Source organism: Heteronotia binoei, chromosome 9, assembly GCF_032191835.1.
Source record: "Heteronotia binoei isolate CCM8104 ecotype False Entrance Well chromosome 9, APGP_CSIRO_Hbin_v1, whole genome shotgun sequence".
Classification (NCBI taxonomy): Eukaryota; Metazoa; Chordata; class Lepidosauria; order Squamata; family Gekkonidae; genus Heteronotia; species Heteronotia binoei.
Window position 1 is genome coordinate 86,255,570 of NC_083231.1, and position 72,089 is coordinate 86,327,658.

Below are 72,089 nucleotides of genomic sequence, written 5' to 3' on the forward strand. Positions count from 1 at the left end.
AGCTGGATAACAATCCCTGGATGTGCTCCACCACCTTTTTTTCTACAAAACAACCCCTGAATACAAATATCAGAAGATGAAATCTGTGGCACACTGCACAGGCTCTGAATCTGAAATTCATTTTAGAAATTTTCCTAGTTCATTTAGAATGAAGCGAAATACTCACAGAGTGAAATTTCAGAAGAAAAGCCTGCTCACTCCTAGCTGTTTCACACAAACATTCATCACTATACTGCCAAAGTGAGAGTGGAATATATACGTGTAAGACAGAAATGTGGAGATTTCATATATGATTCAACCATAGAAGACTCTCACATCCTTTAATCTGGCAAGCCTCAAATAAGCAGCATCTTCCCCCCAACACAAAAGCAACAATTCTCCAGGACCATAACATTTTAAACTGCAGTTATTCCTGCATCACTTTGTAGCATTGGCCCATAAAAATCTTCCCAGGCTCTCTGGTTGCAGTTCCCCTACTTATAAAGTTATAAAGTTGAATTGATTCATGCATCATTTTTTAACACACTGGAGTTCTTAATGTTGCATCAGAAAATGCCTTCCAAGTCAATGAAACAAGCAAAAAAATAACACTTTGTTTTCAAGGACATAACTTCTAAGCTTAAACACAATATTTTGATATATTGATACTTGTCCTTATAATACACACAATAGCATCTTTTAGATCAAGGATCTTACCATCTAATTTGATTATATTATACAGGTATCGCTCTTTCTTCCCTATCATACAGGTAACTCTCTGTCTTCTCTTAAGAGACATAAATGTGAGAAAATTTAAAAAGTGAATGCATTTATGAAAACAGTTGGAAGTCTTCTGTATGGCATGTCAGGATAAGATGTATTAGACAATTTGGAAAACATAAAAAAATTGTGTAAAGTGCCATCAAATTGCAGTCAACTTATGGCAACCCCAGCAAGTGACATCCCAGGCAATTGAGAAGGAGAGGTAGTTTGTCATTGCCTTCCTCTGCAAAGTCTTTCTTGGTGGTCTCCCTTTCTAGTACAGACCCTGCTTAGCTTCTGAGATTTGATGAGATCAGGCTATACCATGCCACCTTCCCTCCCTGTAAAAATATGGTCTGAAATTATGAGCAGGAGGGATACCCCACAAAAAAACCACTGTTGAAACATGGAAGCTAGTCAATGAATTAAGAGCCCAAGGTTGATTCACAAGCAGGCAAGGAACTGCAAGAGATCCTGATTGTAATGTGCAGAGTGAGAATTAATTGTGATGTCTGATAATATTTTAATCCTTATAGAGTGTTTGAACTGTAAATGCAAAAAAGAAGGCTCTTCTTCTGTGAACAGGATAGCAAATACTAAGATTTGTAAAGAAACTGTCATCCTGCAACATTTTTGCTTCCATGCAAATGAGTCCAATTATATCATAAGACTCCTGCTCACCTGTCTTGAAGGGGGAGATGAAAATGAGTCACTGCAGATGTATTTCTTCAATGTGTAATATTACAGAGTCTTCCAGCCATCTTAGAGCCAAGGGAATTGTTGTACCAGTGGAAGCAAGAGCAAAATATGCAAGAGATCAGATGTTGCGAGGTCAAGCTCCAGTGTGGGAGTTGGACTTCCTCTTCCCTGGCTTGAGAGACACTCAGCATTGCGAAGGTATCTGGTGAATCTCTAGGGATAAGGTTCAGGCCTTGTCACTACAAATCACCCTCTGCCAAGGAATTTGTGCAAGCAGATAGAACAGCTGTTAAACAAAGGAGTTCCAGGACCATCCCCTTCAAAGGCTGAAGGCAGGGCAATTGCTACTGGGGAGAATTGATGAGAGATGAAAGCAAAACAAACATGAGAGGGCAAACAGAAGTTCCTACTAAAGTAATGCATTGAATAGGGCCTTGGAATATATATTGATGAAGGCATGGATTAATCCAATTATATGTTCATACTTTGATTGCTAGGTGAACTTTAAAAGTTCCTGATAACAGTCTGGGTTGAAGAGCACAAATAGTATTTTAGAAAACTGGCAGGCCATTCATTTGGGCACAGTGAGCATTTATTCTAGGCCAAACTGCTGTCAGGTTTAGAACTAGCTTGTCTCCTGGATGATCTTGGTCTGCTGGGACATTTAAAATTAGTTGGCAGATCTACTCAGTGGTGAAGGGGTACAGGTACAGTCAACACAGCCAATGCAATATAAGCTTAGAGGGTGGAATGTGCATGCTCTATAAGCTTTCTCCACCCATACAATCACCACTAGGGCTCAGGCTTGGGTAACAAAGTTGGGTAGCTAGTCTCCAGGTGGTGGCTGGAGATCTCCCAGAACTAGAATTGGTCTCCAGGTTACAGAGATCAATTCTCCTGGAGAAAATGGCTGCTTTGGAAGGTGGCCTCTGTGACATTACACCTCACCAAGGTCCCTCCCCTCCCCAAACCCAGCCCTCCCCAAACCCAGGGTGTTGGAATTTTATATTAGAAAGCTTGAGGAGTTCTTTGCAGCTGAGAGCCACAGAAATCTTTTCAGATTGTTGGAAAGCAGGTTGGTGCAAAAAGCAAATAGTAGATGTGATCATTTAAATGGTCCATCGGGAGATTTTTTTTTTATAAGATTTGTGTGAAAAATCACAAAGGATGCTCACAGGGTCTTTGGCTATTTTATACTAGCTGCTTTTACTTGTAAATCGGGATTAGGGTTTTTACTCAAATTCTTGGGCTCAGGTTCAAACATCAGAGGTGGATTATTAACAAGGAAATGCAGGGGATAGTAGAGCAACTCATTTCAGAACAAGGGAGCTCATGGAGTCTGCTTGTATTCCCAGCTAACAAACAGAAAGAACTAAGCAGGGAGAAGCAGGTCATTACATTGTACTACATACAATAAAAATACCATATGATCTACTGCAATTAGCTTGTGCTGTTTGCCTGTTTTGCATGTCTTGGCTCACTAGCCTTCTATGGTTCCATTTGAAACAGCTAGTATAGCACACTTTAGCCCATGTGCATCATGTGTTAACTCCCTACTCCATCCCCATCAGTGTGTGTGCTATTTGTGGCTCCTGGAGTGGCCGCTACTCATATATGACTTTGTAGTGCCAAGGAAAGAAAAGCAATAATGAATCTTCTATCCCTATATGGTGCCAAGCTATAAGCATCAGTGTGAGAAAAATTACAAAGAAAAATAAGGCTTCATCTACTTACAGGAAATTCTTACCATAAAGTTTCTTGAGATTCCTAGAGCTACCTAGAATTGACAGACAATAGCTTTAGAAATCACCTGAAACTCTATGGTTAAGAACTTCCAGTTTTACCACAGAGTTTACAGGGATTGCTGGAGCTACCCTCTGTCATTTCCAGGTAATTCTAGGAATTTCTAGGAACTCTTTGGTAAGAATTTTCTGTGACTAGATAAGGTCTTAATTTTTTTTTATTTGACTTTTTCTCCCAAGACAATGTCTTCCTCTTTAACATATGCTGTGAGAACATAGAGCAAAAAGCTAGAGTAAGATTTATACTATCTCTGAGTTTTTCCTCTATTTTCAATAAGAAATTTGCTCCGAGTAAGGGGGACAGAAAATGAATGTGCTATTTAATTTGGCCTCTTTTAAAATAATAAATTGCAAGGCACCTTGCTGTGGTTTGCCTATGTACAAGAATGCATGCCTCTGAGCATGTGCAGAATGATTTTTACTCATGAATTAATCCCAACGTTCAAACTCCTGTCCATATCTCCCCAAACTCTCTGAGATTGCAGCTAATGGACTGAAGAACTCACAGACAGGTTTAAACTCTGGAACCACTCATTACAGAAAAAGTACTTCCTTACAAAAGACCACAGCACTGAGGGGGCAAAACATCCAGGCAGTCTTAAGCTCCACCACATATCTCTACTGAATGATAAAGAGAATCTTTAAGAGGGTCTGAATAAATTTAAGCCAAAAATAGTTCCTGTTCTGTATGCCAAGACAGCAAACACTCACATGCAGAGTGGTTTCCCCTCACTACTTAACTATTATTACAAAATGAATTTTTAGGCTGAAGAGAGTGACTTACAGGCAAGGGTATCTTAGAAGGCTCCCATATTAGTAACTAAATTACTGCTCAAATGCCACCCCCACCGGTGTGTCCCCAACACAATTTTGAATTTAACCCCATAGCCTCAAAGCCTAAAAAATCTCTTGAAAGAGGAATGTAGGTGAACAAATCAACAAAGGACTCATAGTATGATTATAAGCAAACAACTTTTCCCCGGATAGCTGGCTGGTATGCTATACTGTGGATATATGAGCTTTTGTATTCTCTGTAGCTTCATAGCTCTACAGTCCCGTACAAATGCTAAGCACTGCAGGGCTTTTTTTGTAGCAGGAATTCGTTTTCATATTAGGCCACACACCCTGATGTAGGCCTTGTACTAAGAGCAGTTCTGGTCGCCGCACCTCAAAAAGGATATTATAGCATTGGGGAAATTCCAGAGAAGGGCAACTAGAATGATTAAAGGGCTGGAGCACTTTCCCTATGAAGAAAGGTTGAAACGCTTGCAACTCTTTAACTTGGAGAAACGTCGACTGCGGGGTGACATGATAGAGGTTTACAAGATAATGCATGGGATGGAGAAAGTAGAGAAAGAAGTACTTTTCTCCCTTTCTCACAATACAAGAACTCGTGGGCATTCGATGAAATTGCTGAGCAGACAGGTTAAAACGGATAAAAGGAAGTACTTCTTCACCCAAAGGGTGATTAACATGTGGAATTCACTGCCACAGGAGGTGGTGGCGGCCACAAGTATAGCCACCTTCAAGAAGGGTTTAGATAAAAATATGGAGCACAGGTCCATCAGTGGCTATTAGCCACAGTGTATGTGTGTATATAAAAATTTTTGCCACTGTGTGACACAGAGTGTTGGACTTGATGGGCCGTTGGCCTGATCCAACATGGCTTCTCTTATGTTCTTAAGAGCCCTGTAAGCTCTTGGAGGATTGGCTACATCAGTAGAGTTGCCAAATCCAATTCAAGAAATATCTGGGAACTTTGGGGGTGCAGCCAGGAGACTTTGGGGGTGGAGCCAGGAGCAAGGATGTGACAAGCATAATTGAACTCCACAGGGAGCTCTGGCCATCACATTTAAAGGGACAGAACACTTTTTAAATGCTTTCCTTCCATAGGAAATAATGAAAGATAGGGGCACCTTCTTTTGGTGCTCATAGAATTGGACCCCTTGGTCCACACTTTTTGACACTTGGGGGTATTTTGGGGAGAGGCACTGGATGCTATGCTGAAAATATGGTGCCTCTACCTAAAAAAATACCCCTCCAGAGCCCCAGATACCCTTGGATCAATTTTCCATTATTTTCTATGGACATTTATTTATTTATTTGTTTGTTTGTTTGTTTGTTTGTTTGCTTGTTTGTTTGTTTATTTATTTATTTTAATTTATATCCCGCTCATTCCATACAGACTCAAGGCGGCTAACAGCATAAAATAGACAATAAACAAAAACAATATTAAAACAATAAGTCTCCACAGGGAATAATAGAGTTCCCAGCAGACATTTCCCTCCCCCCTCCCTGCTTTCTGATGACCCTGAAGCAGGGGGAGGGCCTTCGAACTGGGGGATCCCCTGCCCCCCACCTGGGGATTAGCAACCCTATATGTCGGGGGGGGGGTCCTAATATTCAAAGGAGTTCCTGCTACAAAAAAAAGCCCTGAAGCACTGTAAAAAGTGAAGAAATCACCAGCAAAATGTAAAATAAAAGTGTACAAATTGAATAAGGCAGAGGTCTCCAATGTGGAGCCTGTGGCACCAGCCAACACCTTTTCTGATGACCATCAAGTGTTTTTAAGAAGTTTTTTTCCCCCACATCTCTTTATTTTTTTCTTATATGTCATTGCTAGCTAGCTAAAGGAAGTTGTAGAAGCCATTATTTTGAAACAGAATACAAGGATGACTCCTCCCTGCCCTGCTTGAAATGAAACCTACTTGAAAATAAGTTGCATGGATCAACAATTAATCAGGTATGCACTCTCACATGCACATTCTTTTCTCTCTAAGCAATGGCACATTCCTAGAAATGCTATTGCTTTCAGTGGGACAAGAACAGACATACTGTTACTACAGAAATCTAATTAGAATTGTAGTGTTAGGCATGAGGATGATTTTGCAAGAAAGGGTGCCAAAAGCTGATTCAGAAGACAATAGTGGTATAAGGAGAAGGGAATCTTGTTCTCCCCCCCTCCCCTTTATTGCTTCTAATCTAATTAGCATTGTAGTACCCTGGGGCACCAGAACAGCTGAGGGGAGAGAAGGCAAAAGGAAATGAAAGGGCAGCAGTGCAGTTTTACAGAATAATTCTCTAAAAGACAAAAAGTTAAGAGTGCCTGATACAGAAAACAACTAATTCATACCTGTTTTATGTACATGCATAGAAAACTAATTGACATATTTGCACTCTGTGAAGAAGTTATCAATGATGTGTAAAAGGCTATTCCTATGTATTCTGTTCAGGATCTCTGTAATGAAATCCATAATAAACTCAAGTATCATTTTTGTTGGCGAGTATATAACATTTTCTGAGTGTTCAGTCTACAATATTTTGCATTTACACCTTCTAATGCATTTGCCTCTCTTGTCATAGCTACATGAAAATTGGTTGTGCAAATGTTGATGTTCTGAAGTTAAAAACTAATGATTTACCAGAGCAATCTTATATTTGGTAAGATTTCAGTAGTTTAAGTGGTTGCTAGTGGGCTAGCATCTTTTATCTGATCTTCATCTGGAATTCCATGTCTGCTGCCATATTAACTCAACCCACCCACTGAATCATGCTGAAAGCAAAGTCAGAATGTAATGTAATGTATATTTGCATTAACTGGGACTACATTCCCACAGTGTTCAGAAATACATAATAGTAGTATTTCAGTTCTAAATATATTTGCGCAGATATAGTTCCAGTTCCTGCTGGCTACTTCCAAGTAGATGCAGTTGAGATCAAATCTTAAAAACAACATATTGTTCCAATGGAATGACATCATATTGTTCCTGTTGTAACCAAGCAATAGATTTATATCTATTTTGTTCAGTACTCCTTGTCAGTCCTAATGCTACTCTTCTCAAAACTGAACTCTTGAAAAGCTTTAAGTTGTTCATTTTAATGAACTTGCAGAAGAGCTGAGCTCTTATAAGGAGCTTTGATTTAATCTAAGTGATCTCTTTTTCTTTGTCTCAATAATCAATAATATTGCTTAGAGGATCTTGAAAAGAATAATAACTTGGCAACATATAAAATTAAAATACCAGGTCATTGACAAAAAGAGGAATTATCAACTGTGTATGTGGCAACCTTTGCTAGCTGGCAACATCAGGGGAAAGTCTTTGCCTATGCCTCATTTGTTGGCTTTATAGTGGAACTGGTTAGCCATTCTGTGAAACAGGATTTTGACCCAGTATGTGATAGCCATTTAAAAAGCAAATGCTATGCTGGGGATTATTAGGAAGGGAACTGAAAACAAATTAGCCAGTATCATAATGCCCCTGTATAAATCAATGATGGGGTCAGTTTAGTATGTTCAGCTAATACGAACATGCTTGACTTAGACAGGCAACTTAATGTTCTTAGACAGGCAACATGAGCAAGGATGCACTTTTATAGAAACAAGCCTGCAGGTCTCAGATGACCAAAGAAAGTTTCTCTTTTATGTTAATTTTTTCCCAGCGAGGTGAACTGGATAATGACAGATGAGGAGACGGACAAGAAACAGACACCAAATGATTTCAATATTATTTTCAGCATTTGATAACAAGCTCACATTTTCTTAGACAACTGAGGGTGCAATTCACAATTACAATTCAAAGACACCAATAATCTGTAAATCAAGCAGAAATGTGGGGTTTGTGTTTATGGTATTTACGACACTTATAGTGCAAGCCTCAGCACACTTTCCTAGGATTAAGAACTGTTGAGTAGACTTAAAAAGGTAAAAGTAGTCTCCTATGAAAGCACTGAGTTGTTACTGGTCCATGGGTTGACATCACATCATGATGTTTTCTTGGCAGACTTTTTACAGGGTGGTTTGCCATTGCCTTCCCCTGTGAGGAAAAACCTCTTACAGAACATCGTAATCACCAGCCTGGTTGCCAGAGCACCTGGAGAAGTAACTTGCACACGTCTGGCCAGAGAGTGTGAGCACACCTATCCAGGGGCAAAAGGGACTTATGCAGTACTAGCAGCCATAACGTTACAAAGGCACTCAAGACCGGTACAAGAGTGCCCACCAGGAGAATGGATGGCTTCCCGTCGTTCCGAATAACGTCTATCCAAGCCATGGAACGGAGGAAACTGCACCGCCAGGAGCTATCCAGGCGAATGGTTTTGACCATGGAATCCACCATGGAGGGCTAACACCACACGCAGCCATCTTCCTACCAAGCTTGACTCCATTCCAGCGAAGTGGACGGGTCACGTACACACCAGATGTCCCCTGTGCCTGCAAGCAATCTACCCACCCCAGGAGTGGCTAATGGTCCAACCACCACTTTCTTTGTCTAACGGAACTCAAGAGAAAGACTGGTGCCAAGAAGAAGACTGAACAAGAGGAAGACCATCTTCAGCCAGAGCCAAGTTTCTTTGTGTAAACTGGGTGTTACCTAGGCCATGATTTGACTCTCTATTGTCACCCTTTAAGACAAGTCTAATAGTCTAAGTATCTCCCCACCCAGTGTTCTCTTCTATTCTTCTCCCCAACTGTCATTTTGGAGCCTCCCCCTGGTCCATTTCAACCTGAAAGTTCACTCAGGTATCCAGGATCCAAGCAAGTCCATTGGTCAGGAATGGACACCAAATTAGGTGCCACCAATGAACTTTCTATTGGTTGTCGCAGTAGTCCAGCCCTTATGGTCACTGCGAAACCTCCCCTTTTTGGGAGATCATGCATCAGCTGACCACCTTCCTCCTCCCTTGTACCTCCCATCCCCTAAGGGCTCAAGAGAGTTTTTATAACCTGTGGACTAGCTACCCACAGGTGTGCTTCTATCAGTATCCCAATTCAGCTACATAGATCCATTCCCGATTTCTGATCAGTTTTGGGTCCCCTCTCCCACTTCCTCGCTCATCGCCATTGGAGCCTTCCTTGAAGACTACGATCGGTAAATATCACCCTGTTTGTCTACCCATGTGTTCCCCTAGCTCTCTATTTTTCTTAGGGCTGTATGTGTGATTTTATGAGTATTTTATCTTGTATGGAAGCCTATATTTTTCTTAATAAATTTTAATTGTTTTACTTAATTAGAGTCCCTAATATTTTTAAGCATTACTTTCTGGACGTGGAATCCTGTATACACAGGTAAAAAGATCCTGACTAAGGCAGGTGCCCACCTGACAATTCCCCAACCTCGTTTTGAGGGCATTTTGGCTTACCGCCCCCCCCCCCCAGTCATCTACACTTTACCCCCAGCAAGCTGGGTACTCATTTTACTGACCTCAGAAGGATGAAAGAAGAAGAAGAAATTGGATTTATATCCCACACTATATTTTGAATCTCAGAGTCTCAGAGCGGTCACTACCTCCCCCCCCCCACAAGACACCCTGTGAGGTAGGTGGGGCTAAGAGAGCTCTTACAGCAGCTGCCCTTTCAAAGACAACTCCTACGAAAGCTATGGCTGACCCAAGGCCATTCTAGCAGGTGCAAGTGGGGAAATGGGAAATCAAACCCGGTTTTCCCAGAGAAGAGTCCGCGTACTTAATCACTACAAAACTGGCTGAGTCAACCCTGAGCCAGTTTCTACCAGGATCGAACTCAGGTCATGAGCAGATCTTGGACTGCAATACTGCAGCTTACCACTCTGCACCATGGGGCTCTTCTACAGACCTGCTAATATAAGAGATTGGTCTCTTATATTAGCAGCACCCTCAGCCATTTGATGTTACCACCCTTGCTCATTGATGGATGGTGGCCATCTTAGGGTATGATCACATGAACAGTTTGGCCCAGATGAAATGGGCATGATCACATGCACACATCTGGCTCTTGTGCCCCACTCGCCCTTACCTCATGCTAAAATGACTCCCATGTGGATTAAATAGCCATTGGAAAATTCCAGTGGCTTCCACCCCGGTGCACGATGGAAATGCATGAGCAGTGTGATCATTCTACTCCATTTCCAGTGTGTCCTTTCCCCACACACACACAATTCTGATGTGCACTTCAGTGCCCCTATAAACTTGACCAGGATTGTGTGTGATTCTGCACATGCACATTGGGAATTTGAAAACAAAACCACTCAATCCAGCTACAGGTCTGTGGTTGTGACATGTTAACAGTGTGGATGACTAACCACAGACCCATGGTGCTATGATGCTGGCTTATGGGGCGCTGTCTGATGGACATAAACCATCCCAGGTTATTTAAAGCCAAGGTGCTGCCACAGCAACCTGCCTGTCTGACCACACCCTTAGACTCTGCTTGTGTGTGTCTACAGCTAAGAATTCATGTTTAAAAGGTCTATTATAAAAAGATACTGAGGTACTGGTAGTGAGATAGTGAAAAGGCTGAGCACTACTCAAAAAGCCTGGACCTGCCAGACATAGCCTATATCTGATGAATTAAAAAACAGAGACTTATTGGATTTTAAACATAACTCTCCTGCCCCATGACCCCCCATATCTTCTCCACAAGGCTAAAACTGCAAAACCACACCACACCAACAACCAGCTGCAGACTACTAAACTAGAGTGTATATACTAGTAATACTATATACTATATACAAATAATACTAGTGTATAGACTACTATTGACTGGCTACCAATAATGTGCCGGATTTGCTTCAAGGTCATGGTTTTAACATTTAAAGCCCTATATGGCCAGGGTCCTGCATATCTTAGGGACCACCTTTCCTCGTATATGCCTCAGTGAGCACTTCGGTCCGGGTCTCAAAACCTGTTGACAGTTCCCAGCGTCAGGGAAGTTAAGCTCCAGTCAACTAGAGCCAGGGCCTTTTCTGTTGCTGCCCCTAGCTGGTGGAATGAGTTGCCGGAGGAGGTCAGGGTCCTGCAAGAGCTTCCACAGTTCTGCAGGGCCTGTAAAATGGCACTCTTCCACCATGCTTTCCCATAATGGTAACTTCTACAGCAACAGATTAGGCCCATAAACCAGAAACTTAAACATCACTCTGGATTTCTTACACACTATGGCAATCTGGGGTCCCTTTGGAACACCTTGTACCAACCATTCAGTTATATTGCTACCATTGAAATCTTAACTGTTTGTATAAACTATTGTACTAGCACCTATTGATATTCATGTTTTAATAATTGTTTTTATGTTTTATCACTGTTTTATCTTGTTCAGTTATTGTTTGACCCCAACCTGTGAGCCACACATGATTTCAGTTGTCCTAACTTCTTGAGCAGATACTGTCCAATAATTCATCAAAAGTGCAATGGCTACTGATGCATTACAGTAGCTCAACTTTTCTTTCCATGGCTATTCTCTCTCTTAAAAAAACTGACCTGAATATAAATGCATCATAATTTGGCACAGAAAAGTTATATTTCATTTTTTGAAGAATTAGACTTTTTATAAACCTGCTGAAATCCTTCTACTGAAGAGGGAATTCTTGGTTTCTCAGAGAGGGGGGAAGAATAGATTTAATGAATATATTCCTATTATATTATTCGTATTATATTTTCCTCCCTCTCTCTTCCATAAATACTTGTCAGGTTTATGATTTTCCACTCATTGGCTCGGAATTGTGTTGCACGAGCTCAGATTGTGGGTGCTCATACCAAGTTTAATTTCACTCACAAGTAGAGTTGACAAAAGATCACAGCCACTAAGCCCTGGAATTACCCTAGATATTGCCCTCTGTGCTCTGCAAATGAAATCCTACAGAAGACCCTTTGGAAAAAAAGAACATGATGGTTAACACTCAGAAATCCATTTTGCACAGGGCAGCATTTGTACACAGACAAGCACTGAATGACAGGCAGAGCTGCCAGTTCCTGGATGAGAAAAGTCAGATGCTTAGCATTTCTCTCTCTCTCTCTGGCTTGGCCCATCCTTCCCTCTCCATCTCCTCTCTCCCCCCCCCCCCATGCCCTTGATTGACTACCAGGTCAGATAAGAAATTAAGACCAGTGAAATCAGAACCAGACCGCACCTGTCCACAGCGCAGCCAGAAGAGAACTGAAATAAAGCACTTATGAAACTGCTGTGATCATAACCTTCAAAACACTGAACTCTCCCCAGCTGTCTGCTTTCCCAAACCCAGATTGGAAATTTTCTACAATGGGAGCACAGGCACTGAGGTCTTGCAATCAATTTCAAACGAATGCTGTCCGTTTGGGGTAGGGGAAGAAGGTGAGACATCTCAGGCAGGCAAGGGATCCCTGTTGAGTAACAAAGCTACTTTAAATGAGTTATGCTCATTCAGCCTATTTCACTTTGATGTATTTGCTTTTATTGGGGATATGTATTTATTACAATTGGTAGTAAACTAGTAGTAAATGTGTAAAAAGGCTGAAATATTGCAAATCAAGTTAGACATTGTTGGCATTGATTATGAAATCCTTAGCGTTAATAACAGGGCTTAAATGCAGTTTGGGCTCAAGTTCCAGACTTGCCCTGCTGAGCCATAGAACTGGATTTAAATGCCAGACCTTAGTCCTGAAGCGCATCAGGAAAGAGCACCCCTGAGCTAGCACAAAGTATTTCCCTTCACACTGAATAACTATAATTTATCCCCACTGGATAAGGAGCATGCTTTCTGGGTTAGTATATGCAGTATAGCTGTAAGGCAGATTAATATCTACTACTTTTCTTAGAAATTAAGTAAAGTCTTATAAATCAGTTCTTCTAAATTTCAGGCAGACACTCCACTGAAAGAGTTATATCAGAGGAAATAAAACCAGCAAAGCTTGCATTTTATGTGCACACGCGCACACACACACACTTAGCTACCATTATTTTCAGGTTTTCCTTCCCCATTTAGAATTTGATTGAAGTGTGTGAAGAAGGCAATTCATTGCCCCATCTACCATTCCACTCCATATGTGCCTTTGCTAGGTGCTGAAATGCTGCTCTCTGTTATGAAGCAAAGTTCATGTCCCGAGTTTTGATCAGTAGACATAAAAATATTCCATTTTCTGATTTTCCTTCTAAGATGTCACAGACTATATGGATATCCAATGTCAGCATCCTGGGTGGCCTGGAAGCACCTTAAACCCTTGAGATACACTTCTTGCCCTCTGCTTCTAGGCACAGACTTACAGATGTCTCCCATGCAGTGTTTTGGATAATGTGTACTTTGCAAATTCCAGCTTCCTTGCTTGTGTGGGTGCAGTCGATGCATTTGGGGGGTTGCAGAGCCCCTTGCTTGAAAGATAAGTCAATTTTTCAGATTCCCTTTCCCCTAATGACTGGGGTGAAAGAATGATCTCATAATGAAATACACTGCTGTAATTTTAATAATCCAGTGTGAACGTTGACATGTAAAGCTTTAGACTGCCTGGGAGGAGGCGGAGTTGGAGTTGGTTTTATACCCTGCCTTTCACTACTCAAAGGGGTCTTTGAGTGGCTTACAATTGTCTTCGTTTCCTCTCCTCCCAACAGAAACCCTTTGAGGATAATGGGGCTGAAAGAGTTCTGAGAGAACTTGTGGCTGACCCAAGGTCACCCAGCTGGCTGCATGTGGAGGAGTGGGAATCAAATCCAATTCTCCAGATTAGAGTCTGCCCCTCTTAACCACTACACCAAACTGGATCTTAAATTAAATATAGCATTTAGTATTAGCAGAATGACTCCATATATAATATCTGATTATATATGTATAATGGACATACCTGAATTCTAATAGCCTTCTAGCAAGTCTTTGGGGGTGGGACTTGAAAGAGTTACAATTCATCAGTGGGAAGTAATGATTTCCTTTTAAAAATTATTGTTCATTACCACAGATTTGACAGAGTTCACATCAGAGTTTCCCACCCCACCCCCCACCCCCAGTAAATATAGATCTGTCATTTTAAATTTTGGCAAATTGTTGTATTAAACAGTTCATAGAAATAATAATTTACAGAAATAATGACTTTAGAAAGGTGGCATTTCTATGCCAGTTTAGGGTTCCCAAGGCAGCAAACATTAAAACCTGTCAAACATTGAAATGTTTCCAATGTATACACTATTTAAAAATACAAATGTGTGTATGGTTTGTTTAATATAATATATGATTGAATTAACTATATAAACCAACACATATAATTTCAATGCATATAAACATGCAAACAGGGCAGAGAACTAATAAGAATTAGTAAGGGGGTCTAAATTCAATCAGACAACTATTCCTGGAATGTAGTTCTTACAAGTTTGTTTTCTATTAATTTAATAATGATATTAGCATATATTACTCAGCTGAGTTAGTACTTTCAGCACAAAGTCCTTCACATATATTGCATTGTTGAAATACCAGCCCTATGAGCTAGGCCAGTATCCTCCCATAAGGTGGGGGTGGGGGGAGTGAGAGCAAGGCTTCTATTACCCAGTGTCATGGAAAAGGTGAAGCTTGAATCAGGAACATTCCAGATTTTAGCTTTATGTTCTGGGGTGGGGGGTGGAATAATTACATTCAGTTTCAGGTCTATTAGATCTGGAAAATATGGCATTTCCTGATATTCCTGAATCCCAACATTAGTATGGTGTTGGGATTTGGGAAAATATTTGGGAAACTCGAATCTATTTGGCTGCATTGCATCTTATGGGAACCAGCCTCATAGGGTATAATGGAGAATTAATCCGGGGGTATTCAGGGCTTGAGGGGCTGTGTTTTGAGGTAGAGGCACCAAATGTGCAGCATAGCTGCTACTTCCTCTCCTCAACTCCCCCGAGTTTAAAAAAATTGGAACAGATCTCTTTAAATGCCTTCTCCATGTTGGCCCACACTGCCACAACTCAGCAAGTGAACTGAAACATTTTAAATGCCTGAGTTCACTCACTGAGTTGTACTTCCACCACTGCAATGCGGGCTAGCTTGGACAAGGTCTCTTTAATGCATTCTCCAAGCTGGCCAATGCTGCTGCCACAATGGAGGTGCTGCAACTTGGTGAGTGAACTCAGAAGGCATTTAAAGAGACCATGGTCTTTAAATGCCTTTTCCAACCTGTGTCCAAGTAAAAGCCAAATATATCAGTTTTTATTCAAGCTCATTTATATTGGTAGCCAAATCAGGTTAGAGGATCTGTATTTGGCTGACTAAATACCTGAAACATACAATAAGTTATTTGGGGTATTTATTCAGTTCTATTTATACCAAACACACACCAAACTCTCAGTTATGATGCTACAACAGTTTCTGTACCTATGCCTAGACCTGGCACAATGCACGCCCCCCCACCATTGACTATTCGTGCACATGCTTTGCACGTGCACGGCTTGATGACATCACCCAGAGGTGATGTCATCATGCCAGCACTCAGTGCATTCCTTCTGCGTTGCTCGCCAAGTTCGATGGGCACTGCGGGGGGGGGGGGGGTAGGCCAAGAAGAAACATTCCCCACTTTCCCCCCTCAGCGCTCACCAAGTTCAGCGGGCACTGCAGATGGGAAGCAAGTCCCAGGCTTGGGGACGGCGCAAGTGGGGAGGCGGTGCCTGCTCCCCGCCCCTGCTGGGAGCTAGCACCCTAGACATTTACCTAGTTTGCCTACCCCCATGCGCCGGCCCTGGCTATGCAGCCAACGTTGTGGCCAACAGCAAAAGCATGTTATTTCCAAAGTGAATGATTTCATCATTGGTTTAATGTTCCACAGCAACTACAAATATGAGCCTTCAGCACACTTCATCTGAGCCATGAACTCACTGGCTTGGTTCAGACAAAATGAATGATATGACTGGGGAAGAGGGTGATGAGAGTACAATTTTGCTCATAGATGGTCATTTAGATCCAGATTTGCCTCAACAAATGCTGGGTAACTAACAAATATCCTTCCAAAGGAGGAAAACAATATTTTTACAAATGTATTTTGATTTTATTTACACAACTGAAATATGCTATCTAAATGTCTTTCCCTACATCTTTATTAGCAACTTGTCTGCTGTCCTGACCTGCATTATGAACCTGTACATTACACTAGTAGATTTTGACTAAATGTAATTGGTAGCAAGGTCTTTATTTTCACAATCACACTAACCATAGTTAGTTTAATTACGCCATTATTTTGCACTTTGACATATTACGGGAGTCTCTAGATTTACGTTGACAAGTCACTGAATGCAGGAAGTTGCCTTATACTAAGTCCTTTGGATGCTCCAGGTTAGTGCTGTCTACTTTGATTGGTGCAACTCTCCGGGATCTCCAACAGAGGTCTTTTACATTGTGTACTACCTGGCCCTTTCAAGTGAAGCTCTCTCATCCTTTTCCTTCATCCATCTGGCAGAAAAACAACTCTGACCAACCTTCCAGAGATATTGAAGGATTACTGCCCTAATGTACGTGAGGAGTTCCACAGTTCTATATAAATGCTATTATTATTACTTCATCAGCTGCATTTTTTTAAAAAAATAAAAAGTCAAGAGCACAAAGAGTTTGCAACAAATGGATTGCATTTGCAGGAATTTTGCTTCCGCTCCAGTGGGAGCCTGAGCTGAGAGTAAATAGTCTTAAGCAACTGCGTTTCTTTTTATCCTCTGTACAGAACTATCTGTCACGTAATTTAAACGTCTCCGTAACTTTACTGTCATGTTACCATGGAATCTGTTTTGAATTTGAAACAGAGAGAAAAGATGATAAATTCTGTGTGTTTTTTTCCTCCTTTATATTTTGCAAAGTTTATTGCATCAGTCAAAAAATATGACTGGGGCAATAAAGTGTTACTGTTGCTCAGAGTAATGGTATGTGTTTGAAATACAACCCATTTCTCTTCATTCGCTTTATGATAGGACTTGGCAACCCAGAAAGGGGGTTTGTGTGGGTGTCCGATATTCTTTGTTGCACTCTTGCAGTCATTCCATTTCTACATTTAATCTTTCTTGATAAAATACTCTCTCTCTTTTTTTTAACTGATGTCTGTTTCTTGTCACTTTATCACATTTTCCCTCAGCTTTGGACCATTTTATGAAGTGTCATGCTGTCTAAAGAGCATTTAAACTAGTGTGTAACACTGTGAATTACCACCAACTCCTACTGCCTGCTTACATTGGGAACATTTGGACTAGACAGAGGGTAAATTCACGCAACCACTTTGGAGGCTTATTCTCTCCATTTGATGGCCTTATTTTCCATCCATTTTTGCCAGGCTGGATTGAGAACAGAGGTAGCAAAATAGTCATCTGAGTATCTTGATAACAATTTAGTGCATCACTGCAAATGCTAGTTCAGACACAGAGAGGCAGTTATTCAGAGACACAAAGACTCTGTATGTCAAGGCTCTTGCAGATATAGTCACTTGGTTGCTAGGTATTATTTCTTATCCCTGTATATGCTCCTCCAGCACATACAACACTGTAAATGGGAAGTGGTTTTACAATCCAACAGGTTTTTTCCATTTTACATATAGGAAAGGTGACAATGGCCTCAATGCACAACTGATCACACAAATAAGGCCCACATGCATTCATAGCTTTGAGGGGTTTTTTATCAAACAGCACCTTCTTCTCATCGCATTCAAATTATTCTTTTCATTACCTGTGCTGAGAAAACATTCATTCTGTTTAGGCATGTTGAGCAGAAGGTTGCTGGCTCAGAAAGGGAATAAAGTTTTGAAGTTATTCTTATTAAAATGGAATGAGACAAATTCATGGAAGGCAGGTCCATCAATGGCTGTCAGCCATGTTGATTAATTAGAAGCTTAAAATGCTGTCTACCTCAGGGATACCAGTTTCCAGAGGACAACAACCATGTTGATAGGTATCAGGGAAAAGGGATTCTTGGGAACATACCTGCCCTCTGAATTAATCTAGTCTGAGCTTCTGTTTCTCATTGTTGTTAACAGGTATTTAAACACATCCAGAAGAGCAAGGCTTTCGGTGTGAGCCTCCCAACCTTATGCACATTCAGCAAGGGCTTTGTTGGTTTACAGTCAATCCTAATATATCAGGATAACTAAATAAAACCATATTCAAAATATGCAGCAGATATGGGTTAATATCTTCTCACCTGACTGTATCTCTTCAGCATGCATGTTGAAAGCATTCCCAGGTCAAATTTTCTCCTGATATTACCCATCAGACAAAAGGTTTCTATACTAGCCTATTCCCTAAATCCTTATACAGTGCTTGCAAACTGATATGAAGATTCCTTTCAAACAAACAATCCCCTCATGTGCATGTGAAGTGATATAATCAAGTAAGAAGACTGTACCATGTTGGAGAGGAGCAGCACGTTTGAATTGTTTTGTTTGTTTTTTGTTTCTAGCTATGTAGAAATTTAAACCAAAAATAAACCCAACCTAATATTCTACCTGCCAGAATTGTGATTCAAAACAAGGAGCCCACTGACTTAGGTAGGCAAAAATTAATTTAGTGCTCATGATAAATTTGCATTCTGTTTAGAGGTGTCCTTTCCAAAGGTAAAATATGAGTAGGGGGATTTTTAGGGCATGCCTGGTTAACATATGAGTATGCCTTAATCAGAACTAGAACATTGGTCCACCTCATCTAGTACTGTTCTCCACAAAGAGTAGCAACTATCTAAAGTCCCAGGCAGGGTGTTTCCCAGGCCTGTTAGGTGAGAGTCAATATCATATGCCAGGGCATGACACTGGAATTTTCTGTGTACAAAGCATATGCTCTGTCACTAAGCTGTGTCCCTCTCCTTGTCATGTGATATTAGTTAGGTACTGTAGTTTACAATTAAGAGCATATCAAATAGCTTACAGCTCACCCATGTGGTAATAGGGACCAGCACATATTGAAGTCTATAGAACCAGTAAGATCATAATGTCAGCATTCTTAGAGCTAGCAAGGTAACAGGAATAAGTTTCTCTTGCTTCCACTGACATTCCACCGTTCACTTTAAAAACAGTAATTCTGAGATACATATTACAAGATACTTTTGCAGTTATGACAATTCCTTTAATCTTCTCCATGTGTTTTATATATTTTCAGTCAAGTTGACTATCTGGGTCTTTCCATCACTTGATTGGCAAGGTGGTACCTAAATTTCCCTTTCATTCTTCATTTCTTAAATTTGCAGGTATTTAGTTTGCTATTTATTGATATCCAGAGAATTTAAAAGCTGGTTTCTTTGACTGCCAACTGTAGACTACAAAACAAAGTTGGAGTCCAGTAGCACCTTTAAGACCAACAAAGTTTTATTTAGGATGTAAGTTTTCATGTGCTAAAAGCACACTTCATCATACAATGAAATGGGGTACAGTGAGCAGAGTTACATACAGCTGGTGAGCAGTGGCCAAGCATGCAAAGAGTACCAAATTAGAATCTATGGCAAAATAGACGGACTATAAAGTGCTGCATGATACAAATAACATGTTAACTTCCTTTAAAATGCAGACAGGCACTTTATCAGCTTCATCACTACCTCTAACTCTGGGAAAATGTTATCTGGCTTTTTTTACAATGTTCTGTTGTCAACTACTTAAAACTGGTATACTTGCACCTTTGGGGACTACACATTGTCATACTCTCCAACAATACTTGTCTAAAAATAAACCAAAAAAGCCTGGCTTATGTTTTACTATGCACCTTATGCAGCCTTCCTTCCTGCCACTAGGCAAACTCGATGATTGCCTAGGGTGCCGGCCTTCTGTGGGTGCCAAATTTGGCATCCCCCATGTGACTTGGTGATGTTATCCTTGCCTAGGGTACCAGACAGTCTAGGGCTGGCCCTGCCTGCTGAAGAATGTCAGAATACTGAGGTGATTGCATACAATGAACCATTTCAGCTCTGGGTGTTCCTTCACATACAAAATCTCATGGAAAATCTAACTCCTCCTGATGTTGCATCATATAGGTAAGTCTGTGTCCATACATTATTTGTTCTTGTGCCGTCCCTCTTCACCCTCCCTTCACAATAGCCCCACTTTGAGAAACCTGCACTTATTTATTTACTTCATTTATACCCAACTTTTCTCCCCCATGGAGAAAACATTCTGTCCCTCTCCAGTTTATCCTCACACTAACATTGTAAGGTAGGTAAGGCTGAGAGTTTGTGACTGGTCCAAGCTTATACAGCAGATCTGCATGGTGGAGTGGGTACTCAAATCTGGATATCTCAGACTCTAGTCTTATACTCTAACCAATACACCCACTGCCTCTTATGGAAGTATGAACAAAGGTAAATCCTTCAGGTAAACACAGTCATTGAATGCAGACAGATATTTGAGAGAGAGCTTGCCAATGCAGGCTCATTCCTTATTGATGTATATTTTATTTGTAAAATATATATACCTAGGTTCTATTGTACTGTGGCTTCCTGTAATAGTAAAGATGTAGGGATAACATACAATAATCAAACAGACACAATAAAATAATACATATATAAAACTAACCTCACAAGGCTTTTTTTAAAGCAGGAATGGTCAGGAATACAGTTCTGGCTGGCTTGGCATGAGGGGGTGGGTCCTAATATGCAAATGAGTTTCTGCGGGGCTTTTTCTACAAAAAAAGTCCTGTAGCCTCAGAAGTAATTTCTTCTCAGGTATTCAGTTTCAAGCAGAAAAACTAAAGCAACCAGAAGCCTGACAGTAATCAGTTCCGCAGAAGTGAGAATTCAGCAACAACACAGCTCAGTAACAATAAGAATTTTCTAAGGCTTACAGGACCAAGATGACCTGGCACAGCTTCTGGAAGTTTGCCAGGGAAGACACCCAATGACAGGCCACTCTAAAGGGTGCATAACTACCATGGAGAAAGACTGAGACAGGGACAAAGTCACCCAGTAAGCTTCAATAGAACAGTGAGGATTGGAACCTGGGTCTTCCAGATACTAGTCTGAAACGCTAATCACTACACCACACTGACTATCATGGGGTGGCTGCTGTTGAGTAGTAGCAAGCATCCAGGCCTAGTTAAGTCATGCAAGTCTCACAGTAGCAAGTTGCTAGATGGTTGCTTTCAGGCCAAGCCCCAATGAGTTCTCCCTCAAAAGTCAAAACAGGACTGAAAAGGTCCCTGCATCCTCCCCACTGCCTTTTACTGACAGAAACTGGTTTATGGCTAGCAATTCTGTTGTAGCAATGTCCACTGGGAACATTTGTTTCTTTCTACAGGTGCTGCTTTCATTTATTTATACTTGTTTGGTGGTTACTCCCATGTGGGTGGGTAGGTTTTTAAGATTTCAAATTTTTCTGTGAAGTGGGGAGTTTCTTGGGTTTGTAGAAAGATATATCTTGTCTGTTTATGGCTCCAGTCTCTGGATTTAAATATCCTCAGTTTTGAACATGTTGATAATTAGATATGTTGATATTGAAATGGGAAAGGTATCCATAACCCATTGCACTAGAACAGATTAATCCTATCAAGCTAAAAGTTTCTATATCTAGCTGAAAGTCTGGCGATGTTAGTATTCTTAGGTCTCCAGATATGTAAGAATAATGTATAAATTGCACAATATAAACATGCATATATACAAACACACACATACACACTTTGCTGCTGCTTTGTAACAAATTTCTCTTGCATTGCAGAACGGACAAAACAGATGGACATACTGTGCCTCTACTGTGGAAGAGCAAGTGAATAAGCCAAGGCTCACTGAGTAATGATTGGCCACCAAACCCAACCACAATTTGTAGACCTCCATTAATGTCTCTGCAGAGGCTACAGGATACCATTCATATTGGACCAATCACATAGATAGCTTCTATGCTAGCCCTAACATTCACCAGGATTGTACACTGGTGTCACAGATACTGTCCATACCATTGATACTGTCCATACCACATTATTAGCATATCCCCATGCATGGAATTGATGCCACTTGCAAGCATTTTCAGCAACATCCACAAGACAGCCATAGTAGTTGAATAAGGTCTATTAAATGGATTAATTCAAACGCAATTATTTCATTAGCATGTCAAGCTGTCAAAGGGAGAACTTATTTAAGATTTGCTTATTCAGAGAGTAACTGAAGATAACTAGATACAAATTATCTGAGATTGTCAATTTATCCTTGTCATCAGGGGTATTCCCAGCCAAGCTTAAGGAGGCAGTAGTTCGGCCACTTTTAAAGAAGCCATCTTTGGACCCAACAGTCCTGGCCAATAATCGACCAGTTTCGAACTTACCGTTTCTGGGCAAGATAATTGAGAAAGCGGTGGCAGAGCAGTTCCAAGCTTTCCTGGAAGATACATCCATCCTTGACCCCTTATAGTCCGGCTTCCGTCCTGGTCATGGGGTGGAGACTGCTTTGGTCGCCCTCACAGATGACCTTAGAAGGCATCTGAATCAAGATGGGTCAGCGCTGCTATTGCTTCTAGATCTGTCAGCAGCGTTTGACACAGTGGATTACAATCTAATGACCCACTGCCTTGCTGACATTGGAATTCAGGGGTCAGCCTTACAGTGGTTTTCCTCCTTCCTCCATGGTCGGGGACAAGGGGTGACAGTTGAAGAGCAGACCTCCCTCCGTTATCCACTAGAATGTGGTGTACCACAGGAGCTATTCTCTCACCAGTAATGTATAACATCTATATGCACCCCCTTGCCCAGATTGCCAGAGGTTTGGGGCTGGGTTGTCACCAGTATGCAGATGACACCCAGCTCTATCTGATGATGGACGGCCAGTCATACTCTGCCCCGGACCATCTGACCAGAGCATTGGAAGCAGTGGCTGGTTGGCTACAACTGAGCTGACTGAAGCTTAATCCAACTAAGACAGAGGTCCTGTTCATAAGTTGCGGGGGGCCAAGACTGGGCATCTGGCTCCCCACCCTGGATGGTGCACCTCTTGTGCCAGCTCAGGTGAGGAGTCTGGGTGTAATACTGGATGCCACCCTTTCTATGGATGATCTGCTTTCTACCATCTTTGGCAGGCCAAATAACTAGCACCCTGGCTCCTCAGGACTTAGCTACAGTGATCCATGCAACAGTCACTTCCAGGTTGGACTACTGTAACTCGCTTTACACAGGCTTGCCCTTGGAACTGATCTGGAAACTCCAGCTGGTGCAGAATGCAGCAGCACGATTGCTTACTGAATTGCCTTTACAGGCAAGCAGTCAGCCAATGCTGCGCAGTCTGCCCTGGCTACCTATCAGTACCAGATCCGCTTCAAGGTTTAAGTATTAACGTTTAAAGCCTTGTGCGGCCTGGGACTGACATACCTGCAGGACCGTCTCTCCCTATATGAGCCCCAAAGGCTATTGCAATCGGCTGCCCAACATCTTTTGACCATGCCTGGCCCAAAGGACATCCGACTTGCCTCGGCCAGGGCCTTTTCGGCACTGGCCCCAACCTGGTGGAATCAGCTCCCTACAGAGATTTGGGCCCTTCCAGATTTGTTACCATTTTGGAGGGCCTGTAAAGTGGAGCTGTTCCGCCAGGTCTATGGTTGAGGCAAGCGGATGTCCTCACCCTACTGCACCATCCAACTGGCCTCCCAGCAATGACTGCCACTTCATTTGGGGCCAATACTGTTGACATCTTGGGGCAACTTAGGCTGCCCACAATAATTACGCCTCAAGTGCTTATACCATCCATGCCGTCTTAAATGATTGACTTAATGTATTGGTTTAATTTTTAACTATTTTGATTTTATTGTTGGTTTTAATGTTTTCGCTTGTTGGAATCCGCCCTGAGCCCTTCACGGGAAAGGGCAGGCTATAAATGTACAAAATAAAATAAAATAAATAAAATTATCATGTGGATTCACAATATCAAGATATCTGCTGAAATATATTCACTTTTCTCCTATTATATAGTGATTTCTGCAGTTGCCCCCAGGGGACAGTGTGAAACTCACTTTCAAGAGTTCAGTCATTTATTGGGAACACAAACTGTTCAGATCTAGACTAACATTTAGGCCCAAGAGTAATACTCATATTGGATCTTTTCACAAGACCAAATTCTTTGTGGGTATCTGATGGATAAATCACTATGAACAATAATGTCCAAGAGGATTAAGCCTTCTAAGAAACAAGATATATGCAATTTTAGGCATAACAGACTCTGAACTGGAATTTCTGGGTTCTTCTGAAAGTAGACATGGCATTGTTGCAAAAATGATCACTGTCATGTAAAATGTGGTACCAAGCATTTATTTCTACATTTCTATCCTTTAGATTTAGAAAAGAATTATCTAAATGCAGAATTGATGCAATGAATAAGACAGTCTAAGTGTACCTTAATGTCCACCATCTCAATAGTTTTGCGATTACAAGACTGTACGGTTCAAAAGCTTTGCTCACTGTCTCCAATATAATTCTGAGAGTCACCCCATCCTTTCTTTTTTCCTTTGTTGTTGAAAGGTCAGAATGTGTATCCTGTTTTCATCTCTGTATAAAATGCAGCATAGATAACCTGTGCAATAGGCAAAAATGTGACCATGAGTCTGTTCACATTGGACTTGGCAACCTTTCAAAGGGAAGCCTTCAAGGATTAACTGCTCAATCAATCACATTTTATGATACCTGCCAACTGGCAATACAAACAAACAGGCACAGGAATAAAATCAGAAATAAATTAGTCCTATTATTAGACCTTTGCCAAAATATAGGCAGAAAATCAAACCTATTAAAGATCCCCCAATGGTTTGGTGCCAAAGTCTATTTAATACCAGCTTGTAAGCAACCGATTCTGCAAACCCATGTCTATTAACTTGGATCAAGACTCACTGATCTCAGATTTACTTAATGTAGGCACAGTACTGGGCTACTCAAAAGCAATGCAGTTAGATTAGTCATTATTCCATGCAAACTACAGAATATGTCTCCAGCCAAGTTGGGGCCACTACCATTATATACCATTAAATGACTGCAAGCACTAGTCATTTCCAACTCTAGGGTAACATCGCTCTCACAGCATTTTCATGGCAGATAGGGAGGGTTGCCAGCTCTGGGTTAGGAAATACCTGAAGATTTCAGGGGTAGAGTCTGGAGAGGAGATGGTTTGAGGAGGGGTGGATTTCAGTGGACTATAATACCATAGGTCCACCTGCCAAAAGTGGCCATTTTTTCCAGGTGAACTGATCTGGGTTCTCCGAGATCAATCATAACAGCAGGAGATTTCAAGGTGCCACCTGCAGGCTGGTAGTCCTACCAGATAGAGGCATGTTAAAATTCTGTGCCAGGCCCACAGAAATCATGCTTGGAGACTACCTGCTGTAACGTAATTGTGTAGAAGATTTTCAGCAGGTAAATTATACTTACTCCTATCATTCAGTCCTAAGACTAACATCTTTCCCACATATTTTATTTTATTATTTATTTATTTATTATTTTATTTTATTGATACCTCATTATTTTCTCCAGTGGGGACCCAAAGTAGCTTACAACATTCTTGCCTTCTCTGTTTTACCCTCACAATATCCCTGTTAGGTAGGTGAAGTTAAGAATGTCACTGCGATCACACACACTAAATAATGCACTTTCAATGCACTTTCCAACTGGATTTTACTGTGTGAACTGGCAAAATCCAGCTAGAAAGTGCATTGAAAGTGGATTGACGGTGTATTATTTCGTGTGTGTGATCGCAGCCTGTGTGATTAGCCCAATGTCACCCAGCAAACTTTGATAGTAAAATCAGAAATTGAACTTAGGTCTCCTGGATCCTAGTCTGGCATTTTAAGCATTGCAAGAGCTAATGATGCATCTACATGCATGTTTTTCAAGATGTAGTGTCAGATTTAAAGGTTGTGAAAACTTTTGCGGTGGAAAGTTCCGTTCTCCCCCCCCCCCCCCCCGAGATTCATACAGGGATTGTTTTTTCCCCCAAATTAATGTGAAACATAGAATTCAGTATCATTGAATCTGATGAAGCAAACTATGAAACCAACACAAAATTTGGCAGCATAAAGTTCTACAGTACTCTAGGTTTTTTTCTAGCACACATTATCAACACTCAGAATTCTTAGCATAGGTCAAGCTAATTTTTCTAGCTTTTTCAATTCTTCCTTGCAAAAAAAAACCCCCACTGTGTTTATCAATTCAACAATATGATAATTTTGTCACAATCAACTGGTTCTTAAGATTAGTGGTACTCAACCTTTAATAGCTGAAGAGCCACTTCATTGTCAATTGCCATCAGAAAAAAAAGCCACAGAAATCATGGCTTGGTGTCCTGACATTTGTTCTGTAATGTTTGCCTCAAGGCACATTAATGCACAATGTTGTATTGACACAATTCAGGGTCAACATGTACCAGAGCAATAGATATTAATAGCATTCACCTCTCCTTCCACCTAGCCTGGGTTATGTGTGTGTGGAATTTTTATTCCTTTTAGAATTTTCTGATTTTAGCCTTAGTAGTAAGCAGAGAGGTACAGGAGAGTTCACAAATGACCAACAAAGCCTACCTTTTCAATAAAGGAAGCCTTCCCCCCTGGCCCTGGTATAGAGAAACAACCTAATAATTCACATTTGTGTTGCATTGTTAGAATATGTTCATACACTTTATCTTTACAACAACCCTATAAGATATGTTGATTTTATTAGCCATACATTACAGGTGGAAGGATAACAATGAGAATAATGGATGACCTGTGTAGATTTGAACAAGGAACTTGGCTAACATGCACTACATCAGCTTGTGATTGCAGGCATTTGCACCGTTTAAATAATTCTCACAGATAAAATCCTAATGCTAAGAAAAACTAACTTGTGCTAAATACACAAACATATGAAGCCTCCAGATAGTTACATAATAGATGATATATTGAAGATAGATAGATAGATAGATAGATAGATAGATAGATAGATAGATAGATAGATAGATAGATAGATAGATAGATAGATAGATAGATAGATAGATAGATGATAGATGATAGATAGATGATAGATAGATAGATAGATAGATAGATAGATAGATAGATAGATAGATAGATAGATAGATAGATAGATAGATAGATAGATAGATAGATAGATAGATAGATAGATGATAGATAGATAGATAGATAGATAGATAGATAGATAGATAGATAGATAGATAGATAGATAGATAGATAATGAGAATCTGATGTAGTTCTGTTGAAATGTGCCAAATATTGGTTTGACATCAGCTTTGCATCATTCTGGAATAGTTCAGGCATTTTCACATAAGGAAAAGCTGAAGTGATAGCAAGTAATACATCAAGTAGTAGTGGTAATAGAAGAAGAAGAAGAATGCAGACTTATACCCTGCCCTTCTCTCTAAATCACTCAGAGCGGCTTACACTCTTCTATATCTTCTCCCCCCACAACAGACACCCTGTGAGGTGGGTGGGGCTGAGAGGGTTCTCACAGCAGCTGCCCTTTCAAGGACAACTCCTGTGATAGTTATTCGGCCCCCTCCCAGCCGAACGGTTGAACGACCGCTAAGACTGGGGGCCGTCCTTTGCCTCCCCAGAAGGATCGGAGGCACTGGACTCACCTCCATCTGGGGGAGGGCAAGGCAGGGCCTTAAAAGGCCGGCCCCGCCCTCTACTACGCAGTTGAATACCGCTCTCGGACGTGAAGCAGAGTAGTGGTCTGCTGCGGTCTGGAGCGGCAAGGAAGAGGCCTGGGCTTGTTGGGAGCCTGCGGGTGGTTGCCAGCGGCAGGGGCTTTGTGCTGCGCAAGCTTGGCGTGTCAGAAGCCAGTGGTCTGGTTGGAGACGGGGGGTTTTCGCGCGGGGAGGAGCAGAGCGTGGTGCTCTGTTGAGCCATTTTGGGATCGTGTGCAGGCTTAGGCAGGGGGACGGTTGGCCTTGGCGGGCAGCAGCAGGGGCATTGTTGGGTCGCCCTGAGGGGTCTGGCCACTTCATATCGTGGCAAATAACCCGGGCATCGGTTTTGAGGAGGGAAGGAACCCTCCTGGGGAGAGCAAAAGGTTTGGTTGAGGCAGGTGTGGTAGGTGGGGCCTACAGTGGCCTTCAGCATGGGGCATAATAAGGGCCAAGACACATCCAAGGGGAAGCAGCCTGCTAAGAGGCCCCTCAAGAGGCCTACCCCTGACCAGCCCCCACTTGACGACGGGGATGATCTCCATCATGGAGTGGCTGGCTGCCTTGGAAGAGGCGAGAGGGGTGGGTGGCCCTTCACGGAGGTTTGCAGGGCTCAAAGGTTCCGGGAGAGCGGCCACCATTTCTTTTTAAAAGGAGGTGCTCGCTCGGCTTTCTGTTTTACAGGGTGCCGAGGAAAGCAGTAGCGGAGCAAGGGAGGTGCCGCTGGAGGACAAGCAGAGGGAGGAGCCTGATGCAGTGGTGGTAGTGTCGCCTGAGGTTGATGGTAAGTTACCTCCCTGGCAGCAGGGGATGGTATGGTCATGGGGTCCATGGGGTCCCAATGTGGCATCCAGTTCGGTGCCTGCGATGGTGCCCTAGGTGTTTGGGCCGTCGTATTTGGGGGTGGGGCCACCCATAATTCGGCAGGCAATGTCGGGTACACCACCCCCTCAAGCAGGTAGTTCGGCTGCGGCTCCTACACCGGAGGGTGTTCGGGTGCCGTGGTATGTTGCTCCTGGTGGAGGAGGTCAAGTTGTAGGCATGGGGACTGCTGGGCAGGTGCCGGTGGGGGGAGTTTTACCATGGGGCTGGCAGCATGCCGCCTCCCCATTGTCAACCTGGCCTCCACAGTGGAGTGGACTTTGAGGGTTCCCATCTCACCCACCAGTCCCGTATAGCATGGGAGATTTTCACGCGTTGCCGTTTGGAGATCCTGCCATGCCTCTTGGGGATTATCTTACTGTTGCTACCAGGGATAAGATTTTAAAAGGCGAATATGTGGATGTGTTTAGCCTTTTATATAGGGAATTGGAAAACAAGTCCAAGGATGAGTTAGAGGAGAAGGATAAGAAAAGGCTGAGGCGAAGACAAGTGGATAGGATGTAGTCAAATTGGCTGCCGAGATTTCTTATATATGCTGGGGTCATAGCCAGGGCCCAGCCATGGTGTGCTACCCCCCTCTTCCAGTACTGTGACATTATATATAGGGCATAGAACGACTTTACTGGAGGGGCGTGGCTTCAGTATGATGAACAATTCTGCATGCGGGCAGCGGTTAATCCTGGCCTCCCGTGGGACCAGATTAACCAGCAGCTTTGGCTTCAGTTTATGGTGCCCACGAAACCTAACACGGGGGAGAGATCCGACAGTGGCCACCTCGTTCAGAAGACAGCTACTCCTTCAGGTGCCCACGCGACCGCGGGGCAGTCCGTTCAGCCACGGCTGCTTTGCTAGGAGTTCACCTCTCAAAGTGTGTGCGCCAGGAAGGTTTGTAGGTACAAGCATGAATGCCCATTGTGTGGGGGACCCCACGCATTCATGGCCTGTAATAGGGCCAAACCAAGGGGAGCGAACAAGCGGCCGAGCAGTGAGTCGCTGCAGCATGCTGGAAAAGGGGCCACGTTTGGAAGAGAGACGTTACCTTTTGGAAGGGTTTACCCAGGGGTTTAGAATTCCTTACCAGGGCCCATGGGCCCTGTTTTCCTGTTCTTATTTGCGTTCTGTTAAGGGTTTGGAGCACATTGTGAGGGCAAAAAATTAAGAAGGAGTGTGCTGAGGGCCAAGTGTTAGGCCCTTTTGCGACCCCCTCCAGTGCCAAATTTACGGGTGTCCCCCCTGGGGGTGGTGCCTAAGAAGGCAGTTGGTGAATTTAGGTTAATCCATCACCTTTCTTACCCAAGGGGGCACTCAGTGACGGAGACGGAGGGCCCAACTATGGTCTTGACCTTTTTAGGCATCAGCTGGTGGGTCACCTGAACTTTGTGTGCAAAGTGGTGGCCCCTGGCAGGGCTTTCTAAGGCAATTTTGTGACAGTATGGCTGTCCTGCATTTGCCACATCATTACACTCAGGTTACCAGCGGGATGCACAGTGATCTTAGAGTTTGGGAGACATTTTTGGAGGAGTTTAATGGCATTTCCTTTTGGCGGGGGGTGATGCAGCTGGAAGCAGAGCTTCAGATTTTTTCTGACACCGCTGGCTCCACTGGTTTTGGGGTTTATTTTCGGGGGCATTGGTGTGCTGAGCAGTGGCCACCAGAATGGTTGGGTTCCAAGTTATGTCGGAACTTGACTTTTTTGGAGTTTTTTCCTATAGTGGTGGCTATTTTCCTCTGGGGCGATACTCTTGCCAATCACATGGTACATTTCTGGTGTGACAACATGGCAGTGGTACATGTTGTTAACAGCTTGACATCTAAATCCCCACCGGTGATGAGGTTGGTTAGGGCATTTACCTTGCGCTGCCTGAGGTTAAATATTTTGTTCCTGCCAAAGCATGTTCCTGGCATTTGCAATGGTGTGGCAGACGCCCTGTCTCACCAACAGATGGAGCACTTTCGTCAGTTAGCTCCGGAGGCCGACCTGTTACCCATGCGCATCCCAGCGGAGTTGTTGCAGATTGGAGGGATGAAGTTAGCCGGACAATCCACCTCGCCATAGTGCCCAGCGCTAAAAGGTCGTATGACTGTGTGGCCAGCCAGTTTTTAACCTTCAGGGAAGGGGCTGGGTTGCTGGAGGCCTGGCCGGTCCTGATTGATCAGCTGCTGCAATTTTGTGTTTGGCAAAGGGAGCGGGGCCTTGCGGTGAAATCCATTAAGGGGCAGATGGCTACGTTATCTTTCCTTAGCAAGGCGTGTGGGTATCAGGATGTGACCAAGGATTTTCGTATTCTGAAAATGTTGGAGGGCTGGTCTCGGGAGACGGGTCACCGGGCTGATGGTAGGCAACCTATTTCCCCATCAATCCTTTTGGGGCTACATGCCACGTGGGCACTTGTCTGTGCCTCCGTTTATGAGGAGGCGCTGTTCCACGCAGCCGCATTGAAGGCTTTTAGAGTGTCTGAGTTGGTGGCACTCTCACTTAATGATGTTTCAGCAAGGGCCCTGCATGTTGGGGACTTAAAATTTTCCGGTGACCAAGTGGCGTTACGCATCCATTGATCAAAGATGGATCAGAAGCAGCAGGGTTGCACGGTTACACTAGGGCCTTGCTCAGAGAAGGAGTTATGCCCAGTTACTGCACTGCGAGGTTGGTCAGAGGGCCCCCTTTTTCGCCATGCAGACACGTCACCCTTGACCAGGTATCAATTTTGGACCATCACGAGCCGAGCACTGGCAAAGTTAGGTCTTGGGGGGGGGGGTTAAATTCGGCACCCATTCCTTCAGGATTGGAGCCGCATCCACAGCCGCGAGCGATGGGTTACGAAGGTGAGGATGTTTATTGCGTGGAATGTTGGAGGTCCGGGGCCTTTTGAGCCTACGTTCGGCCACTGCGACCTTGAGACCCAGGCCCCTCCTTGCTCAGTGGCCCTTACTTCCCAGTTGTTGGGTTAACATTCAGTTTTGTTGTTCAATAGTTTTAATGGCTTTTCTCTTTTAGGTGCTGTGGCTGGCGTTGAAAGGAAAAGGATCCTTATATGTGGCCACAGTATCATGTTTTGGGTGGCACATCAGGCCTGACAGACGGTGGTTGGTTCACAGCTGGGCCTGAGTGACAGAGCTGTCATTGAGTGGCAGGGCCGCCAGGGCATGAGGTGGTCAGGGCTCCTGCCACTGCTGTTTGGGGGCGTGAGGGGCCCTCCTTCGCAGATTTTGGTGATACATCTGGGAGAGAATGATTTGGGCCTGATGAAGGGGAAGGCTCTTTCAATTCAGGCCCAGGATGATATCACCTTGATTGCCAAAAGGTGGCCGGGCGTCCTCATCCTGTGGTCAGCCATGCTGCCACGTCGGGAATGGTGGGCAGCTTGGGATCCAGCAGGTTTGGAGCGGGCTTGGATAAAGGCCAACAGGGCCTTGCAAAAAGCCCTTTGTGGGGGGCTAGGAGCCTATGTGCCTCATCCTTCCATCCGGGCTAGTCTTGTGGACTTGTATAGGGAGGATGGGGTCCATCTTTCGAAAAAGGGCAACGAGGCCTTTTTGGCCAACTTGCGGCAAGGACTGATGCAGGCTTTAGGTGGTTTGGGTACAGTGGCCTAAGCGGAGGCTTGGCACTGTCAGTGGCTGTTTACGGTTAGGTACATATATGTTTGTGGGGTATTGGTGAGCTCCCGTGGCATTGCACCATTTGTGGTAAATGGCCTCCCTGGGGTAACCGTTAAGCTGTACGGCCCAAGGTCGGCTCCAGGGAGCCTTGGGAATCCCGTCACATGGATAGTGTCCACATTCTAAGCTGTACGGCTTTGGGGATGGTGGAGCTCAGGTGAGTGGCAATCATGTTGCTGGGCTGGCCGGGTCGGAGCCGTTGGGTTGGCTCACACCCAGGGCTTTGGGGGCTCGCCCATTTCAGGTTAAGGAGGTGGTCTGGTTTTGACCCCTGGCTTGACCTGTCCCCATGGTTGCCCTTGCCATTGAGTTAAGTTAATAAAGTGGCCCTTTAATCCATATCTGTGTCTGTCTCATTATTTTGACTGGGGAGTCAATTCGGCCCCCTCCCAGCCGGTCGAACGACCACTAAGGCTGGGGGCCGTCCATTGCCTCCCCGGAAGGATCAGAGGCAGTGGACTCGCCTACATCTTGGGGAGGGCGAGGCACGGCCTTAAAAGGCCGGCTCCGCCCTCTACTACACAGTTGAATACTGCTCTCGGCCTGCCCACCCGCCAAGCAGTACAGGCAATAAACTGGTCGCCTATTTAGGGGCCGGGTAGGAATTTTTCACCCCCGACAAATTGGCCGGTTGGGGATTGTTTTTGCCTACCCTGTGCTGCGGATAATGGGTGCTAGCAATTGGAGCTGGCAGTGCCATTAAATAGGTTGGTCACTGGCTGTTTACTGTTGGGTATATGTTTGTGGGGTATTGGTGAGCTCCCGTGGCATCGCACCATTTGCGGTAAATGGCCTCCCTGGGGTAACCGTTAAGCTGTACAGCCTAAGGTCGGCTCCAGGGAGCCTTGGGGATCCCGTCATATGGATAGTGTCCACATTCCAGGCTGTACAGCTTTGGGGTTGGTGGAGCTCAGGTGAGCGGCAATATGTTGCTGGGCCGACCGGGTCTGGTTTTGACCCCTGGCTTGACCTGTCCCCACGGTTGCCCTTGCCATTGAGTTAAGTTAATAAAGTGGCCTTTTAATCCATATCTGTGTCTGTCTCGTTATTCCGACTGGGGAGGCAATGGCTAACCCAAGGTAATTCCAACAGCTGTAAGTGGAAGAGTGGAGAATCAAACCCAGTTCTCCCAAATAAGAGTCTGCACACTTAACCACTACACCAAACTGGCTCTACACCAAACTATCTAGTATATGATGTTTGCTCAGCAATGGCTGCTTCATACGTGCATATCATTTGATGGTATATACTGAAGGATAAACATCACCTTGAATCTTAGTTGCCTCTATTTTTTTCTAATGCTTTCTCTCTGGTTGCCAGGAAACACCAATAACTCTTAATTTTAATAAAGTGTCTTACATTTTGGAATTGTTAGTGTTAGAACAACCCTGCTGGATCAGACTAATGCCCAATCTAGTACAGCATCCTGTCTCACACACTGGCCAATCAGTTACTCTGGAGAACAAATAACAGGGCATAGAAGCTCAGGGCTCCCTCTGATGTTGCCTCCTGGCACTAGTATTCAGAGGTTTATTGCCTCTGAATGTCAAGGTTCTCTTCAGTAAGCATGGCTAGTAGCCACTGATGCTGAAAAGCGTAGTGGCCAAGTTTTCAGATGACACAAAATTATTCAGGATGGTGACTGTGCAGTCTGACTGTGAAAAGCTCCAGAAAGAGCTCCACAAATTGGGTGAGTGGGTAATAGTGTGACAAATGAAATTCAATGTAGGTAGGTGTAAGGTGATGCACACTGGAACAACAACAAAAGAACTTTAAGTACACATTAATGTGGTCTGAACTTGCTGAGATATAGAGGGAAGGAGACCTTGGGGTCATAGTGGATAGCTCAATGAAAATGTCCACCCAGAGCCCTGATCTGAATAGCTCTATCTCATCAGATCTCAGAAGCTAAGGAAGGTCAACTCTGGCAAGTATTTTGATTGGAAACCTCCTTAAAATACCAGCAGTCAGGAGGACAGGGGCAGGCTTTATTCAGCCACCTCTCTATTTATTTATTTATTTAACTTAAATTTCTATCCCACCCTCTCCGCAAGCGGACTCAGGGTGGCTAACAGCATTTATCTGAATACCCTCCAGGCACCAAGCAGGGATCAGTTACCAGAGGTTGCCATGACTTCCAGGTGCACACACACACATACACATTCAAGAAAGAAAGAAAGAAAGAAAGAAAGAAAGAAAGAAAGAAAGAAAGAAAGAAAGAAAGAAAGAAAGAAAGAAAGAAAGAAAGAAAGAAAGAAAGAAAGAAAGAAAGAAAGAAAGAAAGAAAGAAAGAAAGAAAGAAAGAAAGAAAGAAAGAGTCAATCCACAGTGCCACAGTAATGAAGAAGGGCCATAACGGGTGACTTTCTAGGAAAACCAGGGGACACTGTTTTGTCATAAGCCAACATCAACACCTTCCTACTGTTATTATGGGGTAATACAAAAAGCAGCAACAGGCTATCAGAGTTCAATGCAGAATTTGTGTCTATGCACAGTTCTTTCCAGTACCCCCAAATATATCTAACAGGATAACATTAGATGGATTTAAATTATTTTTTTATGAAATGGCTGGTTGCTGTATGCAAACTAGTCACTTAAAAGCAGGTTGCAGCTAAGGCTGCACCCTGGCTACCAGCATTTGGGCAATTCCAGCATGACTTTTTCCTGGGCCAGCATTATTGCCATCCATGGTTCTCCTCATCTGCAAATTAATCATGCTGAGAGGAGCCAAGCCTCACCCCCACCCCCTTTCCCAACATGCCATTCCAGCAACTAAGGGTTTGGTTGATGTTGCTCAGCACCAAAAGGGCTCCCTCCTTCCCCACTGTAGTGAATGATGAGCTGCTTTACAAATGGTCCGCCATCACTGAATGCCTACGGGTGCTTGGCAGTTATACCTGCTAGGATTCATAGCTGCCTGAACTATCCCTGCCATCCGTAGTTATGGCTTAATCAGTCACAGGACTAGGCCTATTAATAAAACCACTCCGCAACAACATGAAGCCAGCAAAAAAAGATCTACTTTCAGAGCCAACTGGAAGGCAATCCCAAAAATTCCTGTTTGGCCCCTGACAGCAACCAGCTAATCCCATGTTGCTCCAAATGAGACAGCGAGTGGGTCAGCAACAGGCGGCAAATGCCTGTGTGGGAAAGGTGGAGGCTGCTTATAAGCTGTTCTTTGAAGCCCCATTGACTGGGCATCAACTCAGCCCAGCCAGTGATGTCTTGTGCTACATTTGAATTGGAAAGACTGGTGCAATGGCATCCATGGCTCGTCAGCTGCAGAATTTTTTAGGGGAGGAAGGGAGAGGCCAGTGATTGTAGCTTGGTACTCACAATGCCCAACAATTTTTTTTTTGAGGTACATAACACACAGTTTGACCTGTGGAACTCTCTGCAGCCACAGATCAGAAAGGCAAGGAGTACAGAGTAGCTCAGTTCACAGACTATACTACATCAGAGTAGCAATAATAAGGTAGGTGGCATCTCTCCCAATGCTGAACTTGTCCCTAATTCCCTAAAGTACACATGTGTTAGATCAATGGAATGTCTAGCTCTGCATTGTCTAATCTTATGGACACAGCACTCCATCACTTGAAATCCTTTTTTTTTTAAGTGTTTGACCTCAGACATTATTCAAATAAATTTAAATCACATGTTTCATTATTGAGCCATGGGTTCATCCTTCTCCATAGCTGGTGGAAGCTGGTTATGCTGGCAAGCTGAGACATGCTCTAAACAGTAAAAAGCTACTGAAGGTGGCTATCACCAGAATATGAGGCTGTTAGTCTTCTACAACTCTTCTTGTAGGGCGTTTTCGCACTGACCTTAATCAGCAGCGACGCTGCTGAGTGTTTGACCTCAGACATTATTCAAATAAATTTAAATCACATGTTTCATTATTGAGCCATGGGTTCATCCTTCTCCATAGCTGGTGGAAGCTGGTTATGCTGGCAAGCTGAGACATGCTCTAAACAGTAAAAAGCTACTGAAGGTGGCTATCACCAGAATATGAGGCTGTTAGTCTTCTACAACTCTTCTTGTAGGGCGTTTTCGCACTGACCTTAATCAGCAGCGACGCCCCTCTTCACCGCGCAGGATCGGTGTGGATTTCGCACTAATTGCCGCGGAGCACCCGGAAGAGCCGGAAAGTCCCGCGGCTTTTGCGGCGCAAATGGAAACTGGTTTTTGGCGGTTTCCATTTGCACCACAAAAGCCACAGGACTTTCCGGCTCTTCCGGGTGCTCCGCGGCAATTAGTGCAAAATCCGCACCGATCCTGCGCGGTGAAGAGGGGCGTCGCTGCTGATTAAGGTCAGTGCGAAAACGCCGTCTCCTGTATTCTTAAGCTACTTTTACTACTATCTGGTGCTATCTTATTATAACAGCATTCTGTGGATGTTTTCCCCTGTCTGAGCATCCAGTAAACCCTACATATTCTCCAGTGATAGGTATAGGTATAGGTATCAATGAAGTATGCAGCAAATGTAACCTCTGACTTCTAACTCATGTTTGCAAATAACTTCTTAGCATTTTGCTGAACAGGATAAGAAATGCACAAACTGACTTGCCAGTAATTCAGCAATCTAACATTCCTGTCTAGCTTTCAGTCTTGCAACTGTGACATCTGGATGAATCTATTACAGCAAGTTAGCAGTGCAGTCCTAAGCAGAGTTGGGCTTAAAACCTTATTTAGGATTGCACTATGAAATCATTCTAATGAGAGATGCGCAGGAACAAATGTTTGGGGGAGTTTCATTTTTTTAATACATGTGCTTTATTCATTCTGGAAGCTCCTTTTTTACATTAGTGTCAAGGACAACATCATCTGTAACTTTTTCTTTCATGGGGAAATCCCTGACATTATCAGTGATTGCATGCCTTCCATCTCTCCTGCTAAATCCCAGACAGATAGAAGAAAGACACAAGCAGAGAAAGGTAGGGTCCAGCCGGGCAGCTTCAGGCGCATGGGAGGCATTTCAAATTGAGCCGGCTCAAAATGCAGCAGCCGAGTCCCAATCAGATGCCCCTGTGTGAGTCGCCCATTTCCCACATGGGAGGTGCTTTGGCATGGTCAGACAGTTGTTGCACACCATTCCCTTGGTGCTGTTTGGGTTTCTTTTTTGCCATACATTTTTAGTGGTCATGAGCACATACACACATGCACTCATGTGCTCTGGTCAGTTTTTAAAAAAATAATACTGGTGAGCTCCTAGAGCAGATTGGTGGGTTTCTACCACCAAACCGCCTCGCTTAAGCACTCCCATGTTCATACATCGGAAAGGCAGATGGCATGTGGCACTAAAATTGGAAGTGGTAGGTTTTTGAGCCATGGCTGAGATGCCTAAGGACAGGTTGAGTATGGAAGTGCGATGGAAGGCAGATGTGTGTGTTTGGACTTGATTTTTTGATTCATCTGTGAGCCATCGCTGTGTTGGCTTAAAGTGCTGGTTTGGGCCCAGCCAAAGGCTTACTCAAGGGAACAAAGGTGGCAGCTTGCATGGTACAGCAGACACAGAGACCTGCATCTGGCAACTCAAGAAAACAGATTCTGTGTCAGAGAAGGCACAAAAATATATATAATGGGTTGGATCTAGCCTCAATTTTGTCCAATTCCTTTACATTCTAGAACCTGCATCCTATATAGATTTTAACATGCAAGTTCCATGATCCTCAGTATAGCATTTTTCAGGTGGTCAAATGGGACTCTGTCTTCCTTTTTCACCAGCAAATAAGTTGGTTGGGTTCAACCCAATACATCAATAACTAAAATGTCATCAGGAAGGCACTATATTCTGTAGGAACACAGCAGGCATGCAGTGAATGGGACTGGGTAGTAATATTACTACTACATTGATACTACCAGTAGTAGTAGTTATATTTTTGACTATATTTGCAAGAAGACTTGAGTGCTGTTAAAAAACTGGGGAGAACTCTGTAACAACTCTCAAGCTTCTCTTCAAATACAGTCAAGAGTAACACTACTATTAATAGTAATAAGAATTTTTGCTTTTCATGATAAAAGAAGCATGGACTAAACACAGCAAAATATTTATAGAACCTTCAAAATACCAAAGAAATTATCATTGACACAAAGTGGAGCTGCAGAATAAATGCAAATAGTGAGATCTGACAAAGTATTTTTCTGTGGCCCCTGTCTATATACTCCCTGAGACTGAAATACAGTTGATGTTTCTGTATCTGATGGTAAAAAAAAATCATACAGATCCATTGGGTAGTGAATTGTTTAAAGGAACTGTACATCTAATTAAGATGCAGATGCAACCTTGAAATGGAAGCTGACTTTACAAAGCACATTAAACCATAAGCCTGTGCTGTCTTATGCTTGTACATTTGTTTTTGTTAAAGTCTGGGTAATGCAAACCAACGCAACCATATCGTTCCACTTTAAAGCTAAGAAAAATCTGGAATCCTTCTCTATCAGCAAATAAAGATAAGGAGAGCATGCTGAAAATGCCAATTTTACTACATGTTTTGAGAGGTGATAATACACTTTCCATAGCAAACTATCTTCTTAAGGAATCAATAGGAGCAAAGCTTCCTGACCCCCTAGAAAATTATTCATTTGAAAATCTAATGACTTATGGGAAACCTTGAAGAAATGTTATTTAACAACAACATCTCCATTGCTAGGCTATGCAAATTCTACACAATGTGGGAGGGCTCACATGTTGCATAGAAATATCTGTACCATATACCCCCAGAATTCTCTTGCCTGTGTCGGTAGTATTACACAAGACAGTTGTGCAGATGAGAAAGCCTCATGCCATAAGAACTATTTCAGACAATTTGGAAAGAAGAGAGAAGTGGGTGAGGAGGTAGCAATTGGCTGGCTTAGATGCCTTGCCAAAAGCTTTAACAAAAATCCAGTAAGGGTCACTACAGCTCTGTGCAATGGTAACAAGACCATTTTTCCTACATCAATTAATCTCTCTGTTGAATGCATTTTGTCATAAGAAGGGTGGTATCTCTTTTAGCCACAAGTACACAAATGGGGAACCTGATATATGTGATGGATTTCTGGGCTAATAACACACAGGGAAAAGACTTTCATAGCTCTGAGTACCAAAATATGTTCTTATTTTCTGCTGGCTACCTAGTTCATGCAGTGTTATAAAAGAACAAATGGTTTGTAATTTTGCATCTCTTATGAAAAAGTTTTTCAAAGCCAGTAATCTTCAGTTATCAAGCTGGTTAAAGCAGAATGGTTACAAAAATCATTCCATGGTCTTTCAGTTAAAAAATTCTGTACCAAATAGGTTGATAACTGCAAGCACAAAAGTGACGCACACATTCAATAAGAGACCTTTGGATTTTAAAGCAAGTGGGCTGTGGACTTCAACCTGATACATTTGAAAACATTAAAATCAGGGTTTAGAAATACTTTCACCCAAGATTTACTGAAATAACCAGAACAAATTAATTGAGATATTGCAGCTCCCAACCGGAGGCAGACTACACAGCTTTGTCTCCGGAGGCCGTTTTGCCCCTTCATACGGAGGAGGAGTGGGCAAGGCATTATGGGAGGTAAGGGTGGAGCAGGCACGCCTTAACGGCTGTCTCTGCTTCTGTCTCCCAGTCTTCGCCTTGTGCTCGGCCCACCCTCCCGCCCTTGAGGCAGTGTGGGCGATAGCTGGTTGCTCTTAATTTATAGGGGACCAGGTAGGAATTTTTTCATCTCTTCCTGTTTGGCTGTTGGAAGTGGTGTTTTTCGCCTACCTCACACTGCTTGTAGAAGGGATTGTGGAATTGGTTAGGATGTGGCTGGTTTAAGTAGGCTGGTCACTTTCAGGTTGGCTGGTTTTTTTGCCTAACTTCCGTTATGCAGCTCAGTGAGCACCAATAGCACCCCAGCTTTGGGGCACGGGGTCTAGCTAAATCATTCCTGGTCCGTGAGACTAGTTGAGTGATGAAGCGGACTGCCTCGGGTTTGCATGGATTGATCCACCCTTCAGTCATGCGGATGGGGGCTCGAACTCCAGGGCATAACCTTTGCTAGGCTGGCCGGGTATGAGCCATGCATTTTGGCTATACCTAGGGGCAGGGTGGTTTGCCCGTCATGTGGCAGGGGAAGGGTATTTCGTCCCCTGGCCCTGCCGTGCTGTCTGTTATGTTTATAGCCCTTGTTGTTAATAATAAAGAAAGCGGCCCTTAGTTACCCAAACCCCTGTGTCCGTCTCTTCCTCCCATCTGTGAGGGCAATGGTGTATTCTTCTGTTGGTGTATACCACAGATTTGGTAAGCTGAAAGACTTACCTTCTTTGGCCCTGTGTAGGAGCTTCTCCTCTGTACTTGTACTTCCACACTGAAGAGAAGGAAGTCTCAAAAACACCTCAATTCATGTTATCTGTAAATAAAAGCAACTCCAAAATTGCTTAAAGTAATCAGATCTCCTGTATATCATACCATGCCTGTGAAGAGCTCATTGATGCTGTTTTAACAAAAGCGGCTATCGAAAATGAAACACTGTTCATTTATCATCAACTGCCCTTATTTGGAAGTCTGATAGTTTCCTTGATTAAAACAAAGATACTTCATTAAGGCTCTTAAGCACTACTTTATGAGTTATGAGTTATGTAAAGTTTGTGATTTTTTTATTTATGCCTTAGAATCTTAACCACATTGTCTCACTTATGCATAATCCATCAGCCCAGGTGACAAATAGTCTTCTATATTTACCCACTAGGAATATAGAAGGGGCACACTGGAAAAGCAGCTGAAACTACAAACGTTCCTGTCAATCAAACTTGCTGGCAGAGAACCATATTTCTTGTCACCAAGAGGCTTAAAGCAAAGAATCTGTGCCTAATTCTCTTAAACCTTGCAGGTCAAAAGGTTTTAAAATTATTTTTGACACCATTTCTTTGCTTTGTCAACAGGCCCGAGCACTTTTTAGCATGTAAGGGATATCAAAAAAGCTGTGTATTGAACAAGCCTAACATTAGCAATTTATGAGTTTAAAGTCCACGGTTAGCTGTAATGCTGTTGGTATGGCTGCCTACTATTTTGAAGTAAAGAGGGGTGGGGGAGGAGGTAGCATTAGTGAAAAAACCTCCCCAGCTACTTACTGAACTCCAGGGAATCAGTTCTTTGGAGAGCCAAACTCAATTCACACAAATTGGCATGATCCAGCAGTATGATTCTTTCCTCAGGCTCCTGCCCAACAAATGGAGGTGACACTGCTCATGAGAAATACAAATGTGAGATTTAATTAGTATATTGTTCTGCATGAGGGGCCCTGAAATCCTATAACAGAAGTTGCAGCAGCACTACCAAAGATGGCAGCCCTGAAATGGGAAAAGCTGGGTGGCATGAGGGGCTGCATTCTCCACATTTAATGCTGAAACACAGGGGCTTAGATGCAGAGCAAAGCAGAGGACTTTAAACCATCTCTGTGGTCTTCCTATTCTGTTACATACTTAGAGCATGGATTCAGTCATGGAGGATTATTGTACAGCAGCCCCTCTTGGGCTGCCTGTGGGTGGCATCATTATCCTGAATCTGCATCCACAGTGTTATGCAGCCACTACTGAGCTGATTCGTATCCTGAGGCCCCCAACCTCTGACTTCAAAGGTCATACCCTTTTGCCTGCACTCAGCATAGGGGAATTTTCAGAGGCCAAATGCACTGCAAGCCTTGCCCTATCATTGTTATAGTGGACAGCAAGAACAGAACCTTTTCAGAAGGACTTTTTCTTGACCATTTTTCCTTGACTTCAAATAGAATACAACCAATTAAAAATGCAGTGAGGAGGATAATCATTTCAATGCTTCGAAAGTTAGATTCTAATCCAGCAGCACTTTAGAGAGCAACAAGATTTCCAGGGCATAAGCTTTCAAGAGTCAAAGCTCCCCTCATCATTCATAACTGTTGATGGGAGCTTTGACCCTCGAACACTCTCACCCCAAAAAATCATGTTGGTCTTTAGGATGCTATTGGCCTCAAATCTAACTGAGCAGATGTAGTCATTCAGCTCATTTGAGCCCTGAAATCTTCATAGTACTCAATTTGTGCTTCTCTTTTTTATAGCTCATAACCCTGAAAGCTGAAGCAGGAAGCTGATTGTAAGGCATGTTCACTGGCTACTGTTTTGGTGTCTGCCTCAAAGTACACAGGACTTGGATTGTTATCCTATGGAGGAGAGAGTGTGATAGGCAACCCCCCCCCCAACAAGTTCAAAAAGAAGCAAGACTAGGAATGGGCATAAACCAGAGAAATGTGGTTCATGCCAGTTCATGGTTTAACCACAAACTGATGCATGAACCAAATTGAATCAGAAGGTTCATTTGTGAACCAAACCAGTTTATGGCCTTGCAGACCCTATTGAAACCACAGTCCCTTTAACCAGGGTTTGCAGAAAACTGCAAAAACAGCTGAATTGCTGGGAGCAGCGTGCTTTTGCAGATTTTGTGGGGAACAGAAAGCAGGGGTTTAAAGAAACTCAGAGTCCCTTTAAACCCTTGATTTCTCCTCTGTCCATGAACAGCCAAGAATTACTTTAAAAGTTCACAGAACTTTGTGACTGTAGACCTGTCACCAACTTTGGTTTGCAAACCATAGCAAAATCCATGATGAAATTTGCTTTGTGCCGTGGTTCTTACCCATCCCTAAGCAAGAATTGGTGTAGTATAGCTACCCATAGTTGTGAGAACAGAAGTCCAGGGTTTAAAACTTACCTCAGCCACAAGATGATTCAATGGCCTTCACCAGGATTATTGTGGGCTCAGGGTGAACCACAATACAATGCTGGTTCTCATCCCAACTGCAGTATGTGGATAATTTTATTTGCTTCAGTCTTATGAGGCTGGTGAAAGAATTACTTAGATAATGTATATGGAGTACTTTCAATACCCAAAGATAGTGCAAACACTATGGATGATGGTGGCAGTTATGGGGAGTTGTGTGATTCTCAAAGAGGAGAGTAGAATTGCCAGTCACTCTCCTATAATTTTGTAATGGATGCTGAAGCCAAAACTTACTTGAATAATTGCTGGAATAAGTAAATTCAAGAGTTAAATAGGGCTATTCAAAGCCACTGAGTGTGTAGAATACATGCATTTGTTTCTGGCTGCATCTTAGATGGTTGGTACAATAATATTTATCATATCTAAGAGCTAGGCCTCCCAACTTGGTTATATGTGTTGGTGTTAGAAATTATGGACATAAAAGTATTTTAAAAGTAAGCCTATGTGAAAGGGAAAAGTATAAAAATTAAGACATCTATATTTGAGTGGGTATGAGGGAAATGTATACTGTGAAATTACTATTTCAACAATAACTGGGCCTAAGTCAATAGAAGTTATTATTAATGTGGCATGTTCACACTCATCACATGCCAAAAACCACAGACTCCAATGTGTTACATTCACATGCAAAGCCTCCCACTCCCTTTCTACTGTAAACTGTTGGCCTAAATTTAGACACTTCTATTGTATTTACTGTATTTATAAGCTATTTTTTCAACCCTTATTCTTAAGGCAATTGCAAATTCTATCAGTCATCACTGAAAAAGGATTATGTGTAGCCAAATTTCCAGTAGGGGAAAAAGAAAACTGATTTCTAAAATGTAGATAATTATAATGCACATTCAAAGGCTTGGATACAAACAATAGGTGCCTCCCTGTTTCTGGCTGCTTAACGGCATCAGACATCTATTTTAGGTGAGCCCAAGGGTTTGCACAAATCCAACAGGATTTCAGGCTTTTAAAAAATATGCTTGAACTGCAGGAACCTCTGTCATATCACAAGCCAATTCTCAGTTCCAGTGATAGCTTTGCTTGTGGTAGAAGAGATGCCATTAAAGAGAAGCTCTCTTAAGACGATGGGTACTTTGCAGAGTCCTTTGGATTCTGTCTTTTTTACAGACTATTTTTTTTACATTTTTAGATATTGGTGCATACAGTTAGTGGATTTGAAAAACAAAAAAAGAATTCCAAGAGTGGTTTTTACAATTGCTCATGAAACACCTTATGCCTGGTAATGTTCTTACTGTCTTTACTTGTACTCACTCTCAAAAACAGCAAGCATTTGCTATAAAAGACTGGTTGAACTGACAACACCAGAGTTTTCCCAGTTACATCACCCTTTGCTTTCTTTGCAAGTGTGTATATATATTCCATCAGAAACAGTCAAATACTGGAACTGTGTGGGTGGAAATCAGAAGCAAAGATGACAACTATGACTAATGCAGCCTCCAGCAGTGTCCCATGTCTAAATTGGAGACTCCAGTCCAAAAAAAGCTTTTACTGATTTTGATGAAATAGTATCATACATTTATATCCATATGCTATATATTGAGGGTTTAAAAAAAAATGGTTACGAACAACTGAATTGCATTTGGCAATCTGACTCCAACTCTTCTGATTGAAGCACTTTATTAATAAGGACACAGATATTTAAATCAACATGGATTTAATCAAGGTTCCTTTGAGAAGCACTGCATAAGAAAACCACAAATACAAAAAAATCATCCAACACACTGCCCTTCATTTATACACTCAAAAAAAGACTTGGTTATTCAGACTATCTATGGCCAATTCATATGGCCATTCTAAAAACCACTCAATGGTAGAGTTGCATGTGGAACCTCTTCACTGAATGGGTTCAATAAGGACAGGCCGACACGTTGCTAGATAGTGTACTATCATAAATATTCATCTTCTGGATACACATCTTGTGGCCCCAGCCCAAGTATGGCAATATCATTATGAAATGCAGACTGAGCATTCTTGATAGGTCTTCAAGATAAAGTGGCTATATGGTAAAACTCAACCCACATTCACTATAAGCAACTACAACAGGGTTGAACAATTATTTAATTACTTCCCAGCAATTTTACTATGAAGACACCTCAGTGCAGACATAGCCAGTTCTTGATTCTCAGGACAGCAATGTGGTTGTGGGATTTTTCCTTCCTTTGTGATTCCACCAAGGATCCAAAAAGTGACATTTTTTTAACCTTGTATGGTATAATGAAACTGATCATGAGACCCAGTTATTCATGAATCTCAAGTCCAGCATTTCATGGCACCCCATATGTGAAAACCAGCTTGACCTTCAAGTTGCAGAATTTGTTAGTAAACAGTAAATAAAAACACAGCAAATTTTATGAAACTGGTGAGAAACAGATTTAGGGGACAGTTATACACTTTTAATTAAGAATTCTCACTTCAAGAGAAGGAGCTGGCAAAATAAATTCCAGAAACTGAACATTATACTTACATGATATCTGTATGTTTAATCTGTTTTTGCTCAGCTCTCTAACCTACTATTGATACAAGTTTATAGGCACTGAGGTTCTGAGGAGGATTACAGCCAAAGTATCATTGCCCATTTTTTAATTTTGCTAGAGCTGTGTTGATGGAAATAATAAAAATAGCTAGACTGTAGCAGACATTCTGACATGGTCTTTTTTGCAATTTGAAAACTGTTTAATATGAGTGCATTTTATTAGAGTTTATCATATTATAATTTGGGGGATATTTGTGGTCTGTCTTTTAAAGTATGTCACTTATCTGAACAAATATATGTAGCTTACTCAAGCAGCATTCTTTCCATGCCTAAATAGGTCCCAGTATCCCAGATGTAGGATAGATTTACTCAACTGGGTTCTTTTTTCTGCCATGAGGTAACAGTTTGCTATAATCTTTGCAGTAATCAGTGAGACTTTGCTTTAACACTGGCGATCTGTATAGAACATGGTTATGGGAACGGTCCAACTCTTGTTGAAATCGTGGTCTGAACTCAATGCAGAATATGATTAAATAGCTGTTTGGGTTGTAGGGAAATGCCTCATGTGAAATTGATATCACTCTAATGTTAGGGCCCAGCCCAGCCCATCAAGCACACAAGAACTGGTCTGCTCATTTTCTCCTCCTTCATAATATGAAATCTTTCCATCTGAATTTCTAAAAAAAAAAAGCACCCTAGCTTGGTTAATCTTTTGTTAATCTACAACCAGAGCAATAACTGGACTCTTTCCACAACTCAGGTTTCCTGTATATTGCCTATCACAAGCAAAACACAAGGGGGAATGAACATGACACTTCTATGAAGTACGCTTAACTAATAAAGTGACTGACACAAAGTCACTCAGTAACCTTCATGGCAGTGTTGGGCCTGAGTTTCTAGATCTTAGTCCAGCACAGGAAAATATAGTTGAAGAGAACTGTGCTGGGGGGTTTTTGCGCCACTTTCACTCTTGTCCATAGTATCATGCACAAACCAGATTTTGTAAAGTTTACCTTAATTATGATGGCTGTAAGGGCTGTGGTTCAGTGGTAGAGCAGTTATTTGGCATGCAGAAGTCCCAGTTTCAATCCCTAGCAGCTACAGTTAAAAAGGATCAATTAGCAGGTGATAGGAAGCACCTCCATGAATTCATAGAGAGACCCTGCAGGGACCCATTTCTAAACATGAAAATACCCTACTTCCCTAACAGCATGATCCTGGCCTACAACTCTGAAAGAAAATAATGACATCCTGGAACTCCATTGTGGCATAAAGCTTGGCCAGTACTGGCTCTTTTTGCATTCTGTTTTTACTCCATAGTATCCCAGCAGTTGACTTGTTATGCCTTTGATTTGGATACTATGCTTTCATTCTGCATATGTTGAATTTCCTCAATACTTTATGCATGAAACATCACTCTCTGTGGATTATACTTTTTGTATTTCTACCCCATTTTGGGGGAGGGGACAATCTGCACTGATTAGTCCAGTTGGAGATGGAAAAGCGACATGTATGGGGTTGGTCAGCTTAAAAGTGGCCAGTGCTGCTGTGCATGTGGAGCATTTAAAAACCATTAATATAACTATTAATGAGGGAGGAGAGAGCTGAAGAGGATCCTGGTTGAATATTGCTAGCATTTTCCTCTGATAGGGCAGGAGGACAGAGAATAGGACACTCTACCTATAAGAGAAAAGGAAAGCAGAAAGTTGCTCTGATACTCTAAGAGCATACACACACACACCTCATAGTTCAGTAAATTTTTGCACCAGTGATCATAGCTTAATGATAAGCTGCTATCATTAAATTCATCTCTGAGTTTTTTTAAAAAAATTACTTTTTTGTTTGCAAACAATAACTACACACCACAGGACTTGACCTGACAAACCTTGGCATGATGAACACAACATTTAACTCACTGCGCTAGCTGGCTGCTTTGTCTAACAGGAAGAGAAAAGCAAGCATCTTTCAGAACTTTTAGCTGCAGACCTACACTCTCCATCCTTGATTCTGCAAAAAGAAAGGGAAGAGGAGTGAGGGGATGGAGCTTGAATACTTGAAGGAAAAATTCTAAAAAATTTAAAGAGAGAAACAAATTCAAAACAGACAAAAGGTTCACTCCAAAAGTACTTTTGGAAAATGCGGGGCAACTGAACACTGAAAATGCTGTGAGTGCATTATTCACCCAAACAAATGCAGAAGTAATAAGAAGTACCAACACAAAATAAAACTGAGGGTGGGAGGGAATGTAGAAGGTCAAATTGAAATGCGCACAGAGATAGAGATAGCAGCAAAAAGTGATATAGAAAGGGTCATTGTCAGGTTGGAATCTATTGCAGAATCTTTTCCACAAGGATCTGTTACAGCATCTATTACACAGAAGAAACAGCCATACGTCTGCCAAGAGAAGTCAATGAGATATTATGGTGATCCAGGGCCAGTTGTCAAGGTTGGAAGCAAGGGAGACTAAGACAGCAATGAGATGACAATAGATAACATCACTAACAAATATAAGTTGCCCGTAGTAAAAGCAAATGCCTCCCCTCTCTGTGTTCACAATTATTTTTCAGGGTAGCATATGTATTCTACTCTTCCTGACTGAAGCACTGTGTGGCCTATTTTATTTTATTTTTACATTACAATGGGCATGCAGGTGAAGAATAGACTAATACCTCCTGCTCACCTCTTGACCTCACTTTTTTTGCTTTAAACACTTTTTTTTCTTTCCAGCCTGGCTCACTTTAAATATTGGTGCAGCATGGTTAGGTATAAGATTGTAGAGACTTTAGCTTCTACCCCACGCACTTCTTTTGATATTAAAAATAGACTCACACACCCTGCTTTATATGCAAACAAAGCCGACATATGAAGAAGTACACATGGCTGCCCCAACAGTTCTAGCCTGACCCTTAAAAGACAGGGTGTGTGGGAAGCAGTCCTGAATTATTTGCCTTCAAAGTATTTGCAGTGTTGCTGGATAGGATATTATTGATATTTATGAAATAGCAACAGGTGCCAATAGATAAGCATTCTGGGTGCCTAACACAAATATCTATTATCCAATAAAATAGTCTGTTTTTAAAAAGGTTTGTTCATGCATTGAAAATCCACAAAGCATACTCATTCATTCTCTAGATTTTCCTTTAACCTTATGAGAAACTCTGAAAGACTGGGTTTAAACAGAGAGGGGTGGAGAGAGAGAAATCACAGTGATTTCTGAGAACGTCTTGCATTAGTACTGAGGTATTCATTTCTATACAATGAAGGCTTCCTTCTTTAAAACTACAGAATAGTTACAAGAAGATTTTAATTATAAGCACAAATAGAATAGGAAGATAAATGCAAAGAACCAACTGTATATTACTGTTATACTATTTTGGTATAACAGTCTCTATATAGAAGTTTCCTTAGCTCCTTGTATTCAGTTTACCTTGGAGTTTTCCCCATTACACTAACCAAAACCTGTCAAGTTTTTCCTTCTAAATAATTCTGCCTCCCCAGTCCCACTCCAGTTCTTCCTAGACAAAGCAATTATACAGTGAGACACTGCACAAGTACATGAAGGCCACAAGGGAGGTCTTAGAAACCTACAGGCCTCATGTTACCTTGGTCAAAGAGACTGTTTCACAATGTATGAACAATTACATTTAGACATCCCTATTTCCATTTCCCCTCAAAGCTTTACTTATATACATCACCTCCATTCTCCAAAGTCATTTTGAAAGATTCCTTGAAGTAACCCATGACCTAGGTATGGTTGAAGCATCCTTGGAAGATGAAACAATGATTACAAATTCCAACTGATCACTTAAGAGAGACTCTTTAGAAACCCAGGGGTTTCTGCTGATGTGAATGTGGCATTGGAAGAAGATCAGACCTGAGAGTTTGAACAGTTACCTTGTCTAATCAAGAAAATGGCTTCTTGCATCCCATATTTAGCACGCTCCAATACATCAGCAGCCAAACCTTTACAGAAGCCAGTTCTCAGCCACATACTTTGGATGTTCGCTCCAAATTGGACACAGCAGCATTCAGAACATAGTGCTTCTCCACATTTGTTCCTGCATCTCAAACACAAGACAGAGTAGGTAGTCAGTTCCTTTATGGGAAGCATTTAGCAGCAACTATGCAAGAACAAATCCAATTTTCCTATGATGCTTGTGTAAAGATCACTCACAGGCTAAATTCTTTTCATTATGATTTATTTATTTATTATTGGAGTTCTAGCCCTCATCCCACCCCGTGAGCAGGCTCAGTGTGGGTTGCATCAATATATAACATACAATATACCAAATTTAAAACCTAATAACAATTTAAAATCAATCTCAATTTATATTCATAGACTGTTATCAATGGTACCAGAATGCATCTGTTCCCAGGGCACCATATGGTTCTTCAGGTAGGTGTAACAAAAGTTGCAGGGGCCAGGCAGATGAGACAGTGCAAATGGAAATAAGGTAGATGGAAATAGCCAGAGCAGGGGGAGGCTAATGCAATTTGGGTCCACCTCAGTCATAGGCCTGGTGGAACAGCTATGTTTTACAGGCCCTTCTAATAATATTGTATTGGCAGGAAACTGAAACCTGCCCATTTTAATACTAAAACTTTAGCCAGGGGAACTCTTTCTTTTCAAGTTTAAATCTCCATCTTTGTTAAGTCATAAAAGTTTCTATAAATGAATGAAAAAACTTTACTTGCTCCTTGAAATTAGCAACAATAGTTTATGCTTTTCAAGGAAGTGTATAAAATGGAGAGAAAGAAAAAAGTATTATGAAGCAACTATCAACCATCAGTAATGTAAGCCACCTGTACTTTCCTTGCCTGATCAAGTCTGTTTGGGGAGATGAACATATTATGATGTATAGATAATAATGCCTTTCTTTTCCTCCATGTTTTATCATGTGTCATTTGAACAATAATCCTCTCTTTTTGTAGCTTCTGCCTTACATTTAGTCCAAAAGGGGGAAATACTTAATAGCCAGGTATTTGCCATCCTAGGGTATAAATTTCTATTGGTGGTGGTGATTTACAGAGACCTTGTCAGGTTTTCAAAGACAGGAGACAAACAGAGATTATTTGCCATAGCCTGTCTCTGCAGAACAACCCAGGACTTCTTCCCATCCAACTACTAACCAAGGCCAACCCTGTTTAGCTTCCAAAATGTGATGAAATCAGGCAAACCTGGACCATCCAGGTCAGGGCTCAGTGAAGCACTATTTTACATCAAATCAGCATTGGGAAAGCATGAGGTTCTCTACTTCAGATAGGGTCTCATGTGCTAACCTGCCTTCAGCTCCTCTGCCAGCTGCAAAACAACCCTTGCCACAGTTGCATCAACTTCTGCCCTTAGAGCACAGTCATGTTGCTAATGAACAACAAAGGTACTTAGATAGAGGCAGGGGGGGCTGTAGAAAAAGCTCAGCAGGAACTCATTTGCAAATTAGGCCACACTCCCTGACACCAAGCCAGCCAGAACTGCATTCCTGTGTGTTCCTGCTTAAAAAAAAAATCCCTGGGTAGAGGTGGGAAGTTGAGAGAAAGACAAGGCATGCAGTGGTTTCAGAGGGTTGTTTTGGACAGGTACAGCATACTAGCATAATGTGATATAACCATTCTGGAAAAATATTGCAACCTTCTTATCCCTGGGCACAATATTCTGGTATCACATTACAAGAGTTTCAAAAAAGCATATTGTATACTTTTATCACTGAAGACAGTTTAACTCCCAGAGTCTCTGACCTAACTGTCCAGAATGGGACTGGACATTAGCCATGTCAATATAAATAATGGCTTGCATTGTCATACCTAAAACTTATCCACAGCCAGGTGTATTGCATCAAGAGGGATATCACACAGAGAACTACAGCTATGCCCATGTTGGACCTGGATAACAAGAAAAGGAGAGTAAGCAGATGATATCTTGTACTAGACTAACTTCAATTGATGTATGACTGCAAACCTATGAATTACACATAGCTTATCAGCAGAACAGCTGATTGTTCTTTAAAATGGTAGGGGGTCAAAAATTTAATCTGCTTTTTTTCTCCTAAGGAGGGGCGGATAACAATAATGTAAATGTTATCAATATCCATTTTAGAAACCACATCTACCAATTTCTAGCATTAAGGTGCCATTAGAGAAAATGTAAAACATTGAGAAATGCGAACCCCCTGACACACACCTGCACACATACTAGTGCCTTAAGTTACTGGAATTTACATAATGATGGCACTGAATTGTCAAGCATTACTTATTAGTATGTGCCCTTCACAACATCAAGATGCCCAGTCTCGCTGTTTACTTTCCTTTTCGAAAGAGCAAATGCTTTTTATTATATTTCATAATGACATTACATTTCAGTAAGACTGATTGATTGGTGCTCAGTTAGACCTAGTATGAGGCAGCTATTCTCAAGTCTAATTCATTACTATCTAATGGAAATGTCATGTCCATCAAATTAGAGTTGGATCTTAAATGGGTTCTTTATGCTGTTAACAGAAATAGTTTTAGTAGGGTCAGTGTGACAATGCTTGATGCTGCATACAGCTGTAAGCAAGAAATCTTGTTTGTTTCTCATCTTGATGCGCTTCCTGTCTTCTTAGATACATTTGGTGATTGCAGAAGATTGGGTGGGGGGGAGTGTAGCCACAAAGCCTATTACAAGTGCAGAGCTATGCCCTTTTGCTTTTGATAACACAATCATCACCTATAGACAGGCATTATAGGCTTGGTTACTCAGGGGTGTCTCTCTTCTCTTTCTTTTGTTCACTCTCTGTCCTTTCCCATCACCTAAATTCACAGTCTTGGAAATGTAGAATATTCTCCAGCTAAAAATTGTACTTCGTTGCTAGAAAGTCGGAGGAAGGGCAGAAAATAGGCTGAACAATAGATTCCAAACAAAACTGTGCTGCAATAGTCAATGAATCAAGAACAGGCAGAAATTTAACCTCATTTCCTGTTCATGGATCTTCCCTGCAAATCCTTGTGGATTTTTGCATTCTGACAATGTTCTTCGTTCTTCCCAGCAACAAATATTAATATCCAACAACTGCAGCTGCTGGATATTTATCATATCATGTAACTACATGATGGCCTTTTACACATTCTTTGGGACTGCCCAAAATTACTGTAGTCTGGACTGCAAGGGTCAGTTCCCTTCTTGAGAATGAGCAGGACCAGGGCTTTTATTTAACAGGAATGCACAGGAACGCAGTACCGACTGGCTTGGTGTCAGGAGGTGTGACATAATATGCAAATGAGTTCCTGCTGGACTTTTCCTACTAAAAAAGCCCTGAGTAGGACCTAGCATGCTGATCTTAAGTTAGGGCCTGATACTGCATTTGAATATCCTCAGTTCTCACTGCCAACAACTGATCAGCATTATTAACCAGTCTTTGAGGAAGAAAGGTAAACAGACCCTGGGATTGAATCTGGTAAGTGCTCCACTCCCTCCCACCCTCATACCCAGAAGGCAGAGCACTAGTGAAGACACACAACACCACTTCCTTCTCTCTCATGTGTGCCATTGGCAAACATTCCTTTGCACTGTATTTCATTGTTTATCTCTCTGTCTTTGAAGAGCTGCACTTTTCCCTACTACAGTTCTTCTAAAATCTATATAGGTCTCTTTAAAAAGTGAAGAAATGAGACCATCCCTATGGATGGACCTCTCCACAGGGATCGTCTTATTTCTGCACTGGCTTGGTGGAAGATTACGTGCTTTGCATACCGTGGGTACCAGTTTCAGTCCATAGAATGTTCAGTAAAGGAATCTCAGGTAAGAAAGATAAGACTTTCCTCTTCCTCCTTAGACCCTGGAGACCCAGAACCAGTAGCAGCAGTGGAAGCATGTATTATTAGGGGAGGGATGGTGGCTCAGTGGTAGAGCATCTTCTTGGTAAGCAGAAGGTCCCAGGTTCAATCCCCGGCATCTCCAACTAAAAAGGGTCCAGGCAAATAGGTGTGAAAAACCTCAGCTTGAGACCCCGGAGAGCTGCTGCCAGTCTGAGTAGACGATGCTGACTTTGATAGACTGAGGGTCTGATTCAGTATAAGGCAACTTCATATATACATATATCTCTAGACATGAACAGTGTCTTGGCAAACTTGGAAATCAGAAGCATTGCCACACTGTACCACGTATTTATCCTCATAGGGTGCTTTCATACTGTGACTGTTTGCAAGTGGATTTTGCAGTGCTTTTTTTGTAGCAGGAACTCCTTTGCATATTAGGCCACACACCTCTGATGTAGCCTATCCTCCTGGAGCTTACAGTAGGCCCTGTACTGAGAGCCCTGTATGCTCTTGGAGGATTGACTACATCATGGGTGTGTGGCCTAATATGCAAAGGAGCTCCTGCTAAAAAAAAAACAACCCTGGCATTTTTCTATTTTTACTGTAAAAATCCAGTTGCAAGGCATGTTGTTTAGTGTGTGTGAATGCACCCATTGTCCTGCCTAGAGTTGCCAAGTCCAATTCAAGAAATATCTGGGGACTTTGGGGGTGGAACCAGGAGACTTTGGGGGTGGAGCCAGGAGCAAAGTTGTGACAAGTATGATTGAACTTCAAAGGGAGTTCTGGCCATTGCATTGTAAGGGACAACACACCTTTTAAATGCCTTCCCTCCATTGGATAGGAGCACCTTCTTTTGGGGCTCATAGAATTGGACCCCCTGGTGCAATCCTTTTGAAACTTGGACGGTGTTTTGGAGAGAGGCACTGGATACTATGCTGAAAAATTGGTGCCTCTACCTCAAAAAAACAGCCCCCCAGAGACCCACGGATCAATTCTCCATTATACCGTATGGGAATTGGTCTCCATAGGAAATAATGGAGTGCCCAGCAGACCTTTTCCCTCCTCCCCCCCCACTTTCTGATGACCCTGAAGTGGGGGAGGGCCTCCAAACCAGGGGATCCTCTGCCCCCACATGGGGATTGGCAACCTGCCTGTCCTGCCGCACAGTTCAAAACACAAGCAATGACCTTCAATGACTGAGGGATATCATGTTGTTATAGATAAGTGATAATGATGATGAGTCCATAAAACGACCATTGGTACTTACCGTGAGGGGTCATTTTCCTCTGAGTACAGGAGGACATCTTGGGTGCTTTCCACCATCTTGTCAGGGAGGCAGGAATAGAATAATTCTTCTTCCTCTTCCTTGACCCTGGAGCACCCAGATCTCCTCAGTTGGGATACTCCAATAAGCAGTCTCTAAACTATCAACCTTACTCACAATAAGGAAACAGTAATAACAGTAATAACAGTCAGTTAATATGCAAAAAGCATAACATAAGGAACTGTAAAGAACTGTAGAGCAGCAGAAGAAAATGGAATAGATATAGCAGAATAGACCCTAGTATGAGTGATGCAACGTGGTGGGCAAGATGTCCTCCTGTACTCAGAAGAGAATGACTCCTCATGGTAAGTACCAATGGTCGTTCTCCCTCTGAGTCGGAGGCCATCTTGGGATCTCCTATAGCAGTAAATTAATGACTGGGTGGGGCATCGCTCTCTTCTAGGACCACATGTTGTAAAACCTTTCTGCCAAATGCTGCTTCTGCTGAACTGTAGGAGTTTAATTTGTAGTGTCGGACAAATGTTGAGATAGAGGACCATGTTGCGGCCCTGCACACCTCGTCTACCGAGGCATAATTGTTAAAGGCTGCGTTAGTTGCAGCACTTCTAGCTGAATGTGCTGTAATACCTCTGGGTACTTCTAATTTCATTGCTCTATAGGCTTCCGCGATACATTGTTTAATAGCATAGCTGATGGCTGAAGTTGACATCTTTTGGCCCAATCTTGGTTGTGCAATGTTAATGAACATGGCATCTGTTTTCCGGATTGGTTCAGTCCTGATTAAATATGCTTTTAGACAGTGTCTGACATCTAAGTTATGCCACATTCACTCCCTAGGATGTTTAGGGTCTGGACAAAATGATGGCAAGTGAAGCGTGAAAAAGACAAAGTTCTTTCTTTACAGACAGTGCATTGATCTCCGACACCCTTCTTGCTGAAGTGATCGCTATTAAGAAGATTGTCTTTAAGTGTAACCATTTTAGAGAAATGCCTTGAATAGGCTCAAAGGGTGTTTTAGGAAGTGCGGACAAGACAGTGTGTAGACGCCACGTCGGAAACCTATGAGTCTGTGGAGGGCACTTGAAGGTGGCTCCCCTTAAGAACCTCTGTACATGTTTGTGCTTGGAGGGATCTTTACCTTGTATCAGTCCCAATACGGAAGATAGTGCTGCTACCTATCTCTGTAAAGTGGCTGGTTTCAGTCCAGATTGTAATCTATCTTGTAGGAATTCCAATATGTCTTGAATTGATGGATTTAGTGGATCTTTTGCTTTTCTGTGACACCACCTATGAAAAGCTTTCCAAGTGGTATTTTAAATTCTAATGGTGGACTTCTTTCTGGAGGCCAATAATGTGTCAGTGATCTCTGAAGAATAACCTAACTTCAGGAATGTAGACTGTTCAATTTCCACATGGTCAATTGCAGCCAATCTGGATGTGGATGCCAAATTGGACCCTGCGTCAACATGTCTGGAACGATTTCTAGCTGGAGAGGTTGAGTGGTTGATTTCCTTTGGATAGATGAGAACCATGGGTGCCATGGCCACCCATGACCCGTGCTTTCTGATGTTGTACCTGTTGAAGAAACCTTGATAACAACAGAATCGGGAGGAAGGCATACAGTAGGCCCTGAGGCCAACTCACTGTCAGTGCATCCACCGCTGCCGCAGCCAGGTGAAAAAATCTGGTGCAAAAGATTGTTACCTGGTAGTTGTTGTGAGAAGCAAACAGGTCCATTATAGGTTGACCAAACTGTACGACTATCTGCTGGAATATTGACGTCTTTAATCTCCATTCCTCTGGTTGTATGGTCGTTCGGCGGAGCCAATCTGCTTGAACATTGGCAATGCCCTTGATGTGTCTTGCCCTGATGGAAAGAAGGTGGTATTCTGCCCAGTTGAATAATGTCTTTGCTTCCCTGGACAGAGCTGATGACCTCGAGCCCCCCTGATGGTTCAGGTAGGACTTTGCAGCCACATTGTCTATTCTTACTAGTACATGCTGTTTCTGTACCTGATCGGTGAGAAATAATAGGACTAGGCGTATTGCTTGTAGTTCCAATACATTGATCGGCAGTTGGGTTTCTGACGGTAACCATCGACCCTCTGTTGGTATGTTGTCGAGCGTTGCTCCCCAACCTGACAGACTGGCATCTGTGAACAGCTGCATCTCTCTGGGAAGATAGTAAACTCTCCCTTGTTGCAGATTGGAATCCCTGGACCACCACATCAGAGATTTCTTGACCTCTAATGTGACCTTGATCTGTGGATTCTGTTTTGTCATGATCTGGTACTGGTGAGGGCAGATTAACCTTTGTTATAGTCTCGTATGCAATCTGCCCCACTGAACTGCATCTATGTTTGAGATGAGCAAACCCATCAATTTGGCTAAAGTCAATAATGGAGTGTGAGTGTTCCAAATGACTAAATTCACGAGTTGCTTGGTTTTCTGTATCTTGTCATTCGGAGGAGTTCTTTCATGTATCTATAATCATCCCCAAGTGTTCCAACCTTTGTGTTGGTTCTAGAGAGCTCTTGGCTATATTTATAAGAAAGCCGTGTTCCTGTAGACACTGCATAGTTGCTTGGACATCTAACAGAGCTTTCCAGTTGGATACTGATCTGATCAGAAGGTCGTCTAGGTATGGATGAACGTGTATCCCCTGTTGTCTGAGATGCGCCACAACATTTACCATCACCTTTGTGAATACCCTGAGGGCCGTGGCTAGACCGAAGGGAACCGCTCTGAATTGAAAGTGTCTGTTCCCCACACAGAACTGAATGAACCGGCGATGAGATAGCTGGATCAGAATGTGCAAATAAGCTTCCATGAGATCCAGTGAGGTGAGGAACTCTCCTGGTTGTAAGACCTCTGTGATTGACTTCAGGGTCTCCATACAAAAGTGTCATAGACGAATGAATCTGTTGAGAAACTTTAGATCGAGTATTGCTCTCCAGTCCCCGTTTTTCTTGGGAACTGTGAAGAATATTGAATAAACACCTCTGTTGGAACGTGTTCTATGGCATTGATCTCTAAGAGATGAAGAAGAAGAAGAAGATGATATTGGATTTATATCCCGCCCTCCACTCCGAAGAGTCTCAGAGCGGCTCACAATCTCCTTTACCTTCCTCCCCCACAACAGTCACCCTGTGAGGTGGGTGGGGCTGGAGAGGGCTCTCACAGCAGCTGCCCTTTCAAGGACAACCTCTGCCAGAGCTATGGCTGACCCAAGGCCATGCTAGTAGATGCAAGTGGAGGAGTGGGGAATCAAACCCGGTTCTCCTAGATAAGAGTCCGCACACTTAACCACTACACCAAACCAGCTCTCCAGTGGTCCGCACACCAAACCACTACACACAAACCAGATGTGTGATGGCCTTGTTCATTATAGATCTTTTTGTAGAGTTCTTCCGGATCGGGGACACCAGAAAACGTTCCGGTGGAATGCTTTTGAATTCTATTGCATACCTGCATGACACGATTTCTAATGTCCAGCAATCTGTTTGGGAAGCCTCCCAAGCGTCTTGAAAATATTGAAGTCTTCCCCCTACCGGAGTTGAAGTCCAGTCAAGCCTTGTTGAATTTTGGCTCCCAGTCCTGCTTGCCTCTACACTCTGAATTCTGCTTGTTGAATCTAGGATTATTGAACCCTTTTCTGAAGGGTTGTCTTGGTTGATTCCAGGATGATCTCTTGTTATCTGCATAGGATCTTGATCTGGCCAAAGTGTGTGAGGAATGAAAGGACTGAGAATAGAAGCTTCTTCTGTCAGTTCTGCGAATGTTCTTTGGCATGGCTTTCTTTTTGTCTTTGGTTTCCACTAAGATCTTATCTAAGGCACTACCAAAGAGCTTTTCTCCTTGAAACAGATACAATATCACGATTTGTTTGGAATGGTTGTCTACAGGCCATGCTCTAAGCCAGATGCCTCTTCTGGCTACTGCCCCTGACGCCACACCTCTGGAACAGAAGGTGAGGGCATCTAGAGAAGCATTGGCCGTGAACTCTGCTGCTTTAAGTAGTCTTGTGGTTCCCTCCATCAATTTCTTATTATTTTCTGGTAGCAATTGAGAAAGTCTCCTAGCCCAGTCTATGGCTGCTCTAGTTACAATAGATGATGCAGTATATGCCTTAATTGCCATAGTTACCGCCTCGTGTGATCTTTTTAGGGCTAGGTCAATTTTCTTGTCCCAAGTGTCTCTAATGGAACCATGCCCGTCTTCTGACACCAAACCCGGATTTTGAAGAGCCGTCATTGGTGCGTCCACTACTGGAACCTGCAACATTTCGTTTGCAAAAACAGGCAAATCATATAACTTTTTTACAAAGGCAGGAAACTGCTGATTAGAGTTAGGTTTTCCCCATTCAGCTTTTAATTGTCTCTCAAAGAATTGTGGAAAAGGGAAAACCTTGGTAGTGGTGTGTGAACATGGGAAAAACTCCCTATCCCCAGTAATTTTATTCCTGGGATTGGTATCGGTACTGGGATTCTCCTCCCCAGAGGCAGAATCTTGGAGCGCCAGTGCTGCCATGACCCTGGTTAACAAATACTGATAGTCATCAGCTTTAAAGCAGCGAACTGACTGCTCTGGGACACAGACATCCTCCACCTCCTCATCTGAAATAAAACTCTCTTGATCTTTGGATTGTGACTTCACATCTGACTGATTCTCCTCTGAATCTTCCTCTAACAATCTAGAGTTAGAGATGTCTTTTCTGGCTGCCTTAGTTGCACTCTCTGGAAAGATTTTTCTCTGGGCGCCTTGAGGAGGAAGAAGGAGGGGAAGGAGATCTGGATCCCACTGACCCCATGCCCATAGCCCCTGATTGACAGGCATTAAACATTTCTGCTCTAATTGTTTGCTGGAACATAGTCATAAATTCAATAGAAAATGGCCCTTTATGGTACAGAACATTACCACTTTGTTGTATTAGGGTTGGGTTGACCTCCTGTATTGTCTCCTGCCAGGAGATTGGTAACCGTCCCAAGGGGCAAAGTATAAGGCTCCTGGCACCTGTCTGGCGAAACGCGCGCCAAAAATCCTCCTTCAAAATGGCTGCCGTCAGATGCGAGCCTCTGGTGGGGAGGAACTTTAAGCCCTTCCGTTGAAGCCCCTGGACGTTTCAGCCCGCAGTGACTAAAGTCACTAAAACGGGCAATGTTGCCAGGAACCGCAGCAAGCTGGGAAGACATGCTGGTCCCGGGGTCCACTCCCACAGCCTCAGTGCGAGGATTTACGGAGGATGCATCTTCTAGGAACTCGTCCCTGAAATTTTCCATCCGTCACTCTTTGCCATGCTTTGCAAGTGAAGGCAAGGGGGGGAAAAGTCAGCCGCTTTAAAAGCAGCCACGGCCGCGCCGCTCTCCCACCTACTGTGAAGGTGTGAAGGCAGATGGAAAGTGAAAGTAGCTCAGTGTAACAGACTGGAACTTAAGAAGATTGCTAGACAGAGGAGTAAGGTTGGGGAAAAAGGAAGAATTAGATTAGAAATAAATAGGATTAAAATTGCTTCCTATCTTCTAGAAGCTAAGCTAGCTAGTTGCTCTCCCTCTAGAGGCAGGAAAGAAACTGAGGAGATATGGATGCTCTAGGGTCAAGGAAGAAGAAGAAGAAGAATTATTCTATTTCCTGCCTCCCTGACAAGATGGTGGAAAGCACCCAAAATGGCCTCCGACTCAGAGGGAGAACAGCATTATTGTGCAGACGCGTCACAAAATAATAAACATTCAGGCAATTTCTCCCTTCTTTGTTTTTTCTCCGTTTTTTTTACTGTTTTTATCAGTTTCTTTTTGTGTCATGTGTACATAGGAATAAATAAATACAATGGAAAACAAAACTGTATCCAGTCTTGTGGAATATATGCTTTGATTCACATGCAAGCCTTCAATCAGTGTAACTGTCAGCTCTGTTCTAGAATAGAAGAGTCTATGACATATGTCACCAGGGATATACAAGTGTCCTTTACAGGATTTGCATTGTATATATTAAGAAGCTACAAGGATTTAACAAAATTGCTGTACTGACAGCCCTAAAGCCAGCTGAATATCTATTGCCATTATATATGATATGGCAAAATACCACCACACTGAGGTTAGCTACAAAAAATATATGCCTGCATTTTGAATAAGACATCATAAAGCATGATTTATATTCACTTTTCTTGTGGTTTCCTTTAACTAGGGGATAAATAACAAAATCAAGCATGTCCCATTTTGTTTATTCATTTTAGGCCCTCCCAGCCAAACATGCCTTTAGTCTGCAAACATTTAACATTTTTAACAAAAAGTGTTTTACCACAGAAGACATCTGAAGGTTATCCTCTTCCCTTTACTCTAATAAATTATATAACGCAAAGCCCTGATCAAAGCACTCTCTCAAACTTGAATGATGCAAAAAAAGAAATTGTTAAATTGAAGTCATTTCAAATTCCTCAGTAGTGAAAACTTTTTTTATTTTTATACAGACATACTCAAGTCTTCTTTAAAGTTACAATTAATTCTTTGTTTGTTGGGAAGGGGGAGCCATCTGGAAAAAAATTCTCTTTGGAAGTCCTGTGTTTGCATACCAGCTGTATGATTATTCTTACCACACCAGAAACTTCTTAATTAATTGCAATCTGCATCACTATGCTGAACAGATGTAAATAAGAGAGGTTCTTTTTAATGTAACCATTAGCTTACACAGCAGACCCTCTCTAGATGGTCAAATCAGATGAAGACTATTCAGAACATAACTGTCAACTAGCTAGCAGTCTAGTCATCTGGAAATATAGTCCAGTGAAAGCATGTACAGGTTTGCATGAACTACTGACAACCTTCATGAGGCAAGTGAGCCTGCTCCGGGGAAGGGCAGGATATAAATAAGAAGAATGAATGAATAAATAAATAAATAAGTGGCCATTTTACTGTCCATTCACACAATCTGAAGGGATTCTTTTGGAGCTCTTCACAATATCTTTGTGATTTCATGACCCAAAACAATTTGGTGTAAGTGACAGATTGCAAATGAAAGGCAGGTTTTAAAATGCTGCTAGTTCAGAAAGCCTGGGAGGTAAGGAGTTAATTTTCCCTGGAGTGGAGAGCTTGTTTGGTAGGCTGCTCTACACGCTTTCTGATTGGCCAGGGTCTAGGAGTAAGTATATGCTCAGCTGTGTACTGGAGGGGGAAAGTTTTTGGTCTGGAGTCAGCAAACTAGTAAGTTGGCTTCTGATAAAGACACAGCTGGAGTATGTGGTTCTGACTAAATTAGTCAGAAAGGTTCTTCATCTGAGAGAAAAGAAGAGACTCCTTTGCCCTAATCGAATAACTACTCTGAGGAAGAACTGTGATTCTAAGTTTAAAAAGCTTTTAAAAACCCTGCTTTTCGCAAACCTCAGTACTGGAAGAGAGATATGGCAAGGGTGACTGGGTTATTGCTTCTTAAGGAAAAGAAGAATAACTCCTACCAGTTAAAGGGGTTGTGCTCTGACGAGAACTCTGGTCTGTGGTGAAGGGAATAAGCATTAGGAGTTAGTGGGAAACTATGGTTTCAAAAGAGAGAAAGTCAGATACTCTGAGAAAGAGCAAATCTCCAAGAAACTCTGAAGTAATATTGAAACTGCTGAAAATGAGGTAAAACAACACACTCTTGTTGGATTTAAGATTTTTTTTATCTCAAAATATTTATTAAAAGAATAAATATCAAAACTTACATATAGTCTCTGTGCACTGAACACTGGTTTTAAGAATTCATTCCTATACAAAATATAATTTTACCTCAGCATTTCTAAATCTTGACTTCTATATATTCCCTGCCTGTTAAATAAAAGTCTTTTATTATATTTTAAAACTCAAGTGCCATTTCAAAGGGTTTAAGACAAAAGGACTCCTGTTTTTCCCTGAGGTTCCTGTGCTGAATGAAAAACCAAACTAAATTTTTGACAAAAGGGGGGACAGTCAAGTCTTTTATGACAAAGAAGAAATACACACTACTGAGGGGTGGCTCAGAAACAGAAGGGAAATAAGTTTTGGCAGGAAAAATCTGCTTGGGAGTTGGGATGTGATTGGTCCATCACATTGTCATATCCAAACTTCAATACCTCACAGTTCACCCCAGTTCCAGGTCATCATCATCATATATAATAATTCCCCTGTGATGGTAGCCAAATGGAGCACTCCCATTGGCTTACGGGTGCATTCCATGCACTCGACAAATAATTGGCCCACCATGTGTCAGTCACGACCCCTGGGTTCCCATTGGCTGACTCTCCTATCCCCCACCTACTGCAGGCTCAGGAACACTGAACAAATTGCCAAAACAGTCTTACCTCAGAGATGGACATATCTCAGACACTTTCTGTGTCCTCTCTATCAACCTTCCTCATAAAGGGGGGGCCTCATGAAGCATTTCCTCTGAGGTCATGGCAGCTGTCTCCTTCCTGTCACTCCCTCCTTCCCCCCTCCCCACTGGAAAAGTTGCTAGCCAGAGGCTGTTGCTAGGCAACCAATGTTGCCCTTAGCTGAATATAATGCCATAGAGTCCACCCTCCAAAGCAGTTATTTTATCCGGGGAGAGAGACATCTGTTGTCTGGAGTTCAATTGTGATCCCAAGAGATCTTCAGGTTCTACCTGGAGGTTGGCTACCTTAGGCCTCGCAGCACCCTTTGAGTGACTTGATGCCACCTGGCTGGCATGACTTAACTAAGCTTGGCTGCTTGCTCCTGTTCAGCAGCAGCCTTCCTATAACAACCAGTGTGACTTAGCAGTTGCCAACTCCAGGCTGGGAAATTCCTGGAGATTTGAGGGGTGGAGTCTGGAGACTGTAGGGTTTGAGGAGGGGTGGGATCTCAGACAGGTACAATGCCATTGAATCTACCCTCCAAACCAGTCACTGCCTCCTGGGGAACCACTGTTTATAATCTCCAGGTGAGGGCTGGAGATCAATCAGAATTACAGCTGCTCTCCATTTGATAGACATCAGCTCCCCTTGAGGTGGTGGGGGGAGTGAATGCCTTCATTTGGGTGGTTGGGAAGACAGCCTCTTTTTAGAACCTATTGTATTTCTCTCACAACAGGCCTTATTCCTAGTTACGAATAAATTAAATAGCACTGGTACAGCACAGATCCCTAGGGAGCCCCACCACTCACTTTCCTCTACTGTGACAATTGTCCATTTATTTCTACCCTCTGCTTAATTTTTTAAAAAAGCTAGTTACCAATCTGTGAAAGGACATGCCCTTTTATGCCAAGGCACCTTGTCAAACACTTTTGGAAACTCAAATACATTGTGTCCACAGGGTCACTCCAATCTATACGTTTGTGGACACTCTCAAAGAATTCTAAGATATTGGTAAGGAAATTCTGCCTTTAATAATGCTTTGTGACAACTCCTGGATTGAAGACATGAGATATGTGCAAGCATATAGGTTAAACAAGGTTTTATTAACAGATTGGGGAGGGGCGGGGGGGTTCCTGACTGTTAACTATGGGTTGTAACCTAACAAACAGCCTACGACAGCTACCAGTGTTTAGGGCAAACCCACCCTGGCTCCAAATACTGTTAGCAATCCCATCTCCACATAATACCTTAAATAGTACTAGCCTGCACATAAAACAGTGCCAAGAAGTGTTAAGCTTCATGTACCTCCCTCAATGTGCTAGTCCAGCAATTCAGAATTTTATTGGTGCTGCTTAGCATGAAGGGTGTTCTCTTCCCAACACAGACAAGTACTTAAATCAATAATGAGCTCATTCCAAGAGTCTATTTCTTCCTTAGATGCTCAGGGTGCTCGCCAATTGCCCTATCAACATTGTGACAACCTACACTATCCCTATCAAACTAGTTATGACCTAACCAGTCTGAAGACTATGCCTAATTAAATTCCACAACAGACTGTGAAATAATGTGAAACAAGTGATAAAACCCCCACTTCCTTTGCCAATCTGGAGGAAGCACCCCAAATTCCTGCTAATGATGGCCAGCTACTCCTACATTCTATCTTTGGGAGTATGAGAGGCCTAACAATCTGAAAGACCACTATAAAGTAGAAAACACAGATTAAGCAACTACCCCAGACCTTTGTCATGAGGCAAAAAAAAAAAAATGATTACCCCTTGAGATTCATTCAAAAGAAAGCTACCATGAAATGTATCTGTTACTGTAAACTAACTACTACCAGTTACCAGCAGCAGATATAAAACTAACTGGTCTGCAATCCCTCCAATCCCTTTTTAACAGCAGACTTCTCCAAGTGAATGTTCTTATGAGGATTAGGTAATATATTGTATACACATTTTAGAGCTAAAAGGAAGCTGACAAATAGAATCATGGTTGGAATGGTGGTGGTGCCAAAGGCAGCTTCTTGTAGAATAGGTAGTCCTTAAGATCTATCTCCTGATTTTATTGAAAGTTTTTTAACATGTTTGCAAATGAGCCAGTATGGTGTACTGGTTAGCGTGTTGGACAAGGATCTAGGAGACCCAGGTGCAAATCCTCACTCTGCCATGGAAGCTTGCTGGGTGACCTTGTGCTAGTTACATACTCTCAGCATAATATACCACATGGGGTCATTGTGAGGATAAAATGGAGAAGAGAATGATGTCAAGCCACTTGGGATCCTATTGGGGCAGAATGGCATTATATAAATACGGTAAATAAAATAAATACATTCAGCCTGCCCTGCATTTTGTGAATGGGATAACCTTAAAATATTTTTAAAATACATTTACAAAATACCTGCATTCTGGAAGTGATTACTAAAGAGGCAAGCAACTGAAAAAAGAGATTATTATTTGATTATTCAAATTTCCTCTGTCCAATGGTGATCTAAAGTGAATTACTGAAACAAAGAGGAGTCCATTTCAGGTGTTTCATATTCTACTTACCCTCCCGATATGATAAGTTTTCTTTTCTAGCATTCTGTTCAGGACCCTTTTTTTTTCTAGCCAAGGCAGCTAAGAACTGGTTCAGTATCTTGGGACTCATGTTCAGAGGAATCCTGTCCATCATATGATAGCTACTGTGTTTCAACTGCCATCACATCCCACTCATCACTAACCATGTCAGAGGGTATATCAGCAACTTCAAGGATAAGTAGAAAAAAAATCCCTATGCATATGTTCAAGGGTGTCCAATCATTTCAATGTACATGGAGCACAGCTGGACTGGAACATAATAACTATATTCTGAATCAATGATAAAAACAAATCTTGTAAAGTGCTCAGCAATCACATTCAGTTCCTGTGTAATAGTAAAGCTAGGGATGTGGGAATCAGATTCCAGCATTCAACGTTCATCTTTATAGTTTTCCCACTGTGTAAATATTCTTACAATGAAGTATCATTTCATTTCTTGCCTGTATCACATCCCTTATTTTCTGTTAATAGTAGCTGAATGTATTGATTGTTTCAGTTTCAGTGCTGAATCATTGACAGAGCACAAATGTTTTAGGATGTTGCCACTACGGCCAGGCACATATCAATAGGGCAATAAATCTCTCTTTTATCAGTCTGGGCTTCAAGAAAACTAGATGAAGCCAAATTAGTCCAAAGCATTATTTCCTTGGGCTTCAGTGCACTGACTTGAGCAGATACATTGGATCCCTTTCCCTACATCATAGTAATTAGATATGATAAAATTCCCCTAAATAAAAGAATTTTACCTAAAATTCTTTGAGGTAGTTTCCCATCCTCCCTTACAATGCATAGTAACTGTGTCCATTCATGTATGCCTACAGCTTCAGTTCTGCCCTAAGTGTTTTGGCATCATCATCTAGGTTGCCAATATTTATATCATATCTTTTAGACATTCTACTGATTCCAGACTAGTAACATAGTTTTAAATCTACTCCATCTGGGAAAGCCATAGTGGGTTTTTTATAGCTAAGCATTTGAAAGGTATGTTAAAATAGTTCATAGAAAGCTTTGGTCTATCTCTTAATTTGTTGGAGTGACAATTATCTATATGGGACAGAGGGGACCTTTTTCCAAATTTCCTCCTCACTATGTCATTCTGTCACACAAAGCATTCAATCAGGCAATATATTAGGTCAACAAAAACAAATTGCAGGGAGCCCTGCAACTATGCCTGATGAGCTTCAAAATCTTCACCACCAAATCTTGAGCGGATGGTAGGGAGCTGGAAGATTGATCATTACATTGGTTGCATGGAATAGAAAATGCAGATGTGTTAATCAATCCTATCCCTATCTGCCCAGAGAACTGAGATTGTATGAAGAAAGATGATGGATAAATACCTAGAATGTACTGGACTGCCTCCTCTAGTATATTCCAGGAGAACAAAAAGTGCCATAAATTTGATTTAGAATAGTAGCTAAAATGTTTATGAGGATATATAGTGCAACCTGTAAAAGTATCTTAGAAGTATTCTAGCATATATAATCTCAAATCAACTCAAATTCGTTAGGTTGGTTGATCTACATCCACTGGTATATATAACTGGTCACTTTATTCCTATAAAACTGTAAATTATAAATATAGGTGTTACCCACTAATCCAGAGAAAAATGCTGAATGAAGCATGTGGATTAAAATAATCCTGGGATGCTTTTAGTTGCAGTCCCAATAAAACAAGTAGTTATCATATTGCTGATACCCAAATTCCCATTAAGGTACATTATAAATGATATAGAATGGCCATAAGCCATTGCCTCATCTCCACTGATTTACTCAAACTGCTGAACTAGACTCTATTTAGGCAAAAGCATTGATATATAATGAACTGGGGGGGGGGGGGACCTGTGAATTTAGGGGTAGGTATTTGTGAATTTCCTGCATTGTGCAGAGGGTTGGACTAGATGACCCTGCGGGTTCCTTCCAACTCCATGATTCTATGATTCTTTAATGGTATGCAGCCACAACGACCACCAGTCCAATTCACATCCTGCAAACCAGTAACAAGCAAAAAACAAATCATTTGGTGCACTGTTTGAAAGAACTGAGATGTATCCAGTTTGCACAAATACACTATTTTCTTTGCAAGAATACAGAAGAATGTCACAGTGATGTCCTTGTCTGCTCCTGACATTCACTTCTCTCTGTTGACATCTTCCCTTTTTGCCTTTCTTCCTCCTTTCATTTTTTTCCTTTACTAAAATCTGATTTCTGCTTTGCTTTATTCCTGCTGATAGCATGTCAGCTCCTTTACTCCTGAGCTACATTAATTCTATTAATATTCTTTAACTGAATTCTTTGAAGTTGTGATCCTGGGTCTTTCTAGTGTGCTTCTCTCATGTTTTCAACAATCTTTTTACCTAATTTATAAAAATTCTGCAACTGAAGTCTACATTTGTTCAGGACACTTTTCAGGCTTGGGGTGGGTGTGAACAATGAAAGTTATAACAAATTAAGAACTACTTCTGAAGCCCAGTGAGCAAAGTTAAGCTTAGAAGAGTCAGAAAATGTGCCAGTACAACAGGAGCAGTTTCAAAATCATTCTCATTCCACAGTGTGAAGAATGTTTTTTCCTAAAAATCCATCCGTGGTCTTCAATGGCTTGCAACCCAAATCTAACTGGCTCGAGTCACAATTGGAAACAGCAGTGCCGGAATTGCATAAACACCGTGCTCCCCCAGAGTGTCGGCTAATTGGAGTTTAAAGGGCTCCTGCTGGCCGAAGCTGGGTCAGCAAAATGTAGCACAGTTTGAACCGGAAACCCCTATCAACTGAGACATTTAAAAGTCAGTGAAGCAGCCAAGGGCTGTTGTGTTTACATGGGATTCCTGGTGCTCTGGTTGGATTGTAACACAGATCATCTGTACCTAGGACATTAAGATTCTTTCATGATCATGATCAGAATCCATGATCTAATGAAAGCAATAATTCAATATGCCAGATTTCAAAGAGCTTCAAAGACATATTGCTTGCTGCTGTAGAGAAATACAAAGAGAGAGGGAGAGAGAAACAGAGTCTCCTGGACATAACTTATTTGTTTTTTATCCTGCTCTTGCTACCATAAGTGTGGTGAGTAAAGGGGTCTGGCAAGAGGTGGTGGCAGCAAGCAGTGGAGAACAGGGGCAACATGGGTAGAGTCTGGGGGCCTACTTTAAAGGAGATACTGAACACATTCATTGTCACACAGGTAAGTTTTTCTTGCATATCATGATTACATTTAAATTAGATTACGGGGAAAAGGATTTGCAATAGCAATCAGGGGTGTAATGGGGAGAGAAGGTTATTTCAGGTTTTGTTGCATTTTGTGTTTTAAATTTGGAATTGTAAGCCACCTGGAGTCAGGGGGAAAGGTGGAGTAAATAAATAAATCTGAACGTTCAACAAGCTACATGCAGGCGGGTGTTCCCAATCATACATTTCAGTAATGCTGAGATTGGGGGGTGGGGGGGTTCCAGCAGGATTCAGGAACAGATCTGCACATTCAAAATGTAGGAGGTATTTACCAGTAAATGTATTTTCTCTGTTTTTCCTCTCCTCATTCTATTAAATGCAGTTAACTTATTTCAGCCTTCCAAAACTGTCATTGCAGATTTCATAAACAAATCTCTTCTTTCCGGATCCCTTGACTCCATATCTGAATGTATGAAATAAAATACCTCAGATCAGCATTAGTCTTTGGACATCAGTTTGAGATGAGGAGCATTCCCTTTTTCAAACATCTTATTTTAATAACAGAATCAGACTTCAGTCATGTCAGTATTATTGACCCAGAGCATGCCAAGTTCTAAACAGTGTCATGAACTATCAATAAAAGTGTCTTACAATTACAGATACCATAATTTTTATACTTGATCATGATTAGTTATGATATATTTACTGTATAAAGCCACAAAGGATAGAAGCTCGGTTTCAGACACCAACATGAATCCAATTTGGTAGCAGTTTAAAATAATTAGCTTTTCTTAAATTGAATACATTCTTTAAAATATTCCAGAAGAAAATCTGCACATACTAAGACTGCGTTTTTAAGTCTGTTCTCAGATCAAAACCACAACTTAAGAAAAATATAAACAAAGCTTAAGTATGTCAAGAGTTTTACAATTTGATTGCCAGACTGATTTTTTTAAGGAACCATATAATCCAATAATTATTCTTTCAATATAAGCGATATTTCTTGAGTGACTGCATACATAGTTTTTCTTATTTTTATAGATGTTCATAACTGTAAAATAAGCCTGCCTTTTAAACACTAAATTGATTTATTTTACTATAGTTGCCCAAGGCTGGCTCACATGCAGATAGTGTGCATTCACACTACATTAAATAATGCATTTTGCTATTCATACACAGGAAAAATCCAGTTGCAAAATGCATCAGTTAGTGTAGTGTGAATACACCCATAGACAAATCCATGCAATCAGTCCAACAAGGACTGATTTCTCCTCTTCTCTCAGTCATGTTTTATGTGTGGAGAAAGAACAGGATAAAAAATGTGAAGATATCATTTGTATGTAGTCAAAATGACAATTTGAATACTTTAGTGAGAATGTCTCTGGATAAAAAGCTGCAAAGCAATGCTCCAACAACACCAAAAGTCTATATGGTTCTCTTGTAAACAAAACTGTGCAGTATTAATGTTCACTATTTCGCATCTTGGGGAAGCAGGAAGTTAAAAGAATGTTCTGGATTTCCTAAGAATTGCTTTAAATAATTTCTAAGTTTACAAAACTTTTTAAAGGCTAGAGTGGCTTTATAATACAAGGTTTTGAAAAATCGACTGAATAGCACAAGTATTTGGTTCACTTAAAAGCAATGAGCATCTTTATACAGAACTCAGTGAATGCCATGACAGATTTACACCTATGAGTCAGTTCACATGACCACTTTTATAGGTTAAGGTCAGCATGAAATGCTTTTTAAATTGGATGCTGGCATGTTGAACACATGTTGTAAAGTTATTGTTGCAAAACTGCAAGGGTTTATGGAAGTGACCTCAGAAGATAGGGTTGCCAATCCCCAGTTGGGGACAGAGGATCCCTTGGTTTGGATGCCCCCCCCCGCTTCAGGGTTATCAGAAAGCAGTGAGAGGAGGGGAAAAGCCACTGGGCACTCCATTATTCCCAAGAGACTGATCTCCATAGGGTATAGTGCAGAATTAATCCATGGGTAGCTGAGGCTCTGGAGGGGCTGTTTTTTGAAGCAGAGGCACCAAATTTTCAACATAGCATCTGGTGCTTCTCCTCAAAAACTCCCCAAAATTTCAAAGAGATTGGACCAGGAGTGGAATTCTATGAACCACTAAAGAAGCTGCCCCCATTCTCCATTATTTCCAATGGAAGGAAGGTATTTAAAAGTAGTGTGGTCCCTTTAAAATGTGATGGCCAGAACTCCCTTTGGAGTTCAATCATGCTTATCACAACCTTCCTCCTGGCTCCACCCTCAAAGTCTCCTGCCTCCATCCCTAAAATCCCAGATATTTCCTGAGTTTGACCCAGGGCTGGACCCACTAGTCAACTTTAGGTGGTCACCTAGGGCAGCAGCCCTTGGAGAGGTACCAAATTGGACACACCCCAAGTGACTCATGGTGGCACACACATAAGGTGGGGGCTGCATGGCCAGTGGTGGGTGGGAATGGAGCTGCAGGCAGTTCCATTGGGCACTCTCCATTCTCCAGGCATACCGCAGGTACAGGATCAACATCCCCCTCCCCACACACACCACCTGAGGGCAGAGACTGGCAGGGGCATCCTCAGCTTAGGGCCCACATAGAGGAGCCTGCTGGCTTCTTCCCAGCTCACCCGAAGGTAACAGCAGCATTAGGGGGAGGGGCAGCTAGCCATGGGTGGGGTGGGGATCCAGGTGTCTATGGAGGCAGTAGTCACACCTGAGTCCCCAGCAATATTGGGCAGCACAAGAGTAGCACAGCTGCTTTGAAACGAGGAGGAATGGAATTAATGGCATCCCAGGGAGGCCAGGTCAGCCCAGAAGGGAAGGGACAGAAGGTAGCGGTGCTTTGGTAAGCCCTGAGGGGCCCCAGCCTGGCTTTGACCATTAGTAGGGGGAAGGAAGGGGCACAGCACAGTGGGCAGTGGGGCCTCACCTAGCATTGCACCAGTCCTGGTTGGACCCAGGAACCCTAGAAGAGGAGGTCAACACCTTTCTTTCGAAAGTGGTGAGTGACTTGTCTGCTTGCCTTGGGAGCCTGTCTAAGCATGTCAAGATCCTATTTAGATGATCCACTGAAATCTGCATTCTTGGGCCGATGATGATGATGATGATGATGATGATGATGATGATGATGATGATGATGATGATGATGATAATAATAATAATAATTTTTATTTGTATCCCGCCCTCCCCGCCGAGGCAGGCTCAGGGCGGCTTTTCTGAGGTCTCCTCTGTTAACAGATGAAAGCTTTTCTCTCTCCCATATGAGGGTAGAAGGTGGTCCTCCATCAGCAATGGTGTGACATTTATTTGGAATTGCTTGCTTCTGATCTAATGATCTTAATCAGAGCTAACACTCCACCCTGGCAACCCCTTTCTTCTACCATTATAATGAATGGCCACCAGACACAGATGATCATATCCTAGAAAATCTGCAGGAAGGCAGCTGACTCAGATACGATTCATCAAACACTGGACACAGAAGTTCATAAGGATGGAGGAGAGGAGACAATCATATACTGTCTTGAGTCTATTTGGAAGAAAGGCAGAATATAAGTGAAGGGTTTTTTTTAAAAAAATTAAAAGCTCTTAACAATGCCCACAGAAATACTGGGTTAAATCCAAATGTCTTCTGCTGCCA